This window comes from Microcaecilia unicolor, chromosome 1, assembly GCF_901765095.1.
Source record: "Microcaecilia unicolor chromosome 1, aMicUni1.1, whole genome shotgun sequence".
Classification (NCBI taxonomy): Eukaryota; Metazoa; Chordata; class Amphibia; order Gymnophiona; family Siphonopidae; genus Microcaecilia; species Microcaecilia unicolor.
Window position 1 is genome coordinate 364,627,783 of NC_044031.1, and position 72,089 is coordinate 364,699,871.

At 42.4% G+C, this 72,089-nt stretch overlaps 1 long non-coding RNA gene across 1 annotated transcript; it reads left to right on the forward strand.

Annotated features, from left to right (window-relative positions):
* The first annotated feature begins 1,736 nt into the window (after positions 1-1,736).
* Positions 1,737-32,802, forward strand: LOC115474378. Its single transcript, XR_003942845.1, has 2 exons — positions 1,737-1,820; positions 32,180-32,802. It is a non-coding gene; the product is annotated as an uncharacterized LOC115474378 (long non-coding RNA).
* Positions 32,803-72,089: the final 39,287 nt, after the last annotated feature.

Below are 72,089 nucleotides of genomic sequence, written 5' to 3' on the forward strand. Positions count from 1 at the left end.
TCTCCGCTATGGGTTTGTCTTCCCTGAATACCCCTTTTACCACTCGGTCATCTAGCGGTCCAACTGATTCTTTTACCGTCTTCTAATTAGAAAACTTTTTACAAAGTGTTTTTGCCTCCAACACAATGTTTTTTTCAAAGTCTCTCTTTTCCTTTCTTATCTGTGTTTTGCATTTGACTTGCCATTTCTTACGCAGCTTCCTATTATTTTCAGTCTGATCCTTCTTCCATTTTCTAGTTCACCTCACTTTTTAACTATGCTGGCTGTTGTTTGGCCTCCCTTCTTCCTTTTTTAAATCATGAATTATATCTGGTCTGGGCTTCCAGGATGGTATTTTTGAATAGTATCCAGGCCTGATACTAATTTTTGACCTTTGCAGCTGCTCCTCTTAAGTTTCTTTTTGTTTTGTTTTTGACCATTCTCTTTTATCAAAGTCTCCTTTTTGAAAGTTAAATGCTAACACATTGGATTTCCTGTGTGTACTTTCCAGAGATTATATCAAATCTGATCATGTTACGATCACTTTTATCATGTGCCCCCCCCCCCCCCCCGCACCATTGCCTCCTCCACAATCCACATTCCCAGAATGTGGAAGAGCCCCTCTCCAAAAGAATAAAATGGGTGTTAGAAGTTTTATGAGCGACTTTTATGGAACAGTGCCTTTTGAAGGCTATTGTTAGAGTTATGCAGATGACAGTGTTTGGAAAAAAAAAAACAAGAAAAGTGCTGGCCAAAACTGGCAAAACTTGCATAGGGCATCCTGTTCATTTCTGCTACCAGCACATCTGAGAGGACATTTTTTTTTTATTGCAGGAAGGACTGTAGAAGACAGGAGAACTAGTTTGAATCCTGAAATTGTTGATGACTTACTAGTGATAGATTTAAAAAATCATAACAGTGCTTCATAGAGCATATTATTCCCCCGCTAGGGCATGAAGAGCAGATTGTATTTTGTACCCCCCAGCTATTGGTGAGGTTGGAAGGGGGGGTATTTTTTATTTGTGATTTGTAAATGGCTGTACTGAACATTGATCCTTTTTATACTTTATTAAAAAGATTTAAATATTCACTATAGATATCCTGAAAACCTGATTGGTGAAGTGTGTCCCCAGGACTAGGTTGAGAACCATCGTCAGGGTGTGTTGATGGTTTTTATTCCTTTTTTGGGAGGGGGGCATGTATTTGATATACTGATTTTCGGTGGTACAACCAAAGTGGTTTACATTTATTACACAGGTACTTTCTAAGTTGAATCTGTGGCAATGGAGGGTTAAGTATCTTGCTCAGGGTCACAAGCAGCTGCAGTGCACTAATCATTAGGTGGCTACTCCACTGGATGTCAATTGACATAAGGATCAAGCAAAAGGCCTATGTGCTAAATCAGCAGCTTACTTTTAAAACATTCTACAGTGTCGTTTACCCACATACAACTTGGAGAATGGAAAATACAAAAAAACATTGTGGATTTTTTTTCTTTATCCAATTTATAAATTTAACGCCCCTCTTAGTAAATTGTGCTAGCGATTCCCGTGCAGCAACTACTACAAAACCCATTCGAATTGCATGGGCTGCGACATATTTGCCACACCAGAAATCACTAGCGTGGTTTACTAAAAGGGGGGCCCTTAGTTCTTTTGAAAGTAAATGAGTTTTTTACATAAAATTTGAATAAGTAGAATAGAAAGCTCGAAGGTCCAGTCAATAAAAGTCATTTTTTTTGTGTGTGTTTTTTTCAGAGTCAGCATGGCATGCATTCTTCTGAAAAACATGATGACCGCTGTAACAAAGCCACTTACATATATGAGCCGATGTTCTACAAGGTATTCCTCAATGTCTGCTTCTTTTCATTGGCATCTACAAGCTACCATCCCCACAAAGAACAATATCTGGATATATAATTTCCTGAAAGACAGTGTAAAATATCGGCCATTTCTTGCTAGCAGTGAGCTTCCAATCCTACAGCAGACTACTGGAATGAAAACCAGGAGCGCTATTAAAAGGCGTTGCAAGGACTGCTTCTTTGTAAGAAGGCGTGGTAGGTTGTTTGTGTACTGCAAAACAAATCCCAGACACAAGCAACGGCAGGGCTAGTTTGAGAATTTCTTTTTTTGGGAGAAAATGTAACCCATGCTTTTGTCTGAGCTTATCTTCTATTTTTAATTTTGAACTAGAAAATTAAAATCATTTTAACTTGGTGTGTAAAGTATTAGTATGATATTTTATTTTTACTGTTTGTGTTGCCTGATTTGTCTTATAGCTTATAACTAAAAAAGCCACTGAACAAGTAAGGTAACTAGGTAATTGTATCTATAATTTTTAGATGGATTTTATTAGCAGTAATTGGATAGTTTTGAGGTTACTTTCTGGCTAAATCTAGGTGAACAAAATATGCATAGCTAGATTAAGACCTGCTATTTGAATGACTGAAAATCTGACTGAAGGACTAAATGAAAAGGGGGGGGGGGGGGAATCTGCCCTGATAATGCTTTTGCCCCTGTAGGGGTATATATCCATGAGGACAACTCCTAATATATATATCCTGAGGTACTTGGCTGACAGAACATTACTAAATAGCAATTATTCTGGGCTTGTGTCTAGGGGAAGCATACCTCTTTGACCCAATGGCTAGCTAGCTGTTATGGAAAAAGGAACAATGCCACAGATGGAATATATATTATTTATTAGGTAAAGAAATATATATATATATATATATATATATATATATATATATATATATATATATAATCTGAAGCAAAATGCCAAGCACAATACAAAATAGATTATCACCAAAATAAAGATAATGACATATGATTATCCTAATGAACTAACTAAATGAGTGATTACACAACCAATCACAATACTGATATCCTAATGATTATTATGAGAACTTACACCACACGTCTTATGCAAAATACACAGTTAGCAGCTAAATTCACAGACCATAAGTCATGACATAAAACCCATCTGTCTCAGACAAAAGCCAAGGACTAATTATCCCCATGACCATAGGTAGTATATCCTGTTATCTCACCTTGCCGTCTGTGGCACACTTCCAATGGTAAAGAAGCAGATTCCTCCTCTGAGACTCAAGCTGAAGCCTCAGCGAGTCTCTCAGTCCAGGAATGAGTCCGAGATCTGTATTCTGGATGCAGATGACATAGTCATTAGGTAAGGCCGTATATTGTAGCTGAGCTAACCTTGTGAGTTTGTTACAGGGTATGCAGTTCACTGGTGTTTAGGAAATCAGTCTCTTGCTCGTTCTGAGCCTTCTATCCTCCTGCAAGTCTTCTGGTCCTCTCTCTCTCTCTCTCCTCCTTCAGTCCAACTTTTTGGCATCCATGGGTCAGATGGTACCTGTGGACCAATCACAGACTGTGTAATAATGTCCAGCCAGCTTCATGATCATGAAGAGAGCCTTTGTTGTAGCCATGAAATTGTTATCGATGGCAAGCAAACTTCCCTGTCTGGTTCCATACTCCTGGAGCTATGTGGGCCTCTCTCCTCCAATCTTCCCAGGAGATAACTGGGCTAGTTTGCAACAAATAATATGTCCTTGGATGAAGTCATCATGGTATGCTCAACAGTAATTTTCATTTTTGTAACCAAGCTGGTTTCTGATGGTTACTGATGCGTACAGGCCACAGGCTGTAAAATCCATATTGTTATAACAATGACTGTATAGACCAAGACCAGCAAAGGTGAGATCTCAGGTAAATACTCCTACAGCCCCACTAGAGGCTGAAGAAAGGAGCAGATCAAAATCGGAATCGGGAATATTTATTTCAAAATCTGTTTTTTATTCTCTGTGAAATCTAAAATAAAATCAAACAAGTCCGACACTGGCAGTGTTCCACCCACGCAAGGTCTGCGTCAGGCTAGATAATACTATCGATGAATAAAACCAAAAACATGTTAGTAAAATTGAATAAAGCAACCAAACGGAGTGAAGAGATGGAATCACTTTATGGAACCAAAACCAGCAATCTTGATTCAACCAGTAGATTGGGTCAACAATTGGCTGGTTGGAATAAAGATTGCTAGTTCTATAAAGTGATTGCATCTCCTCACTGTTTAGTTGCTTTGTCCTCTACCTGGGGATTTTTGGTTCTTCCCTAAGTAAAATTGAATAACAATGTATGTATAAATAAATACATACATAAATACAAATTCAAAACCAGATAAAAAATACCAAAACATGTACATCAAAGCTCATTATTAATGGTATTAAAATAAATACAGACCCATCTGAATAATAAAACAGAGTAAAAAAAAAAAAAGAAATTAAAATTAGGATTTACAGGGTAAAAAAAAAAGGACACCTACCCAAATGCTATATTAAAAAAAAAAATCACCTCACCATCTTGGCCCAACTAAAAAGAATGTATAGCAATTTATCACACAGACTAGTGCCTATGTTTACTAAGGTGTGCTATAGGCGCATTAGCATTTTTAACACGCGTAAATGGTTTACACGTGTTAAATGCTAACGCACCCATAGAAATGTACAGGTGCAATAGCATTTAGTGCGCCTTGAATCTAAAGGTGCGTTAGAAACGCTAGCGTACCTTAAACATACCCCTAAATTCACATAGTCATAAAATATAAAGGATTCTTACCAAATCTGAAGATGGCAGCCTCACACAGCATTGATAGTGGCAGCATTTCTGTTTCTGCTTTCAGTAATGCTTATATATACTTCCTACTTTGGGTGAAAGTTCAATTACTCATGCCATAAAAAAATAATAGATTTCAAAATGTGCTTTAAACACTAAAATCATGCTAAAAATGCCACTTAGGAGGAGATTGTATATATGGTGCCTAAAAAATTGGTGCTGAAATTAGTGCCGACTAATTTTATTCTAGAATTGGTGCTGATTGTAGAATAAGCTTAGTTGATAACTCAGCGCCTAAAACTACATGCATCTGTTTATACCAATGAAAGCATGAGGTAAATCTAGCGTGTGGATTACATGCACGGGTCCATATTCTATAATTGTGCACATAAATTTTGGATCTCCCGTGAAATGTCCATTTCTTCACCCATAACCACGCCCCTTTTTACCTGCTCACATTAGAAGTTCGTCGCACTTCATTTAGGACTAGGGGGCATGCGATGAAACTACAGTGCAGTAAACTTAAAACAAATCAGAGAAAAGTTTTCTTCATCCAACGCATAATTAAACTCTGGAATTCGTTGCCGGAGAGCGTGGTGAAGGCGGTTGGCTTGGCAGAGTTTAGAGAGGGGTTGGACGTTTTCCTAAGGGACAAGTCCATAGGCCGCTACTAAATGGACTTGGGAAAAATCCACAATTCCAGGAATAACAGATATAGAATGTTTGTACATTTGGGAAGCTTGCCAGGTGCCCTTGGCCTGGATTGGCCGCTGTCGTGGACGGGATGCTGGGCTCGATGAACCCTTGGTCTTTTCCCGGTGTGGCATTACTTATGTACTTATGTCAGTTCTACTCTCATAATGGCTGCTGTGACCTCTTTCAGCAGTCTCTAAGGGTCCAGTGGACCCCCCCCCTCTCTTCCTCACCCCCTTCAATGGATCTCTTTCTCTTCCTTCCTTGCCTCTCTCAACACCAGTACCTCTGTCTCTTTGCCACCCCCCTCGATGCCAGTACCTACCCCTATCTCCTTGCTTCCCAATGCCAGCACATACTCCTCTCTCCTCCCCAGCAGCTACCCCTCCCCCCCCCCCCCCCCCCCCCCCCGAACACCTTTCTATCTCCCTTCTGCCAGAGGTCGAAGCTTCCTCTGAGTCATGGCAACGGCAGCGGTGTGGGCGGGCTGCTTCTCTCAGCTGCGTCCTGCCCTCTGTGAAGCAACTTTCCTCAAGGGCAGGACGCGGATGAGGGAGGGCCTCTGCGGCCTGCTTATATTGCTGCCACAACACAGAGGAAGCTTTGATTTGCCAGCAGGAGAGAAGAGTAAGGGAAGGGAGAAGAGAGAAAGAGGGAGGTGCCAGGCAAGCAGAGAGAGAGAGAGAGAGAGATGCTGGACGCAGATGGGAGGTGACAAGGAGGAGGGTGAGATATCTGACTGCATGGGTGGGTCAGAGGGAGTAGCCTGGCGCAGCCTGGTGAGCATAGCTTGGGGTAAATTTGGTTGCCCCCAGAGGTCAACGCTCTCTGCCATGCTTACTAGGTTGGGCTGGCCCTGCTTCTGAACCAGTACAGGAAACTCCACTCACATACTCTGTCAGTTCACCTCAGTCCCGATTTGCAGCACTCTCTTATCCTAGTACAGACAAGGCTAGTGCAAGGCTATTAGCCCCCACCCCCTAATTAACTTTCAGGCCTCTCACATCTTCCCTGAGATTCTGATATTTAACTTTACCAATCACCCCTCCACAGAAAAATCCTTTAAGAACACGTAATTGGATATGACACTTACATTTTGTTTCATATTTATGTACTTAATGAGAGTAATTTCGGAAAGGCATTTTGGCGAGTAAATAGCTCTTTACTTGGATGAATGGACTATTTGACAACTGCTCAGACTCCCTGAGGGTAAAAGCACACACTGATGGTTCTTTGGGTTAGCATGGCTTGCTGGCTTTTGACACCCTCCACTCCCCCTGCCTGAAGCTGCCACCATACATGGCCTAGCTTAGCTAGCCTCACGGTTACGCCACCCCAGAGTACAGAAATCCCATCCCCTTTTCCCCAGGGTGCGCACACACACACACTGTTCAGTCAGTGCATCTCATCCTGAATCCCCTGTGATTCCAGTACTGAGGACCTCCATGAGTCTCATAAATCCTGGCACGCAGCAGTGCCTGATACCACTACTGGGACACCACACACTGCTCTGTCAGTGCATTTCATTGATCATGTTCTGCAGCATCCCTGTGAACTCCCCCCACCCCCACACAGGTGTACCTGCATGCATGGAAACTCAGACATACCTGTAGCTCTGCCTGTGTGCTGGTTCCTTAGACTGAATGCTTGCTGCTGCCTCCAAGTATATGTGCTGAAAATGGGAGGGAATTAAATGTCTATTCCTAGAGTAACTTTCGCCCCACACATCTCACTTTCCAGGTGAGTGGAAATAACATGGTGGACAAAATCCTCTCCAGCTGCTTTTCTTAAACTGTGTGAGATTTAAGTTCTATATCAGGATATACTATAAATTAAATATTGGCAAGTTAATTATTCTTCCCATTAAAATCTCAAATGATGAAGACTCAAGGATTGAGACCCTTCTAACCAATGGCAAAACTAAATAATGTGCTTCGGGGTGTATATACATAAGAACATAAGCATAAGCGTTGCCATATTGGGACAGACTGAAGGGTCCATCAAGCCCAGTATCCTGTTTCTATCCTGTTTCCATCAGTGGGCAATCCAGGTCACAAATACCTGGTAGGATCCCAGAACGGTAAAACAGATTTTATGCTGCTTATCCTAGAAATAAGCAGTGGATTTTCCCACGTTCTTCTTAGTAACGGCTTGTGGACTTTTCTTTTAGGAAATTACCAGGCCTTTTTTGGACCCCGTTAAGCTAGCTGCTTTTACCACGTTCTCTGGCAATGAATTTGAATATAATTACATGTCAAGTGAAGAAATACTTTGTCCAGTTTGTCTTAAATTTACTACTAAAGAATTGAAGCGGTGCAAAGAAAAGCTACGAGAATGGTATGGGATTTGCGTTACAAGACGTATGAGGAGAGACTTGCTGAACTAAACATGTATACTCTGGAGGAAAGGAAAAACAGGGGTGATATGATACAGACGTTCAAATATTTGAAAGGTATTAATCCGCAAATGAACCTTTTCCGGAGATGCGAAGGCAGTAGAACGAGAGGACATGAAATGAGATTGAAGGGGGGCAGACTCAAGAAAAATGTCAGGAAGTATTTTTTCACGGAGAGAGTAGTGGATGCTTGGAATGCCCTCCCGCGGGAGGTGGTGGAAATGAAAACGGTAACGGAATTCAAACATGCGTGGGATAAGCATAAAGGAATCCTGTGCAGAAGGAATGGATCCTCAGGAGCTTAGTCGAGATTGGGAGGCGGGGATAGTGCTGGGCAGACTTATACGGTCTGTGCCCTGAAGAGTACAGGTACAAATCAAAGTAGGGTATACACAAAAAGTAGCACATATGAGTTGTCTTGTTGGGCAGACTGGATGGACCGTGCAGGTCTTTTTCTGCCATCATCTACTATGTTATATTACAGGATATGCTTAGCGAGTTGTGCATGTAAATTCTAATCTGTGCCAATTAGTGCTCATTATTGCTTTTTAAGTGCTGTTATAGGCATCGCTCATTAGCTTGTTAAGCTTATTAAGTTACACACATTGTTGAATCTGCGCCAGTTTCATCACATTGTATGTAATCTTGAGGTTAATGGCTAATTAAAAAGATTGAATTTAATCAAAATTGCTATAAAATCACTCAAAAAATGCTAAAAAAAAATCAATAAAAAAATAAACTGTTATTTCTTTATTCTGATGACATCCAATATGAGAAGTCATAAAATAAATCTGTTTGGTGCCCAAAAGCTCAATAAAAGAATATCAAAACCATACTAAAAACCCTTCCTTATCACAAACATAAACATCTATATAAATAATTCTCACCTCAAACATTCTGAAGCTCACTGTGTGGCAGGGAAACACTGAAGCCCTGCACTGTTGGTAGGCTAGGCTGTCAGCACCACTCACTGTCACTCATAGACCCGCCCTCAGCCACACCCCTTCCGCACATAATTCGCAACCCCAACGTTCTAAATGAAGCTGCAACTTCCGTTTTGAGGTGGCATAGATCGGAATTTTCCCCCATGAGTGTCTGCCCCGCCCTCGCGTCACAACGTGATGACGTCTAGGGCGGGGCAGTGACACTCAGCAAATCACATCGCCGCACCCACTACTGAACCCTACAGCACAGATCGCCACTGCTCCCCCCCTCCCTCCGTCCGACGTCCGCTGCGGAAACTTCGGAGCAATGATACTCATGGGCGCTGCTGCTGTGAGTGACTCAGTGTAACGGGCAGAGGTGAATGCACGGAGGACTGCAGGTGCTATGTTCTGTATGTTAGCTGAGGCAGGCACTAGGACCTAGAGGGCGGTCCCCTTTCCCTCCGACGTTAGCTGTTTTGTTTTCCCACAAACGTGGCGAGAGGGTTGTTTTCCTTCCTCTGGCGGACAGCCGTTAAACGGGAACTGCGGAGCAATGACACTCATCGGCGCTGCTGCTGTGACTGACTCAGTGTGTCGGCCAGAGGTGAATGCAGGGAGGACTGCAGCTGCTATGTTCTGTATGTTAGCTGAGGCAGGCACTAGGACCTAGAGGGCGGTGCTTGGGGGCTGCTCTCGAGACCACAGGATTGCATATTCCACCCTGCTGTGCTGTTCTGAGTGACTCAGTGTCGGCTCCAATCCATGCTTAGGAGTTTGTGTTTCATTTACGCTGAGGATAGCTGATAAAAGTATTCTTTCCACACACAAAAAGGCAAGTAGTTGAGCGCTTAACATAAAAGTGTATTTGACAAACACACATAGGAAGCATGGCAGGGGACGGAGCGAGGGACACACAGACAGTCACACATATTTATTTAGTGGGATTTTGTAATCGCAAGGGAAGGCTACAGATGGGCAGGGCTTTCAAACGAGCAACAGAGAATCGGTGGGTACCTGGAGGGGGGTAGGGGAGAGAGGTGAATCACTGGATGGCTACCGGGGGGGGGGGGGGGGGGGGGGGGGGAGGGGACAGAGGACAATTGCTGGGTGGCTGCAGGGAGGGGGGTGGGGGAGACAAGATAATTGCAAAGTGGCTGGAGGGGGCCAGGGGACAGACCAGACTCGCTGGGTGGCTGGAGAGGGGGGCAGGGGAGACAGGAGAATCGCTGGGTGCCTGGAGGGGGAGCAGGGGAGACAGGAGAATCGCTGGGTGGCTGGTGGGGGAGCAGGGGAGACAGGAGAATCGCTGGGTTGCTGGAGGGGGCCAGGGGCTGGAGGGGGCCAGAAGCATCACTGGGTGGATATGGGGGGGGCAGGGAACAGAGCAGAATTGCTGGGTGCCTGGAGGACGAGCAGCGGAGAGAAGAATCGCTGAGTGCCTGGAGGGGGGCCAGGGGACACAGGAGACAGTCTCAACTCTCTCCCTATCACACACACACACTCTCGCACATTCACTCTCTCTCTCTCACACAGTGACTGTCAAACACAGTCTGTCAAACATACACACCAAGGAAAACCTTGCTAGCGCCCATTTCATTTCTGTCCGAAACGGGCCTTTTTTACTAGTAAAAAATAAAATAGTAAAACAATCCCATTTGATCCAATAGATGCATAATCAGGAGTACTTGTCTTATCATAATGCTGGAGACGTCATTTCAGAAAAAAGGCTAAATATACCTTTACAAATATTGCCAGGTAGGAGAGTGAAACGAATAAAAAAATATATATTAATACTGGTGTCCTAATTTTACATAAAAAGTTGACCTATTTTACACACAAAAGCACAGTCTTCAAAGAGTTAAAAAAAAAAAACAGTTACAAATTACTGACAAATCAGTGTCCATATTAAGGGGTATGTTTACTAAGGTGCGTTAGTGTTGTCCATATTAAGGGGTATGTTTACTACGTTGCATTAGCGTTTCTAACACGCCTTTAAAGTTAAGTGACGTTAAACACTATCGCGCCTATACATTTCTATGGGGGCATTAGCGTTTAATGCGTGTAAACCATTTACCTATAGCGCACCTTAATAAACATAGGCATAAGTCCCCCAGGGAAGATGGTACCAATGTTCCGTCTTAAAAGGTTGTCCAATAAGCCACCTCTCCAAGATCTACATGCTAGATGTACACAGAATCTATATTCCTCAAAGACATGGCTAGCTTCCAAAGTGTAGTCCACTAATGGTTTCATAGTATCTCAAACACATAGCAATTCCCACACTAAAAATGTCCCATTGGCAATCTTTCTGTCCTTTTTTTGTACTGGTAAAGCAGATGGTACAATCCCTTAGGTTTCTGTCTCTTTTGTATGCAGTCATCAGCCCCTTATCAGAAAAGGGTTTAAGATTCTGTACTATATGCCAGTGTTGCTTTAAAATCTTAGCAATGTGTAAAAGGTAATGTATAAACAAACTTATCTCAGTTCTTTTCCTATTATGTACTTTTGAAAACACTTTTCAACACTTGAGGCTGCATATCCCTTTTCTCTGAATTTTTTCATTGTATTGTACGGTATTTTTGAAGGTTGTAGTATCTGAACGTAACCTTTTTACCTGTAAAAACTTACTATAGGCAAGAGTTGTCTTGAGGGATGTACTGTGACAGCTATCAAAATTCAAGTATTTATTAACATCTGTCGGTTTGTGATAGATATCAGTTTCAAATTTAACTCCTTTGATACTAATCTTTCTCAAAGAAAAGCACTTCCCGCTTATCGTTATGTATCTTAAATTTCAGACTTTTTTCCAGACAATTCAACCATTTATGAAATTCTTTGAGCTCTTCCTCTGTGCCTTTTCAAAGCTTAAAAATATCATCTGTGCATCTTTTCCAAAGTAGCTTCATAATCGTGTTGTGAAAGAAACTGTTTCTCAAAGTGACACATATATAGATTTGCTGTGGGGGGGAGGCGTAATTGCCCCCATGGCTGTGCCCTTTATCTATTGATAGAATTTTCAATTAAAAGAAAAATAATTCTTAGCACTGTAGTTGCAAGTTCAACAACAAATTCAATGGGAATTGTAAGATAAAAATCTGAGTGATAGTATACCCGTTTATGGCCTCTATTTGAGGTATATTGGTATATAATGATTCAACATCAGATGTGGTCAAAATAATATAATTTGTACATGTCATGCTATTAAGAATATTAATCATATCAGCAGAGTCTCGAACATAGGAAGGAATCTGTTTAACAAAGGGTCTCAGGAACTTAGTAGTAAAAATTGAAAGTGGTTCCATCAACAATCCAGTGTCAGAGAATTGGTCTGCCAGAAGGTGAGTGTAATGACCTACAAATTTTAGGGAGAATATAAATAGTAGGGAGGACAGGTTCCTTAACCCTTAAAACATCAATTTCTTTTTGAGTTGAATATTGGCTGCCTTTGCCAACTGTAATTAATGCTCTAATGTCTTGTATGATTGGTGTTGGGTCACTCTTGAGTTTTATGTAAAATGACGAATCATCTAGTTGTCTTTAGATATCTGAAATATATGCTTCCTTATCCATAACAATACTAGTACTGCTTTTATCTGCTGGTTTTATTACTATATTTTCATCATTATATAAACCATAATGTGGTCTATATTGATCTGTTTTCCATGGAGTAGGCTTGAATGAGTGAATGAAACGCTCTTCTTTTCAAATTTTGTATTTCTTTTCCTGTTATCTAATGACTTTAGGTTGTAAACTGCCTTGATCTGCAAGTTAGTGAAGGCAGTATAGCAAATTTAAATAAACTTATAAACTGTATTGGGTTTTTGATTAAACATGTGTTTTTCCTGTTGAAAAATTTAATAAAATATATTTAAAAAAAAAGACAGAGTAGTTGAAGCAATAAAATTCTAAAAACAAAATTACAGGAGCGGTCAAAGAAAGGAGGGAAGCCAGATTCCCCCAAAACGGCTGAAGGTAAGTCAGTAATGTAATTTTCACTAGCACGTAGCAGACTTGGGAAAAGGTACAAAGGGCTGGAGGGGCCGGTGGTGTGACACTCCAGCTCAACCATGGATGGATTTTGCTGTGACTGTAAAGCTGAGTAGCAAGGCTAAGTCGAGGAATCTTTGGAAGAGTTCCAATTCATAAATGACAAGGAGGACTCCTTTCAGACAGGCTTGATGTCAGTAGTATTCACTTAAGCAGGACTTGAAATGGGAAAAAGCAGCTTTGTCAGGAAGTGGTAAGATTTTGTCTGACTACATGACGGGAATAATTTTGCACTTGGGCCTTCTCTTTTTCAACCTTGTAAGGGCGACAGTAGTGCATCGCTACCTCTTCATAGAGTGACAGAATTCCTCTTCTGAATTTATCCTATTGATGCACTTAGCCTTCTGTTTAAAGGAAAGTTCTGTCTTGGCGGCTCCCCCCCCCCCCCCCCCCCCAAGGGTTTTCTTCCCTTCAGTCAAATGCTTGGAGCACTGAAAGATAGTAAGCAGCCCAGATGAGATCTGGATGTTGGCTCAGAAGAGGAAGGTTCCCTGATACGTGGGAACCCTGGAGTCAGACACGCCAAGGGACATAGTAACATAGTAAATGACGGCAGATAAAGACCTGTACGGTCCATCCAGTCTGCCCAACAAGATAACTCATTTTACGTGGTATGTGATACTTTATATGTATACCCGAGTTTGATTTGTCCATGCCTTTCTCAGGGCACAGACCGTAGAAGACTGCCCAGTACTGTTCTTGTACTCGAAGCCCCTTAAAATTTACACTCCAGCCCATCCCTATCTATTCAGTCACGATCAAGGTGTAGACCTTAGAAGTCTGCCCAGCTCCCGTTTTGCTTCCAATTACTGGCGTCGCCACCCAATCTCCACTAAGATTCCACGGAACCATTCCTTCTAAACAGGATTCCTGTTTATCCCACACACGTTTGAATTCCATTACCGTTTTCATCTCCACCACCTCCCATGGGAGGGCATTCCACATATCCACCACCCTCTCCGTGCAAAAATACTTCCTGACATCAGTCCTGAGTCTGCCCCCCTTCAACCTCAATTCATGTCCTCTAGTTCTAACGCCTTCCCGTCTCCGGAAAAGGTTCGTTTGCGGATTAATACCTTTCAAATATTTGAATGCCTGTATCATATCACCCCTGTTTCTCCTTTCCTCCAAGGTATACATGTTCAGGTCAGCAAGTCTCTCGTACGGTTTGCAACACAAATCCCATACCATTTTCGTAGCTTTTCTTTGCACTGCTTCCAGTCTTTTTACATCTTTAGCAAGATACGGCCTCTAAAACTGAACACAATACTCCCAAGTAGGGCCTCACCAATGACTTGTAGAGGGGCATCAACACCTCCTTCTGCTGGTTATGGCCTTCTCTGCGCAGCCTAGCATCCTTCTGGCCACAGCTGTCGCCTTGTCGCATTGTTTCTTCACCTTCAGATCCTCCAGCACCAACCACCCAAGGTCTCTCTCCTGAGTCGAGCTTACTAATCTCTCCCCTCCTAACCGGTGTCTCTCTTGAGTTTCCGCACCCCAAGTGCATCACTCTACACTTCTTGGCATTAAATTTTAACTAAATCATACCCCCAAAAACCACAGCTAGTAAGAAAAAAAAAAAATAAAATGATGAAAAAAAATCAAAAAATCGTGAAAAAATGTGTACACACAATTTTTTTTGTTACATTTGTACCCCGCGCTTTCCCACTCATGGCAGGCTCAATGCGGCTTACATGGGGCAATGGAGGGTTAAGTGACTTGCCCAGAGTCACAAGGAGCTGCCTGTGCCTGAAGTGGGAATTGAACTCAGTTCCCCAGGACCAAAGTCCACCACCCTAACCACTAGGCCATTTTACTTTTTTTTATGCTAATAGTGCTCAGAATCTGGGTATCCCATACTGTGCCGGCTGACCATTCAATTGTAGGGTGTTACCCTTATTCTCATCATCACACTCCCTACCGCCTACCTGTGGTGCCCAGTTATGATATTTCTCACTAAATATACTTAGATGGCTCTTAGCATATGTCAAGTTGTCATACTATACTTCCACCAACCACGGAGTGTGTGATACTTATCGCTCTCCTAAATGGATGATTCAGCTTGTTACAGGGTCGGCCCCAGTTTCTGTGTGCTCATGCTGTAAATTCCTCATGGAATTCAAAGGTGTTCCTAGTCCTTGGTGTTATACCGTCACGGTGGTAGTTCCCGACATGTGTGCATGTTTCGCTCTAAGCGTCCTCAGGGGAACGATGGACTAAAAATAATGGGACATTAAAATAAAAATCAAAAAATGGTGAAAAATATAAAAATCAGAACTGATAAATATATCAAAGCCATTATACTCAGGAGGCTGTAAAATACTCTAGCCCCCATTATATTGTAATATATATACCCACAATCAATCTTAGCATCACAGTTAATGTAAACCCCATTGTGGCTAACCTGTGATGATCCATCTAAGTATATTTAGTGAGAAATATCATAACTGGGCACCACGGGTAGGCAGTAAGGAGTGTGATGATGCGAATAAGGGTAACACCCTACAATTGAATGGTCAGCCGGCACAGTATGGGATAAGATTCTGAGCACTATTAGCATAAAAAAGTAAAACGTTGTGTGTACACATTGTTTCAAATGAGTTTTTGATTTTTTTCATCATTTTATTATTTTTTTCTTACTAGCTGTGGTTTTTGGGGGTATGATTTATTTAAAACAGTAAAACCAGTATATTACTTAATCCCCAGAAGAGTACATATTAAATTTTAACTGCCAGACCCTTGACCATTCTTCTAACGTTCGGAGATCCCTTCTCATCATTTCTACTCCCTCCAGGGTATCCACTCTATTGGCTATTTTCGTGTCATCCGCAAAAAGGCACACCTTTCCTTCCAACCCTTCAGCAATATCTCCCACAAATATATTAAACAGAATAGGCCCCAGCACCAACCCCTGAGGAACTCCACTGCTCACCTTCCTTTCCTCCGAGCTGGTTCCATTTACCACCACCCTCTACCACCTGTCGGTCAACCAGTTTCTTATCCAGTTCACCACTTTTGGTCCTAAGTTCAACCCTTTCAGCTTATTCATGAGTCTTCTGTGGGGGACCGTATCAAAGGCTTTGCTGAAATCCAAATAGATTACATCTAGCGTACGTCCCTCATCCAGTTCTTTGGTTACCCAGTCAAAAAAGTCAATAAGATTTGTTTGACAGGATTTTCCTTTGGTAAAGCCATGTTGCCTCGGGTCCTGTAACCAGTTGGTTTCTAGAAAGTTAACTATCCTTTCAGCAGCGACTCCATTATTTTTACTACCACTGACGTGAGACTTACCGGTCTGTAGTTTCCCACTTCTTCCCTGTCTCCACTTTTGTGAAGAGGGACCACATCCACTCATCTCCAATCTTGCGGAACCTCTCCCGTCTCTAAAGATCTATTAAATAAATCTTTAAGAGGTCCTGCCAGGACCTCTCTGAGCTCCTTCAGTATCCTGGAATGCAACCCATCCGGCCCCATAGCTTTGTTCACCTTCAGATTCTCCAGCTGTTTATAATACTGTGTATAAGGATTCTCTGGTTTCCCTTGAGTTTTTGGAAGAACCAGCTGCTCCTCAACCTGCTCCTTGGTTTTTGATCAAAAATGGATGTTCCAAGGGGTGGGACTGGGCAGTGGAGGAACTATGACTATTCAGGGCTAACTTTCCTCACTAGCTTCCCCCCTTGCAAAACACAGAGGGAGCAATTCTTTAAAGGGCATAAAAAACTAGGTGCCCACAATCTGTGGAGTAAGATTGTATTCTACAACAGTATCTGGGTAACCAGATTCCATTATAGAATAGTGCCTAAGTTGGCTTTTGGCCAACATTTAGGCACCAACACATCATGTAAAAGAAAGGTATAAATGTTAACACCTAAATGTTGGCACCCAGGTGCACAACTTGCAGTATTCTATAAGTTTGACACCTGTGTGTGTGATTGGTCTATGCCCTGCCCACATGAACACCCCCTTTGCAATTATCTGCTAAATCACTTAGAGGCTGTCTTATAGAATAGTGCCTAAATGCAGTTTGGCACCTAACGGCTGTGTGAACATCTAAAGAGGGGCACTTAACTAGTGCCTAACATAGGCACACTATTTAGAATTAGGGTGAGAATGGGGAAAAAAGCCTTAATAAACTGGACCTTATGTTTTAGATGGCTAGATTTAAGAAAATATTCAGGTGCGCCTTAGCTGACTATATAATTTGCGTGTTCCCCCACCTATTACTCTGACCTCATCCTCTCCAGACTGCTCTTACACTGTCCAGGAATTAACGGACTCCATAATCAGAAGGACTCGCTGGGATATAAGAAGATAGTTTATTTCAATCTTACCAATAGCAATACAGGCAAATCAGGTATTTGTACGGTTTGAACAGCAGTCCACGACACGTCTGTCACCCTCCTTCTCTTGTAGCCTTCCTTCTGTCCTAATAACCTTCTGACTCCCATTTTTATACTATTTTCACCCTATTCATTTCAATGGACCCCAGCTTTGTCACCAGGGTTCTTGGACCTTATCAGTTGATCAAAATGACTTCACATACTATCAAGCTCTAAGTATAAACAAGATATGCTCAAAGCGCATCTTATTAAATGACTTTGCATTTTCCCCAAATTTTCCCTAGCCCCCTCCTTTGGATGCTCTCACCCGGGGTGCAGCTGACCCAGTACTATCTCTACACAACCATAGCAACTCTTGCTCATGACGTCTTGTAGGTGCCAGTCTCAGAGCAAATGCCCCCCTCCCTTGCAAGCTCAGCACTTGCTACAGTGAAATGTAACTGTGTCAAAGGTGATCACTGATTCTTACAAGCTAGCTCTCTTTTGTATCAGAGATGATTTTGATTTTAAGAAGCCTAGCTCTTATTATGAGCCATTGGCCTGTACTTTACTGAGAGCAAGGGCTAGCATAACTCTTCATTCCCCTCTTGCCAGGCCCCCCAGGGGGGGCTGGCACACATGACTACTAGTGTGAGTGTGGCCGTCCTTTTCAGAGGGCTCTTAGAGTCCTGTGGGCAGGAATGTAAATATCTGAGGTGACAGGGGTGCTCTGTCATAGTGAGACAAGGCCATAGCAAGAGTCAGTATGTGGATACATAATTATATGCTGGATGAAATGCAGCATTAGGTTTCCCCTTTTATCATAACCAACCCAAGGGGCCTAACTATCTTACACCCACCCCTCTAGGGCGGAGCAAGACTTGGAAATATGTGAAGTTAGTTAAGTCTAGGTACCATACAATGGAATCAATAAGGTTGAGTGTATATGATTGCAATCAATTAATATATCATGATTACAAAGCTGATGTTGGAAGGCGGGGGAAAGAAAATTTTCAACCAAAGTTTATCATTAGTCAAACTTTGAATGTGTAAATATAGCTAAAACTGGTGTTAATAGGGAACATTGGCCTGTATTTTACTGAGAGCAAGGGCTAGCATAACTCTTCACTACCTTGTGGCTGAAAATGCTCTTAAACAGAGAAACATTTAGGCAGATAAAGACCATATGGCCTATTCAGTCTGCTCATCCATGCCATCTATTTTTGCTATCACTCCCTTAGAGATCCTATGTACTTGTCCTAAGCTGTCTTGAATTCAGATACTGTTTTAGTCTCCACCATATCCACAAATTCACCACCCTTTCCATGAATAAATATTTTCTTCAGGTTACTGTTATCCTCTTTCATCTTCATCCTCTGGACCGATTTTATCCTGTTTATATCTTTTTAAAGGTGTGGTCTCCAGAATTGTACACAATATTCTAAATGAGGTCTCACCAGAGTCTTATACAGGGGTATCATTACCTCCTTTTTCCTACCAACCATTCCTTTCCCTATGCACCCAAGCATCCTTCTAGCTTTCGCCATCGCCTTTTCTACTTGTTTTGCCACCTTAAGATCATCACATATGATCACACCCAAGTCCTGCCCCTCTTTCTTGCACAAAAGTTCTTCACCCCCTAAATTGTGCTGTTCCCTCAGGTTTTTGCAGCCCAAGTATGTGGCCCTGCATTTTTTAGCAATAAATCTAAGCTGCCAAATTCCAGACCATTCCTTTAGCTTCACTAAGTCCTTCCTCATGTTACCCACACCTTCAGGGGTGTCTACCCTATTGCAGATTTTGGTATCATCCGCAAAGAAGCAAACCTTACCAGACAGCCCTTCAGCAATATCACAAAAATGTTAAAAAGAACCAGCAAGAACGGAACCTTGCAGCACACCACTGTTATCATCCTTTTCCTCAGAATATCCGCCATTTAACACTACCTACTACCACTCAACCAGTTCCTTACGCAGTCAGTCAGTTATAATTTATTTATTTATTAGGATTAGGATTTATTTACCGCCTTTTTGAAGGCATTCACTCAAGATGATGTACAGTAAGAATAAATCAAGCATGAGCAATAGGCAATTCAAATAACAATACAAGGGAGACAGATATATCTTCAGTTAGCCTATTGGAAGGATGTCATGGTAATCCGGATCTTCAAGAAGGAAGAACTTCTGTTTTTCGTCACTCATCCCTGGTAATATTGGGGGTAGGAAAGGAATGGTTAACAGAGCATAGTTCCAGTGAGGATCCATTAGTGGAAGGAATCAGGAAGCCTGCTAAAGTGCTCCAGAGCCAAGGAGTTGATCACAGCAGCGTGGGATATGACAGGTGATGGACTGAAAGTAGGAAATGTATGGTGAGACTATACCCTGTTTCCTTGGAGGAGAAGCAAAATCTCCAATTAAGGTAAATGTCTTGATATTGGAGGTGACCTGTAAGACTACAATTTCTGATAGAAGAATAGAAGTGCTGTTGAAACTGTCATTTCCTTAATGTCCCTCCGAACCGGCCCAGAATGTGACTGATGGATTGTGCACACCTTTCAGCAGGTGGAGACTGAGAATTCTGACTCTTGTGAGAGCCAATAAGAGCCCTGGATAGCTAGAGATAGTTTCAGTATTCTCAGTCTCCAGCAGGTGGTAGGTGTTTCTTCTGTAGGGCAGGATTGTCAAACTTCAGATTCATACTCTCCTGCAGATAGCGATGCGAGAAATTATCTTCTGGTTCTGGGATCCATGGTGGCAACAATAGAAGTGATGCCTTGGACCAGGGTGCACAAGAGACCTCTCCAGAAGTCCCTTTTGTCCTGTTGGTCTCTGCAGGTGGATTCTCTGAATGTCAAATTGCCACTCAGAGCTCTGGAATGAGGAAGTCTCTGTTGGTGGCTTTGGACTGACAATCTGTCCAACGGGATTCCTTTGGATCCACCTTGGTGGATAAGAGTGACAACCAATGCCAGTCTCAGGGACTGGGGAGCTCACTGTCGGGAGCACTTTGCGCAAGGCCTTTGGACCCGAGAGGAAGCGTGTTTCTCGATAAACCTATTGGAAACCAGAACAATTCGATTGGCCCTAGCAGCGTTCCATCACCTGATCGTAAACAAGCCAGTTCTCTCGGACAATGCGGTGGCTTATATCAGCAAGGAGGGACGAGTCATCAGTTGGAGCAGGAATCGGCTCTTCTCATGGTTTGGGCAGAATGTCATCTGTTGGGGCTGTTGACGTCTCATGGAGTAGGAACGACGAATATTCAAGCAGACTTTCTAAGTTGCCACATTCTAGACCCGGGAGAATGGGTCCTCAGTTCAACAGCATTTCAGGCCATTTGCAACCGATGGAGACGTCTGCGCATGGATCTTATGGTGACAAGTCTCAATTCCAAGGTGCTACAGTGTCACAGAAAGGATCACAAGGTGGAGGATATATATGCTCTTCTACAACCGTGGCCATCGGAGCTCCTGTTCGTTTTTCCGCCGTGGCCCCTCATCTCATTCAGAGGATCAAGATACACAGAGGTCTCGTATTCTTGGTAGCTCCGGATTGGCCTTGCAGGCCTTGGCATGGTGATGTCATGCATCTAGTGGGCACTCCTCTAAAGCTACAACAGTCTCATGGTCCAGGGGCAGGTAGTTCACCAAGAGCCTTCTCAATTTTTGTCTTACGGCTTGGCTCTTGAAAGGGCACATTTGATGAAGAGAGATTATTCAGCAAATGTAATTGTCACGATGCTTTGCTCGCGACGACATTCCACTTCTCTGAACTATATTCAAACTTGGGCATGTTTTTGAGTCTTGGTTTGCCAATCGAGCTGTTTCTCTGCTTCAAGCTTCAGTGGCTCAGGTATTGGATTTTTGCAGGATGGTTTTGACCAAAGCCTTAGCCCTCACTTCTTTAAAAGTGAAGATTGTGGTGTTTATCCTGTTTTTGTGGATGCATCAAAGCTAGTCATCCAGATGTAGGTCATTTTTCTTTGAGAAGTGGGTTTGATCCATCATCCTCCTAGATTCATGTTCCTGGCTTGGGATCTCAATTTGGCATTTTCAGTTCTTACTAGGCCTCCTTTTGAGCCTTTGTCAGCTTGTTCCCTTGAAGGCCATGGCCTCTGCCAGGCTCGTGTCGGAATTGCAAGTGTTTTCTGCAAGTCTTTTCTGGAGTTTTCTAAAGAGCGGGTAATTTTACACCACTTACCTTCTTCTTCCTAAGGTCTTGTCGCAACTTCATTTAAATCAAGCAGTGGTTTTTCCAGTGCTTGGATCTTCTTCAGGATCTGAAGGTCAGCGGCATTTGCATAAACTTGATGTCTGACAGGTTCTCGAACAATATTTGCAGACTATGGCAGAGTTTAGATGATTGGATTGTGTTTTTCTGCTTCTTGGTGGCTGCCGCAAAGGACTGGCCCCATATAAACCCACAAGTTTCTAGGTGGCTTAAGGCTATGATTGCCTCAGCTTATCTGCTTTCTGGTAAATTATTCTAGGAGGCGTGAAAGTGCACTCTACTACAGGACAGGCTGCATCCTGGGCTGAGCATTTCTTGGTTCCTCCTTTGTAAATCTGTAAAGCGACGATGTGATCTTCCTTGCATTCTTTTTCAAAGCATTACTGAATTAGGTCTTACTTGCTAATTTGCTTTCCTTTAGTCCCTTTGGATTGGCCCAGATCCCTCCTATCAGATTCTGTGATTTTTTTTGTGTTTGGTTCGTTCATTTACAGATTCAGTTTCGCGTAGGGATGCTTCGAGCATTTGTTTTACCTGCAGTTTAAAAATAAATAAATAAAATGAAAGCAAAAAGACTTGATTTCCAGACACACATTATTCAAAGTGATTCACCTAAGGGTAGGTGTGTCCTATGGTGACTGTTCAAGTTCACCAGTTGTTATAGTCATACTGCAACTACCTCTAGCTAGCCAGGGCTCTTATTGGCTCTCATGAAAGCCAAAGTTCTCAGTCTCCACTTGCTGGAAGGCGTGCACAACCCATCAGTTGTATTCTGGGCCTGTCCAGAGGGTCTAAAGGAAAGCAAATTAGCAGGTAAGACCTAATTTCTCCTTGATGTTTCTGCAGTGGCTCTTCAGGCCGCAATCCATAATAGTTACATAGCTACAGCCTGTCAGCATTGATGCAGCAGTTGTAGTAGAGGCTCTTGGGAGAGTCAAGGAGCCAGCTAAGCTGGATGCAGGCTTCAGCAAAGAGTATGGCCACAGTAATGACTGTCCATTTATTATGGTGCTGTAGTTGGCTAGCAGATGTAATATCCAAAGTTGCCCTTTCAAGGCAAGGTTATGCTTGTAGAAGATTTAGAATAGATCATTAAGAACTTGGACAAAGCTAGACCCCTTAAAGACAAACTACATGCTCTACAATGCCTTTTTCTAACAGAGGGCATTTTAAGATGGTTCAGAGTAACAGCCAAGGAAGATAGCACCTCAAGGGGATGTCTCGGAGAGAAAATCAGCTCTTTAGAGTGGGTAGGGGAGTGTTTCTAAGCATACAGGAAGCTTTGGGGGTCCATTGTCAAGTTAAATATATATGTAGATGCCCATCTATTTTATCAGCAATGGGCCCAGATCACTTCAGACCAGTGTGTCCTGAAGTACTATTTGACAGTTCTGCACTTGAATTAGAATAGTACTACTCAGAAGCTTATATAGTATTCCCCTGCACTTCTGTCTAAAAACAGGAGCCTGTAGTAAGGTTTGGAATGACTGCTTCCGATGGAGTAGTAGTAGCAATATCTCTAGAAAAGTAGGGAAAATATTCCATTTACTTTGTAGTTCCCAAGAAAGCAGGCACCTTTGGACCTAGATTGGCCCCAAGCAAGGTATCAATCCATCGTACCCTAGTTACCTGCTTCAAAACCAATCTGGCCACTAGGAATTTACCTAGGGTGGCAGCATGGCAGGAGGCCAACCTCTTTACCTTTCCTTTCTCGGTCCTAGGGACAGCATCTTCTCCCTCTTCCCCATGCTGCTACTTTCACCCTGCCTCTTCCTGTGCCATTCTACAAGTACTGTGTGCCAAGGTGGGTCCTTTCAATAGAGGCCTGTGCTGAAGCATTACTACTCCACAAGTACTTTGCCAGGGTGGGTCCTTTCAATAGATGCCTGTGCTCAAGCATTGCCACTCCACAAGTACTTTGCCAAGGTTGGTCATTTCATTAGAGGCTTGTGCTCAAACATTTCCACATCCTGCCCTTCCCCCAACAGGAAATGAATTGACTTTGACTGCATATGAGCACAGACTTCTACTGGAAGGCCTTATGTCAGCAGAGAGTACTTTTGGAGTGGCCTCAGAAGATATAGGGTGACAGCAGCAGAGTGGGGAAGGGGAGAAGATAACTGGCCCCAAAACTGAGCGAAGGAATGGGAGATGAGGCACTGGACCCCCTGGGATGGATAGGGAAGGGAATAGGAGAAGCTGGGAAAGGGATGTGACTGACCTGGAGGGGAGATGATGGCCAATGGAATTGGACAGGAAGGGGAAATGAAGGATGATAGCCATCTTGGAGGGAAGGTTAAGGGGGATTCTGGCTATCTGGAGGGGAGGTAGGAAAGGGAAGGAGATTTAGTAGACACTGGAGGTGTGTGTCCTTGACCCACCTACAGCAGAAGGGGGTGTATGGCTAAAGTGTCCCCCTAGGGGTGGCCTTACCTTTGCATGAAGAATCTACATTCAGTAATGGTAGCCCTGAGGCTGGAGGTACCCTTAATATGTCTGTACCTCATAGAGGAATACTTTAACAACCCTATCACAGTGGAACACCAAAGGTTCCTGAGGTAAGCAGTTCTATAAGAGCACATTCTGTTTTGAGCTATGTCTTTCAGACTAGCTACACCTCCAAGGATGTTTTCTAGCAGTTCACAAAGAAGAAATTTTGTTTCATTAGTGACTCAACAATTTGCTAATTTGGGCAAAATTCCACAGAGGGTAATGGGTATGCAACCTCTAGAGTTATCTGCCTTCTTTAGGATTTGGGCTTGATGTCAAATTTGCCAAGTACAAGTTGGTTCACTCCCAGACATTGGAGTACCTGGGTGCGCTTTTCAACAAAGAGGAAAGGAAGCTCTTCATTATGAGTGAAATGACCCTCAAGTTGTGATACAGGTCAAGAAGTTACTGGATTCAGGGCAGCACAGGCTCAGGGCTTACCTTAAGATTGTGGGATTTGTCACGGTGACCTTCGATTGGTTTCCACTCAGACTGGACCTTGTTTTTCTCCAACAATAGTTAGCAGACAAAAATATGGCAATGGGAGTTGGACTGCCATTTCCTGCATGGATCAAAGTGACAATGGATTTGAGCCTGAGAGTTAGTGGGTACATTTTCAGGACAAGGTAATGCAAGGACAATGGTCCCTGCTAGAGGTGATTATGGACCATATAAAATCATTTAGTAGCCAGGGCGGTGCAGCACACATTGCAAGCCTTTTTTCCTGCTGTTTAAGGAATCTGGATTTTGTCAAAGAATGCCATAATGGCTACTTATGTGAACCAAAATGCCTATTAGTTTCCAACATTGGCTGATTCAAGTCAAAAGTACTCGGTGACTTTCCAAAGTCTATCTGGCTAATAATGGTTTACTGACCTTTTATCCAGTAATTTATCTAAACCCAATTATGTTAACTTCTTTTACCACATATGATGGCAACAAATTTTATAGCTTAATTGTTGAGTGAAAATAGTCTTCTTTCAATTAGTTTTAAAAGCACTATGTAGTAGCTTCATGGAGTGTCCCCTAGTCTGAGGGGCTGATACACTCGAGCAAAAGTACTGAATCGCAAACAGCAACCAATGCACAAAGGGGATCACATGCAAATGAGATGCATGGGTTCCCTTTTGTGCATCGGTCGCTTTTTGTAACTCGAGCAGTCAAATGCATTTGACAGTAGATCGCCAAAAGACCTGATTTTCCCTCCCTCCCCCAACCTAAAATCTTCCCTGGTGGACCCTTCCCCCCCCCCCCCCCCCGACCCTCTGCACCTTCAGGCAACAAATCCCTGGTACTCCAGTGGCCCCTGACCTCCCCCAAGCAAAAATCTCCCTGGTAGTCTAGTGACCCCCTCCTCTCCTACCTTAAAACATTGAAGCAGGAGCAACATCGCCTCCCTCTTGCCTTCTCAAAATGGTGGTGCCCAGCCCCTGACTGGTGCATTCGGGGATGCACTGGGCAGGGCTAAGCACTGTATAAGAAAAAAAACTCCTTATATGATGCTTAGCCCCTCCCAATGCATCCCAGAATGCACCAGCCAGGGGCTGGGTGCTGCCATTTTGCAAAGGGATGAGGTGTTGCTACTGCCTCCAACTTTTTAAGATAAGGGGAGAGTAGGGGGTCACTAGACCACCAGGGAGACTTTTGCTTTGGGGAGGTCAGAAGGGGGTATTGGGGTTTCAGGGTCCATTGAACCATGAGAGCTTTGTTACCTGGGGGTGCAAGGGGGCTAGGGTTTACTAGGCCACCAGGGCGGGGGTCCTGAATGACTACCCTGGAGAGCAGTCTGCTTGCACTATACAGTGCAAGCAGACTGCTCGCCATAACAACAGGTCCAGACCTGCCGTAAAATTTTGCATGGTGAAGATAGGTGCTCAGGTTTGTGCATTGCTTGAAATGCTGATTTTAATACTAATGAGGTCCTTGCAATGCATTTGCAGAGGGTTCTTGGTAACTGCTAACTGCACACATTAGAGCCACGCAAAACCACTTTGTACATTACGCACTACAGAACATTTGCATTAGATTAGCTACAACCAGTCTAAAGCAAACATTGCCAGCACGGTAAGCTTTGTGCATCCAGTCTTTAGTACTGTTTGAAAGGGGAACCAATCACTAATGATTTTAGGGGTCATCTCCTTTTAGTTTTCTCCATTAGCATTTTATCCAGGAGCCTTCAGCCTGCTGTGGAGGTGAGAATTCTACTAGCCTGTGCGGAGAAGCCTGTATCTGCTCTCCCAGCAGCGTATATAGCTGGTATAGATAATGTCCAGATAGACGTCTTGAGCAGGGATAGTCTGGGGGGAGTGGCAGTTTGTGGATGTGTCCCTCATCAATCAGTGTATGATTTTATTCTCCTCCAGCTGCCCCTGACAGCCATATTGGCGAAAAGTAGCCATGTCAAGCTCTGGTTACATTTGTGTATTCAAATTTTGAAATTTATCTATCTCCACTATGTATAAATCATCTATTTTGAGATTTACTCTGTGTATGCATCACTCATAGCTCTGTAGATCCCAGTTCCCAAATGGCGAATGGTTATTGATATGACACCATTAAATATAGGGGAGTAGTCAAGGAAAGTTATACTTAATCAGATTATCTCTTACATAGATCCAGTGTTGCAAATTCAAGGCTCTTGGTGTCAATAAAATAAGTTCTCTCCATTAATGGCATTCATTCCAATGGTTCTTGCCTCTTTTCTGAAGGTTTGGTTAAGCGTTCTGTAGGTACTTTTATATCAGATAATCACACACAAAAGCTATTATTCTGGACTCATTTGCTCAGGGATATGACAGTACCCAATTGGCCCTTAGACTCTCACTAGCTAGCTGTACAAATGAAAGGAGCAATGCCACAAAAGGAAATAAATTTTTATTTATTAGGTATAAAAATAATATGGCAAATGCAAAGCAAATTACAAAACTAAGGTGAGATAGCAGGAAAATACCCTTACAGTTCAAGTGACTGCTGTTGCCTTGTTTGGATGTAGTACAGTTCTTCAGAGGAGTTAAACATGTTTGCTCTCTGAGATAGCCTCTGCTCCCTCCTTGGAGCCTAAACTTGGTCTTGAAGATATTGATGTATTCTCCTCTTTGAACTTCTTAGGGAAGGGGCACTCAAAGATCCAACTTTCCATTTGTTTGGCCAGGAAAATAGTGGTGTTACAGGTTTTTTCTAGTTGGGAACTCTTCCATATTCTACAGAAGGAAGAGAAGACTATTAGGACAGTACCATCCTTCTTGCCAAAAGCAGTATTGCCATTTCATGTAAATTTTTCACCTCAGGCTTCATTGGATATTTTCATCAACAAATGATAATAATTTCTGGATCCTTTGCAGTTTGTTGAGAAGCAAGCATAAAATAGCACAATGTTATAATAAACAGTTAAAGGCCTTTTTAATGGTATTAGTTCAAGTAATCCTACTCCTTTAGCAACTTTATATAATTCGGAAACCAGTAGAGCTTCTGTTTCATGTCATTTTTTTTTCCCAAAATGCCAAGAAAGAAATCTGAAATCCTGTTTTCTTCATACATCGTTAATAGTGCACACATTTTGCAAAGAGTGTGCAGTTTCCTAATATGCAGATGCACAACAAAATCCACATCCATGAATAGTGCATGCATGCATATACTATCGGGAGAGAGTGTGCACTCTTTGCAAATAATGCATACTCTTTGTGAAAAGTGTGCACTGATACTGAGTCTGTTCCTATCATGAAAAAAATAGCGCAAACCAACAAACAAAATGCCAATTCCTGGAAACCATTGGAAATGAGACAACACACAAATTTTGGGCTGCACACCCCTAGGAACCAGCAGGGGATGAATTTATTATTATTATTTGTTGCATTTGTATCCTACATTTTCCCACCTTTTTGCAGTCTCAATGTTGCTTACATATTACCGTTAACAGCATTAGCCGATTCCAGTCTGAACAAATACATGGTTTGGATTAATTCAAAGCGATATTATGGTAAAGTGAGGTACATATATGGTAGGTACGGTTGGGGGGAACTTAGGGAGAGGGGAGGAAGAGTCAGGTAATGTCCATTAGGGTCTTTGGTCTTGCCCCCGATTACTTTCTTCTTATAACTTGCTCTTTAGGTATTGTATTTCTTTTCTTGCTTTTTTCAGTATTGTAAAACACTTTTTTGTGCAGTCCAGTGTGAAAGACTGTATATCAATAAATTAATCTAAACTAAATTAAGCTAATTAACTCACCAGTAGTAAGAGGCAGAGAGCAGCCAGCAGTGAGATGGGGGCAATCCAGTCTTTTGCACTGAGTCCAGCATGCATGATTGCTTAACAGTGGGTGAGAGGATTTATGCGTGCACACAAGTGTGGAGGCTAGAATGGCAGACCTGGAAGAACTAAGGGAGACAGAAGTATATAAATGAAATCTTCAGTGGAAAGGTCACCTGAAAGGAGAGCATCACCTTGGTGTGACAAGAAGTGATCTTGGAACTGAGGAAATAAAATATTAAAAGAAATTATTTATGAAAATGTGATATATCACCATACTGCAGTCTGTGCCACATGGCAGTTTACAATGTAATGAACATAATAATGTATAGAAAAGAAATTACAATTGGCAACATAAAAAAGAGAAAGGAAGGAAGGGATAAGGTGCAGATTTCCATCAAGTCAAGCGGACAAGTCAGCCAAAGGCCAGCTGAAATAGCCATGCCCTAAGTAATGATTTAAATCTTCAAAAGAGAGCTCACTTTAGCTACCAGTTGGTAATTAATTCCATAGTTGCAGTCCCAGATAGCAAAATGCAAAGGGTCATGTACTATTTAAACAGATTTGGGAGGGGGTGGAGGTGGGATGGCAAATAGTGAAGCCTGAGATGAACACAGAGTGAGAAGGAGTGTATAGAATGAGGAGGGAAGACAAATAGATTGATGTGAAAGGAAGCTGACCTTTAAAGACAAGAGGAAGAGTTGAATTGAAGCCTAGCAGAAACTTGAAGTCAATGGGCCTGATAATCAGCATGGGAGTTAGTTTTTCAAAAATGGTGTGATGTCACCTTGCTTGCATCCTTCTAGGAGTCTTGCTGCAGCATTCTGAATCAATTGGAGCTGGTGCAGACCCTTTGTAGTCAGACTATTGTAGAGTGCATTACAGTAATCCAGTCTTGATGTTACTGTGGCATGCACAGCTGGAATAAGATTTTCCTTTTCAGTGTAAGGAGAGAGGCAGTGTAGTTGTCGCAAATAGTAGAAGCAGCTCTTGAAGGTTGCTTGGATTTCGGGGAATCAGAGTAAGTGTTGAATCTAACTGTATTTCAAGGTTCCTGACTTGTGATTTGAGGGGGAGTTCATACTTCCCAAAAGAGATTTTGATGTCAGGTATGTGACCACTTGTGTTAGGGTTCAAGAGAAGCTCAGTTTTACTTGGGTTCATGCAAAGTTTGTTGTGCTTAGCCCGTTTGTGAATTAATAGACAGGTAATCAGTTTATTCAGGGCTGTAGGTAAGTTAGGTTCAGTGGGTATGAGTAGCTGCACATCATCCACATAGATGTAGAACTGAGTGTCCATTGACCAAATCAGCTCAGCTAGTGGCTTGAGGTAGATGTTGAACAGAATGGGTGACAGTATCGATCCTTGTGGTACCCCACAGGTCAGTGCCCATGGTAGCGATGAGGTGCTGCCAAACATCCTGTCTGATAGGATCTGAACCAGTCAAGTACTTTTCCATTTATACCTGTTTCTGCCAGTCGTGCTAGCATGATATCATAATCCAAAGTGTCAAAAGCTGCTGAGAAATCTAACAAATCCCCTCTTGATTTCTGTGTAGATCATCTAGTAGGGATATGAGGATTGTTTCTGTTCTTTAACCGGGTCTGAATCCAGATTGACATGGATCTAGCCAGTTTCTCTCTTTTAACCAATCACTGAGTTAAACACAGTTTGTTCTATAAGTTTCCCTAGAAATGGGATGTTGGATACTGGCCGGTAACTTTCAAGTTTGTCGTGGTCAAGGCTGTTTTTCTTTAGCAAAGGGTGAACCACTGCCCTTTTTAATGCTGTTGGTTGTTGCCCATTAGAAAGAGAAGAGGTTCACAGTTTTAGTAGCACCTTCTGTGAGGCCTATAGTGCAGAAGAAGGCAAGTATCTTTGATGGGCAGGGGTCGAGGGAGCAGGCAATTGGTCAAAGGTCTCTTGTGGCCCTTTTGCTAAGCCGCATAAGTGCCTACATGCGTCCAATGCGCAGGAATTCCAAGTTACCACCCGGCTACTGCGTGGGCTGTTTGGTAATTTCATTTTTAACGCACACCCACTATGCGCAAAAGAAATTTTTTTATTTTCCAGTGTACAGGCAGTAATTGGCATTCTACGCATGTAGACCATTACCACCCAGTTACCACGTGAAGCCTTACCACTAGGTCAATGGCTAGCAGTAAGATCTCGAAGCCAAAATGGACGCACGGCAATTTTCATTTTGCCGCACATCCATTTTCGGCAAAAATTTTAAAAAGGCATTTTTTATATGTGTGCTGAAAAATGATTCTGCGCGGGGCCAAAACACTCGCCTACACTACCGCAGGCCATTTTTCGGCGCACCTTAGTAAAAGGGCCCCTTAGGATTTTGTCAAGGCTCTCCTCTGTCTTTGGGTTAAAAGTGTCCCATATGTCTCTGTCAGGAGGGGGCGAATTTGTGCTCTCCTGGTTAACTGATTGGAGGCTGGGTGGGACTGCCTGTAAATCCTGGTGGAGACTTTTAATTTTGTTGGCAAAGTATGCAGCAAAATCATTGCAGTGGCACACCGATTGTGAAGAAGCCCATGGGAATAGAATGGGTTTCTTCACATTTAGCATGCCACTAATCAGTAGCGCAGCTTTGTAAAAGGAGCCCATAACCTTTCAAGATGTATACCCTGGGAAATCTCACTCTTTGTCTTTCAATCTCACTCATTGGGGTGGTAAATCTCACACTCTGGGCTGGTTCACCCTTGGCATCTTTGTAGATGGGACATAGACAGTGGAAAGTGAAGAGACATTTATCATTAGGAATTTTTTCCTATCCATCCAGTTATTATTTCTTTCCTGTTCCTCCTGCCCTACAAACGGTGTTCCGTTCTCCATTTCATTAGTTGTAAACCACCTTTGCTTATGCACTGTCTCGATAGGTTGATCCAAAGAGACTAATAAACAATAAATAATTTATTTCTCTTCCAGTTTCTAACGGATTGCAAACTGCATGCCACTATGAATCTTACTCCATAAAATTTCTTGTGAATGCAATTTTCACTGCACAAGTAAATTGTCTAAAATGTTCCCTTCCTTAATTCAACTAAAAGATGCATGGAGGGTATGTTTGGGGTATGTATAGAAACTAATATGGGTAGATTATATTTTCAAATCTATGTGCATTATTTTCTTTAAAAATTGTAGCTGCAGGAAAAGCAGTGCAGAGAATGTAGAAATCCGGGAATGCTAACAGTTTTCAAAGAAGTATCATGCCGGAGGATGTGGTAACAGCGTTTAGCATATCTTGTTTTAAAACAAGATTTGGACAAGTTCCTGGAGGAAAAGTCCATAGTCTGTTATTGAGATGGACATGGGGAATCCACTGCTTGCCCTGGGATTGGTAGCATGGAATGTTGCTTGTGGTACTTGTGACCAGTGGCATAACCAGACCTGAATTTTTTTTTTTTTTTTTGGGGGGGGGGCAGACTTGGGCACTAGACAGAAAGGTGTGAGTAGTACTTGGTATAATCATAAATAATGCCTTAGAGTGCACTTGATGATAGAATTCTAAGTAAACACTCTACCCAACAGCTGTTCTACATCAACATAAACCCCACACACACTTATGGAAACTTTGGAAATACTGACATTTTTAGATATAATTACATTATCCCATAACTTACACTTTGCCATTATAGTAGACCTAATTCTGGTCAACATCTCAACACACATCACAGTAACCTGCAAAATAATTATTATAATGGTACATATCTTTCAACTTGCTTTATAATATAAACACCTTTTTAAACTGTAGCAGTTTAAGGTACCTGTTTAGTAAGGTGCACTGGCTTTTTTTTCCGATCTGACGAAGAAGGGCAACCTTCGAAAGCTAATCAAGAAATGTATTAAGTTTTGTCCAATAAAAAAGGTATCATCTTATTTTCTTTTCCATGTTTTATTTTGTTTGATTTCTATTGATAACCTTAAGAGTGGACTAACACGGCTACCACACTCCTCTACTTAGCATACACTAAAAATTAGCATGCGCTAACGCTAGAAACAGCCATATATTTCTATGGGTGACTTTAGCATTAACTTTAGCTAATTTATAGGGTGTGCTAAAAACATTAGCATGCCTATAGCACAGCTTAGTAAGCAGGGTCCTAAATATGTAGCCTAAGAAATCTAATATAAAAACATACCAGCTCCTAACACTGTACACTGGACTATCAAGCTGTTAATTTAAACATATTTTTTTTTGCATCCACAGAAACCCCCATACCTCCTCTTCTAAGAATGGATACAAAGCAGAAAAGGGCATTGCCCAAGAACTCGCCATACAAGAAAAAGTTCATCTTGGTGTAATTTCAGTAAAAACGTAGACCCTGTCTAGTCCCAAGCATATTGTGAAGTACCTATAATACCAAGCCTACAAACGTCACTCAGGACCTATAGAGCTAATCTTCACAATAACACCACTAACTTACAGAAGTAACACAACAAGAACCCTACCTAGGAAAACGCAACACAGTAAATATTGCAGTGGTACCTAGAACATCAATATGCTTATTGGGAAACTGAAGAAGCTGAATTATTACAGATGCTTAAGTAGAAACTCATGCAAACGGAGTACCTGGTCTTGGTTACAAATACTGAATGCAAATAGACCCTTGCCAGGTACAGAATAAGTGAGCACAAAGTTAAAATATGAATACATAGACAAAAATTTTATTTAAACCTCAAGAAGCCACACTCTGCAGGCAGTGCAACAGTAGAGAAAAAGAAATAGAAAAGCACCATGCACTATGCAAAATATAAAGGAAGCAGTATAAATTTACTGTAAACTTGACATTTTCCATTCACTAAATTAAGAATAAAGTTTTTTCTACCTTTGTTGTCTGGTTGTTTTGTTTTTTCAATCATGTTTGTCCCAGTCTCCAGTTTCTGCTTTCCTCTATCTTTTTTTTTTTTTTTACTTTCATTACAAGATCTCCAGTTCATCTGCCACATCTCTCCCTTCCTGTCTTCTTCACTTCTTCCCCTATATCCATCTCTGACTTTGATCTTTTTCTTTCAGCTTTCCTTCATTTCTTTTTCCGCTTCTCTACTTGCTCAGACTACATTCATTCTTACTATTCAGTCTTCAATCTTCCTTTTTTCTTTTACCACATCTGTCTACAGCTTTTCATCTCCTTCACCCCAGCCCTCCCATTCTTCATCCTATTATTCCACAGTTTTCTTCCAGCCCCTTCTCTTTCTTCTTCCTCCCTTCTGTACAGCACCCTCTCTCTGTTTTCAATCCTCTGACCAGTATCTTCTGTCTCTTTCTCTCGCCCCATTCATCTAGCATATCCTTTCCCTCACCCTCATCCTGCATCTCTCCCTGTCACCCTACTCCCCCTCATAGCCAGCATCCCTCCGTGTCCTTTTCCCCCTTCCATGTCAACATCTCCCCTATATCCCACTCCTCCCATGTCCAGCATACCCCCTCTCTGTCCCCATCCCAATCCACTGTCCAGCACCTCCCATTGTTTCTCCCCCATGCCCAACATCCTTCTGTCTTTGTACTCACTCTATGTCCAGCATCGTCCAATATCCTTTTTTCCTCCCTTTCTGATCCATCATCATCGCTTTCCCTCTTCTCCAATCCAGCATCTTCTTCCATCCCATTCCAGTACTTCCCCTCTCTTCTTCCCCATCCGAAGTCAACATTTTCATTCCGTCACCTTATTCACACCCCACGCTCCCACCCTCTATATCCCCTTCTCCCCCACATTGTCTGGGCATTTTATTTTTCTATTTGGGGTGGTCCCACTTTATTTGTATCAGTCTTTTCATAAATTCTTTTCCAATTTGCCTTTCCATTTCTTCTCTCACATCTTCTCTCACATTTTGTCTTCTTCCTTTCCTTCTCTACATCTGTCTGGCTCTGATCTTTTGTGGTTTTGTTTTGTTTTTTTGACTCTTCTGTGCATTTATATTTGCCCATATAAATTTTACACTCATTCTCCCTTTCTCCCACCCTCTAGTTTAGTCTCATCTTTTTCACATTTCACCTACCTACTGGTTTTTCCATTTTCCTCTCATCCCCACCCCAAAACTCCCCATTTCTCCCTCTATCTCTCTCCTTCCCCAATATCCTACCCCTCCCCATCTTTCACTCACTTCTTAGTCCTCCATTTCCATGTCCTCTCAGCCCTCACCTACCCTCCATTACCTCTCAACCCCTCACTAATCCCAGCTCCATCCCTGTCTCTCCTTCCTTCTTTTCCTTCAGACCATTCTTACCCTGTACCCCATCTTCTATTGTCTCTTTCACCATCTTTTTAGTCACATTTCTGCCCTCAACCCCTTCAGAGACCTAACCCCTTCCTATCATATCCCTCCCCAGTACCATTATCTCTTTTCAGTGCCTCTCATCCTCTCTTCATTCTTTCATACCCCCACTCTTGCCTACTAATTGCCAAGTACTCACTATCCCCTCAAAATTCCCACCATCTTTCCCATCCATCCAAAATTCGCCGTTGTGCTCCTCAACACTCTCCCACTAAATCACCATGTCCCTGTCACTCCCCCTGTTTCTATGCCCCTTCTGTATCTCCTGCCATCCTCCCCATGGTACAGCATCTCTCTCTCTCCCTCTGTAGGTCCAGCATCCCTCCCCCATCCAGTCTCTTGCTGTTTTCCCTCGGCTCACTCCAGAATCTCTTTCTTTCTCCCTCTGTGGGTCCATCTTCTCTCTCTCTCTCCCCCCCCCCCCCCCATGGGTTCATCTCTCTGTCCCTCTGTGGGTTCAGCATCTTTCCCCACCTTTCATCCCTCTCCCCCCCCCCATTTTAGCTCTCTCTTCCCCTCTTCAGCTATCTGACATTTCTTTTTTCTTCCACACCCTTCCCCCTCTCCACTGCGGGTGTATCATCTATCCATCTCTATCTTTCTAACTCCCCCGCCCCCCCCCCCCCACAGCCTGGTATCTGTCTCCCTTCCCTCCAACTGCCTGCAGTCTGGCTTCTTCCCCTTCCCCCCCCCCCCCCCCCCCGGCGCTTCAGCTTCCAGCAGCATTGCCGATCAAGGCAGCCCCGTCCCCTGCTGGTTCCAGATGCTTTGCCTCTGCATAGTCCCTCCTACTTGTGAACAGGAAGTGGTGCAAAGGAAGACTTCTGGAGCTGGCAGGAGGTGAGGCTGCCTTGATCTGTAATACAAGGGGACCCAATTTTTGAGGGGGGATTTTTAGTACACATTCCAGCCCCACCCCACTCAGCCTAACCCCACCCCAGCTCCACCCACTCTGTGTCCTGGCTCCACCTTTTGGCATACCTCTATCTCATGGTCATTCCAGAAAATACTTTCTTTACACTGATGTCAACTAGGACGGATAAGAAGAGCTATAAATAACCATTTCTCCTGTTCTTCCTGCAATTTCCTCTCATTCTTCTTGTAACTTGGCTTCCCTATCAGTCGCTTTCCTTGTCTTAGGATGTTGAACAGGTCTGTAAATATTATATTAGGCCCTAGAGCACCAATATAGCTACCACTGGGAAACCAGAACAAACTGGAGGGTTATGGATTTCTACACAGGAACTACACGCTAGCAGAATCCTTTACCTCTGTCACATATGTAGAACACAAATAGATTCTCATCCAAAAGAAAATATAAGGAGCCACAAATTAGAAATAAACAGGGAGATAAAATCTGAAATCAAAACCTCTAAGAAAGCCAGACTCTTTAAGCAGTGCAGAACCACTAAAAGAAAAACAGAAATGTGTTTCCTTCTATGCTACAAAATACACTGTAGACCTTATATAACGCGGCCCGATATAACGGGATTGCTTACAACACGGTCAAAGGGTGGACCCTTTTTTTCTATTTGCTATTACTTATTATTCTATGGGCCCCCATATAATATGGATTCACTTATAATGCAGTCAATTATCTTAGACCCCAACATCAGCGTTATATGGGGTCTATGGTATAGTAAAATGGAAAAATATGCTTTTTCCAAAGCTGCTGCATTTCAAGTTTCTAAAAATGTAAATTTTCTTTTCTACCTTTGGCAAGTTAATTTTTTTGACTAGGCTGGTTCCAATCTGTATTTTCCATTTCCTTGTGTGATTATTCTCCTAAATTTTGTTTTCAGCATCTCCTCTACATTTCTTTTCTTTCCCCATCATCTTCCTTTCCTTCTCTATATCTTAACATTGATCTTTCATCTCTTTTTTTTTCCATTTCTCTCTTCTGTTCTTGTCTATTCCTAGTTAACAGTGTAGGCTCATTTTTGCCTTCATTCAGCCCCCCCCCCCCCCCCAGTCCTTAGTCTCCCTCTTTTCACCTCTCACCTACTTACCACTTTTCTATCTCCCACTTTTACACCCTCCCCAGCTCTCCCATTGTCCCCTGGCGCTCTCTCTTTCCTGACCTAGCCTATTCTCCCCTTTGTCTTTCATGCCATAGTCCCATCCTCTCACAAGCCCTCATCTACTTTTCTCTGACTCTCATTCCCTCACCAGCCCCAGTCCTTCCCTGTAACTCAACCATTCCTGACATCTAGGCTATTTCCTCTTTGTTACATCCTACCTAGCTTTCCATTCCTCCTCAATTTATCTCCATTTTCATATTCTCCTTGCCTATCCATAGTCCCATCTCTTTATACTGCTTCCTAGGTCCCCTGTCTCTCTGATCCTTTACACCATCTCTCCATCCCTTCCCTCTTTGTTACACTTGCCCCAGCATCAGCTCCCTTCTCCCATCCATAACATCTTTCAATCAGTCGCCTTCTCCTATCTCTACCATCAGACCTTCTCCACCTTTTATCTACCACCACCCCCTCCTCTCCAACACGGTGCAGCATCTCTCTTTCTCTCTCTCTCTCCTTTCCCCTCTCCAATCCAGCTTCTCCCCTCTGTCTTTATTCACTTCTTCTCCATTCTACCCCCCCCCCCCCCCAAACATGGTCTGGCATCTTCCCCTCTCTCCTTCCCCCCTTCCAACATCATCCAGCATATCTCTCTCTCTCTCTCTCTCTCTCCTTCCCCCCCCCCCCCCACCATCTCTCCCTCCTTTATGTCCTCTTATCAAGCATTGTTTGTTTGTTGCACCTCCCCCAGATGGTCCAGCAAGTATCTTTCCTCTCCTTCCCTCCCTACATGGTTCTGCATCTCCCATTCATAACACCCCTCTGTAGCCTGTCCTCTCTCCTTAAATATTCATTTCGCAGCTCCTTCTTAATTTTTACTGCAACAGCGTTGTACCATAAAGAAGAGCAGCTTCATGCTCAAGCGAGGGGAAAGTCACTACCGGATCCTGCCCTCTTGGCAAAAACTTCTTGTTGCCATGTGGGTGGGACCCAACAGCGACTTTCAGCAAACTTGAGTTCAAAGCTCCATGGTACTGCTCTTCTTTATGGTACCAATGCTTTTACAGTAGAAATTAAGGAGATGCGAAAGAAATATTTGAGTGGAGAGGGCAGGCCACAGAGGGGTATTATGAAGGGGAGATGCAGGACCATGTGGGGAGGGAGAAGAAGAAAGATGGGCAGAACTGTGCTTTGACTCCAGCAGGAGTGTGGGAGATAACCCACCAAGGCAGGAGGCTTAGCAGGTCTGCAGATGGTTAGAGGACTTCAGCACGGAGAGGGGCAGGGATGTGGAACTGTGAAGGGGTTGAGGGGAGGGAAGGGAAGAGAAGGGACAGATGTCAATCAGCAGGGAGAGGGAGAGAGAGATGGGGCTGTTCCAGAGGCAAGGGGATGCCAGACAATCACACACACAAAGCCTGTGCACTCGACTGGGGAGGGGGGGCCTGAGCCAAGATTAGGGTCCCTGGCCCCTGAGGCCCCGCATAGCTAATGCCCCTGCTTGTGACCTGGATTGGAAGCAGGATACTGGGCTAGATGGACCATTGGTCTGACCCAGTATGGCTATTATGGCTGCTTATATGTATAATTCACAGATAAATTACCTATGGCCTTTGCACCAAACTGGACAGTTTAGAAATTGTCTCCATATTGAGAACTACAATTATACCCTCATCTCAATTCATTTTATTACACTGGATCTTATGTTATGTTTCTTGTATTCTAGCACTATTGGATCTTGAGGATAAGCTGTATGATGGGATAATATTCCTACTAAGCACTAGGGATATGCATTCATTTGACACAATATGGGAATGTCAATTATGTTTCCCTTGTTGTTTTGTGGCATTTTATTCCTGAAATGACATGGAAAGAAACCTGAAGTTTGTTGGTTGTTTTTTTTGTGTCATTAATAGTGTGCTCTCTGCTGAGTGCATTATTTGCAAAGAGGGTGCACATGTGCACACTGTTGGGAAAGAATGCACTTTTTCCAAAAGAGTGCACACGTAATGATATTGCTTTCATAGCAAAGAAATGCACCAAAAAAAACCCAACAAAATTTAAAATTCCAGTAAACAACATGGGAAATTATACAAAATGAATATTTTCTAGCTGCACACCTCTGCTAACCATTTCTACTGACAAATTATCTATGTGAAATGCTTTTTATACCTTTTGAGTCTTCACTCTGTATATTATAATGTGAAGCACTTTGAAATCAAGGATCACGTATTAAAGCAGGTCCCTTACCAGATTCTGCTTACTTATAAAAGAGAAATATATTGATAAATAGTGATAATTTTGAGCAAAATAGAGTACTACTGTTATCAAAAATATGGTGGGCAAATCTGAAATACTTTTTCCCAAGATCAAAGTCAGTCATAATGGGAGGGCTTCCCTATGATGATGACAACATCGAGCAGGCAGAGATGAGTCCTTCCTCCCATGATCTGGAAAATCTGAAGGAAAAGAATCATCCCTAGTAGATTCTAACTTTTTGGTGTTGATTTACCGGGTAAGTGTCTTTTCAATCATTTTTATATTTGTTCCTTTTTATTTTATGTTCTTTGGTGTTCTTTCTATTTTTAGCTCTGTCTTTTCATTGTTTTCCCTCCTCCCTTCCTCTTGCAGCAGATTATTTTAATACTTTCTCTCCCTTCCTATTCTTCTCCCTTTCATTTTTCGTCTTGTCTCTTCTTATACTTCCTACCTGCTCCCACTTCCAAAAGTACAAAGACTAGGGGACACTCGAGGAGGTTACTTGGAAATACTTTTAAAACAAACGGGAGGAAATATTTTTTCACTCAACAAATAGTTAAGCTCTGGAACTCTTTGCCGGAGGTTGTGGTAACAGCGGTTAGCATATCTGGGTTTAAAAAAGGTTTGGACAAGTTCCTGGAGGAAAAGTCCATAGTTTGCTATTGAGACAGACATGGGGAAGCAACTGCTTACCCTGGGATTGGTAGCATGGAATGTTACTAGTAATTCGGTTTCTGCCAGGTGCTTGAGACCCGACTTAGCCACTGTTTGGAAACAGGATACTGGGCTAGATGGACCATTGGTCTGACCCAGTATGGCTACTCATGTTTTCTGTTCCTCATTCTTGTTCTTTGCTCGTCTGTATTTGTTTTGCCTCCTTCATTCCTCCTCCTCCTCTAACATTATATCCTCAGATCATTTTGTGAAATACCTATAGGGGTACAGAAAGGACAAAATTCTATATAGGGCGTGGAAATATCAGCGCTAGAAAAAATAAATGCTAAATGCTATTCTAATAAATGGTGCTCTGAGTTGGGTGTTGTTTATAGAATAGTGCCTAGCACCGGGATCCATGCCTAACTTATAGATATGATTTTACACCAACTGAAACCTGGTGTAAATCTTCACACTTAAATTAGGCACGGATCACGTATATTCTGTAACTGTGCGCAAATTCTTGGCCAGCCCATGACCCTCCCATGGCCACCCCCTTTTTCAGATGCATGAATTTACATGTGCATCTTTATAGAATACACCTAATGAAATGTGCATATAAATACTAATTGTTGCTAATTAGCACTGATAATTGATTATTAATGGCCAATTATTGATACGTTATTCCAAATTGCACATGGAATTTGGGCACACGCTCAAATTTTCATGCACAATTTTGAGTGCCATATATATAATCCAGGAGGAAATGCATGTGTATTTTGCATCATGCACAGTTGAAGCAGGTGTTTTACAAATAAACATACAAAAAAAATGAGCAGCATCGTCTAAATGCCAACACTAAGATGTGTGAATGGCAGTTTTGCAGCTTACACATATAAACAGTACATTTCATAAATCTAGATTTCCAGGAAAAGCCAATTAAGAAACCAGTTGAAAAAGCTCTTTAATGAAATTTTGAGGTGATTTTTAACACCAAAGAGGTGAGCGCAATTCTCCCATTGTCACTAGAGCCCTCCCCAGGTCCAGTCAAGCAGTTAGCTGACACATATGTCTCAAAACAAGTGTAAATGCCATTGTCCAGATACTTTTAAAATGTGCATGCATACCCCCAGCACACCCCCTTCAAAACTGTGTGTGCTGCAGCTTTAAATGTGTAAATAATGACACTTTAGTTACACAGATGCCAAGAATCAACTGAACATGTTGATCTATATAACAAAATGAGATAGGATATTTTTTGTGGATAATTTTGCAAATGATAACTGATAAACGTTTTTTGTTAGAGGACTAGTAAAGCCAGCATTTGTCTAACATTGTTGCTTATATTATTACCAGCTTTTCAGTTTTTACATTTATCATTGATATATGTGGAATGTAAATAAAGACTGCATGTATTACATAAAGAGAGTAAATATACATCAAATGATTTTTGCTCTTATCTGCATTTGCAGGATTGGTTAGATCCATCAATGTGTGTGAAGCCATGCTTTGTAATTCTATTACAGTGGAGAGAGAAAGAGAAGAGGAGATATAATGCATTCAATGACATTACAATAAAATTTAGCATGATTTTCATTTTCAAATATATCTATTATGGTAAAAGGCATAAGCTTCTAAAACAATTTAAAGAAATATTCTAAATGTTTATTGAGATAAAACACTGATAAGCAAAAAAAAATTTCTTAAACCTCTGTCCAGATAACTAGGCTTTATTAATGACCTGCCATAGGCAGTTGCCAGATAATTAAAGTTTTCTTTATCCCAAAGGAAGAGAGTAGACAAATTTATTTGATAGCTTGATAACCATAGGATAGTGTTTGAAAGCTATTGATATAATCAGAGCTCATTTGATTTAGCCATGACAGTCACTCCTATCAGCTAATTTCACCTGTGAATAGTTAATTATCCCTTGAATGCAAATTGTTGTGCCATTAATAAAATGTGAGTGTGTCATCATTTTTCTGGTTTACTTTATCAATAGAAATCATTCTTTGTGTTTTAATACATAAGGCCCATATGCTAGCTTTGTGGGTATTTCAGTCAGGTTGTATTAAAGATAGATGGCATGCTGCAGTATGGCTTGAAAAAAGATGGGGCTAGATGCATAATGAAGTTACTGAAGCATGATCACAGACTTGAGCTTTTCTTAATGATTTTTTTTTTCTTTTCAAGATCTTTTATTCTGTCTTATTAAAGAGCACTTGCCATGATGAATCATATACTTTACATATCACTGAAAAATTCCCAGACTTCATTCTCAATATCTTTATGCCGGTTACCAAAATAACCAACACACTGGACTGTGATGATTACAGAACAGCGAGTTTCATACCGCATACATCTAAGATAGTTTTGTAGGTCATTAAAAACTGTCGCATCGTTTATTGAATAGTAAGGATGTGCATTCATTTTTGGATGGAGTAATATGACAAATGAGGGCATTTTCAATTTGTATGCCTTTATGTGAATTGAATGACTGAGGGGATGGAATGAATGTTTAATGGTACTTGATGTATCGTCTTTTAGTGGGAGCAGGCAACACTGTTTACTACTATAAAACTCAGAAAAAGCAAGAACTACAATCATCCAACAGACAAAAGCAAGGAGCCAAACAGAAAGGAAGAAAAGAAAAGAAGACTGCCTCCCTACCATCCAGCAATGCCAGTGGAACCCTGAAATGTATAAAGCATCCATTTTAGCTTTTTCAAAACTACAAAATAATCAAACCACAGAGGCCTCAGTGGTGACTCGTTTCACATGAGGTACTGTTCGTGGCTCACCTTACTCTTCATTGGCTCCAATTAAAAGTGGTAAGATTATATGCATAATTTTTAACACAATATAAGTACACACTTTAAGTCTTCAAAATATCAACTTTTCTTGAACTTGGCTGTAACAGGACTGACCAACACGGGCCATGTTTTGACTCTGCATCAGGGAAGGTCCTGTATTATGCTGTAAGTGCTGCCTTCACAGTGCTTGAATATGCTGCAGTGAAGGCAGCACTTACAGCATAATGCAGGACCTTCCCTGATGCAGTCAAAACATGGCCCATGTCGGTCAGTCTTTTTACAGCCAAGTTCAAGATAAGTAGATAGTTTGAAGACTTAAAGGGCTTGATTCTTTCTATGATGCCTGAAAAATCCACGCAGAAAAAAATTACACCTAGGCATATTCTCTAAAGTACACGTAAATTTTATAGAATAGACTTAAATATAGAATACACCAAGAGGCTCACCACGCAACTAAATTTGGTTGTGTCTATTTAGGTCACATTTTACTCGGTATATATCGCCATACCTAAATTAGACGCAGATTGGGTGTATTCTATAATAATTATTATTTATTTATTTGGATTTTGCTCACACCTTTTTCAGTAGTAGCTCAAGGTGAGTTACATTCAGCTACACTGGGTATTTCCCTGTCTCTCGAGGGCTCACAATCTAATTTTATACCTGAGGCAATGGAGGGTTAAGTGACTTGCCCAAGATCACAAAGAGTAGCAGTGGGATTTGAACAGGGCACCTCTGGATGTCAAGACACATATAAATACGCAAAAACACAAACCAAAAGGGTATACTATAAAACCAAAACAGGGCCTGACTATAAAGACATGAAGAAACTATATCAACTTGTGAGCAAACTACTAGACACTACAGCGGTCACTGCTACCAATACAGACATTCCATCTGCAGACAATCTCGCTAAATACTTCAATGAAAAAATTACAAACTTATACAAAACGCTACCTCAGGACAATACTGATACCGAGAACTTCATCAATAGTCTGGATCCAAACCCTGGAGAATACCCAGCTGACCGAACATGGTCAAACGTCACGCCCCTCACCGTTGAAACAGTCACCCAGGCGATCAAAAGGTTCTCCAGCACCCACTGCAAACTGGACATCTGCCCCAGTTACCTACTAAAATCCGGCCCTGACCGCTTCATAACAGACCTCACATCTCACCTAAACTATATGCTCCAACAAGGTCTTTTCCCTGAGGAACACGACAACATCCTACTCACCCCAATCCCAAAAGACACCCAACAAAAATAACCGAACTTGCCAACTACCGCCCAGTTGCATCTATCCCACTAGCAGTCAAATTGATGGACAGCATCATAACCAAACAGATTAATGCAAGGTTCCAGGTTAGGAGTCACAGACCAAGAAAGGGATCTAGGTGTCGTTGTTGATGATACGTTGAAACCTTCTGCTCAGTGTGCTGCTGCGGCTAAGAAAGCAAATAGAATGTTAGGTATTATTAGGAAAGGAATGGAAAACAAAAATGAATATGTTATAATGCCTCTGTATTGCTCCATGGTGCGACTGCACCTCGAATATTGTGTTCAATTCTGGTCTGTAGGGGTATTTCCCTGTGATCTTACCTGAGCTGGTCTTGTTCATACAAGCCTATGCAAACAAGATGGATGCTACAACCTCTGACCTGAACCATACTGTGTCAGCAAGATCCAGCTTCAGCTTGTGGAAAATCACTGACAGGCTTGCTGAAGCCACGGACATTCTGTGTTCTAACCACCCCCTTCTATCACCCTGAGAAGCTGCAAAGGGAGTCAGGCCCATGGCATCAGAAGTTACCATTTCCAAGGTCACAAAACAAAGAACTCTTCTTGCCCATATACTGAACTGGATGAGATCATGATTGGTCCGGGCTATCACCTGACCACCAGGTACTGGGAGAGCAGGAAGAGAAGTAAGTTAGTAAGTCGGGGACCCTCGGAAGGAGGGGTAACTGGTAAGAAGACCTGAGGAATCCAGCAAGGCTCGTAGTGAGCCAAAGACTGTGTTTTGATACCAACCTTGTGACCTGCATAACTGGTGCAAATACGTGGGGCAGAGATATTGGCTCTGAGATCCAACGGAGGGACGGAAACCTGCTTGCTGAGAGAGAGAGAGACCTGCTCGACATCTAAGACACAGACAGCTGAGACAGCGTCTGGGGAGATTCTGCTCTGTTCTTATCTGAAGCCGTCATAAGGACAGCGGTAAGATCACGGTGATTTACTTCGTAGTCTGGGATTAGTTATTGGTGTTATCTAAGCAAGAAGATTGGTTTATGTCATCTTGTGGTCAGAGAATAAGCTGCTAATTTGTATTTTGCATAAGATGTGATAAGTTTTCATAAGGATTATTAGGATATCATTTGTACTGTTCTAATCATTACTGTACCTAGTCTCAGGATAATCAGAGTATAGTTTAGACAATATATTTGGTAGTGTTCTTATCAGTAAGAGATATTTCTATTGCACATAAGCTAATGCAGAGTGTTTCTCTATTTTTCTTATCTACAATAAATAATATATAAATATATCATTTGTGGCTTGGTTTCACTTTTCTCCGTAACATTTGGCAAGGTGCCAGAACCAAGGTTCTATATAATATCCCCTAGGCTGAGCTAGGAACCTTGAAATAAATAACCTGTGGGGCATTGTTCTCCGATAAGAGTTGTTTATTTACACCTACAGGTCGCCGCATCTCAAAAAAATATAGTGGAATTAGAAAAGGTGCAGAGAAGGGCGATAAAAATGATATGAGGAAAGGTTAAAGCGGCTAGGGCTCTTCAGCTTGGAGAAGGCGGCTGAGGGGAGATATGATAGAGGTCTATAAAATAATGAGTGGAGTTGAACGGGTAGATGTGAAGCGTCTGTTCACGCTTTCCAAAAATACTAGGACTAGGGGGCATGCGATGAAGCTACAATGTAGTAAATTTAAAACGAATCGGAGAAAATGTTTCTCCACTCAACGTGTAATTAAACTCTGGAATTTGTTGCCAGAGAATGTGGTAAAGGTGGTTAGCTTAGCGGAGTTTAAAAAAGGTTTGGACGGCTTCCTAAAGGAAAAGTCCATAGACTGTTATTAAATGGACTTGGGAAAAATCCACTATTTCTGGGATAAGCAGTATAAAATGTTTTGTACATTTTTGGGACCTTGCTGGGTATCTGTGACCTGGATTGGCCACTGTTGGAAACAGGATGCTGGGCTCGATGGACCTTTGGTCTTTCCCAGTATGGCAATACTTATGTACTTAGACAAGTTCTCTATACGACCTGAATCACAATCGGGATTCCGCCCCCTCCATAGCACCGAAACCGTGCTAGTCATGCTCCTGGCTAAATTCAAGCAGAAAATAGCCATAGGTAAAAGCATACTCCTCCTCTAATTTGATATGTCGAGCGCATTCGACATGGTAAACCACAATATACTACTAAGACTCTTAGACTACTTTGGGACTGGTAGAAATATACTCAGCTGGATCAAGGGCTTCCTAACCACCAGAACATACCAAGTGAAATCAAACTTAAACATATCACCACCGTGGAAAGCAGACTGCGGAGTACCCCAAGGATCACCGCTATCACCAATACTTTTCAACATAATGATGATCCCACTGGCCAAGTCCTTATCAAAGCAAGGCCTCAACCCATTCATCTATGCAGATGATGTCCCAATATATATTCCCTTCAGACATGACCTAACAGAAATCACCAGCGAAATCAAACTCAGTCTGAATACCATGAATTAATGGGCAAACTCTTTTCAACTGAAAGTGAACATTGAAAAAACACACTGCCTCATCCTCTCATCTCAACACAATACATACAAACCCACAACCTTAATCACCCCAGAACACTCCCTCCCCCTCTCAAACACTCTGAAAATACTTGGCGTTACAATCGACTGCAACCTCACACTTGAGAGCCAAGTGAACTCCACAACAAAGAAAATGTTCCACTCAATGTGGAAACTTAAACGCATATAATCTTTCTTCCCGAGGGAAATATTTTGCAACTTAATACAATCAATGGTACTAAGCCATGCAGACTATTGCAACAGAATCTATGTGGGATGCAAAGAACAACTCACAAAGAAACTCCAGACCGCTCAAACCACAGCAGCCAGGCTGATATTTGGCAAACTGTGATTCAAAAGTGCCAAACCCCTCTGAGAAAAACTACATTGGCTTCCAATCAAATAATGTATTACCTTCAAAATCTGCACCCTGATGCACAAAATTATACATGGTCAAGCCCCAGGATATATGACGGACCTTATAGACCTACCAATCAGAAACATATCCAGACTATCCCGAACATACCTAAACCTCCACTACCCAAATTGCAAAGGACTTAAATACAAAGCAACCTATGCATCCAGCTTCTCCTATATATGCACACAACTTTGAAACGCATTGCCAAAAGCTGTGAAAACAACCTATGATCACCTAAACTTCAGGAAATCACTAAAAACCAATCTGTTCCCTACATCCTGCAACACAGCAAAACCAAAGCTCATAATGGACAATATACTACCTTCCTCCCTCAATCCCCATTGTACCTAAAACACTTGTACCATTATTCAACCACTATACCACCTGTATTTGTTTCTATCGGTCTAGGCGATCGCCTTCACGATACTATGTAAGCCACATTGAGCCTGCAAATAGGTGGGAAAATGTGGGATACAAATGTAACAAATAAATAAAATAAATAAAGACTGGTGCTCTAACCACTAGGCTACTCCTCCACATGCACATAGATTTTAGAAATGCACATGGCCACACCTCTTCTTGCAGCGCTGCGTATGCCTTGTAGCGCTATAGAAATGCTAAATAGTAGTAGTAGTAGTCTTTTCAACCATTTGACTTAGAACTTAGGTGCACCACGTAAAATATAAGTGAGTTGTGTGCATTAATCTCAATTAATGCCAATTAGTGCTGATAATTGCTTGTTAACATCCAATTAGCAGTGCTGATTAGCTAGTTAACCAATTAAGTTACACACATTGTTATAGAATACACTTCAGTTTCCATGTGGATTTTCAGGCACCATATATAGAATCTGTGGGGAAAAGTGCCTACGTATTATGTTTAAAAATTATGCATATAATCTTACCACTTTTAATTGGAGCCAATGAAGAATAAGGTGAGCCATGAACAGTAGCTTGTGTAAAACAAGTCATCACTGAGGCTTCTGTGGTTTGATTATTTCCTGTTTTTAAAAAGCTAAATTGGATATAGGCATTGAAATGCTTTATACTTTTGATTACTAACCCCCGCTGAGCAGATCTACACCAGTCTAAAAATTTGATTCAGTGGAACCCTGAAAGGCTTTATAAAAAAGGTATATGTCTTCAAATCTGATCTAAATTTCAGATAAGGTTCTGCCTGAAGAGCTAGAGGAAGGGAGTGCCAAAGGGAAGTAACAATGAAGAAAAAGACACTCCTGTCTTGTTTTGAGTCAAGGTGCAAACAAGAAACTGAAGGAATTGAGAGGCAATGGGTGACGACAGAGTGGCGGGATCTCCAGGGATTATATGAAAAATTTAATGGAACCAGATATAGAGGTGTACCAGTGTGAAGACCCTTATGGGTGAGCATCAAAATATTGTGCGTGATATGAAACAAGGTCGCCAACCAGTGCTGATGAGGGAAAAGGGGCATGATGTGATCAAACCACCAAGCATGGGTTAAAACTCTAATGACCATGTTTTGTATGGATTGCAAACGCTTAAGAAGGATAGCTCTGAGACTTGTATATGCAACACTGTAGTCCATGCATCTCACAAGAAGAGCATAAAGTAAAATTCACTTGTCTCTTAGATTGTAAGCTCCTTGAGCAGGGACCGTCCCTCTATGTTAAATTGTACAGCGCTGCGTAACCCTAGTAGCGCTTTAGAAATGTTAAGTAGTAGTAGTAGTAGTAAAGTTGCACTCAAGGACTCATCAATCTAACTATGAACAGTTTGACATAAGCAACGTGCTTTATTAACAGAAGAGATTTGAATATCAAATTCTAGCTGATAATCTAAGTGGACATCAAGGTATTTACATGTTTATCTATCAATCCACTTCCAATCCTACATGATTTACTTATGCACTTTTATTTGTAACAATTGTAAAATTATTATTCTGTTAATATGATTGCTATGATATTCTTATGCACCTATCTGTATCTATATTCTGAAATTCTTATTCCATAATGTGTATATGTCGTTGTGACATTTTGTAAGCCACATTGAGCCTGCAAATAGGTGGGGAAATGTGGGATACAAGTGCAGCAAATAAATAAATAATTGGTCAATGAGACCTGGGAGCCATAAATAGAGGGAGCAAATATGGGACACAGCAAGTTGCAGTGATGCAGGCTGTCATGGTTCTTGCTGGATTAAAGATAAGATGATGAGAGAACCCATTCAGAAACTGAATCTAGGCATTGCTGAAAAACAGTCAGATCACTGTAAGAAACCAAATGCTCATTCATTCTTTTATGGCAACAAAATCATGCACACAAGGATGGGAACACAAACTGAAATACTTTGGAAGAGAAAGAAGACAAAAGCACATTAGTAAAGCTAGCCTCCCCTTTCCCAAATCCCATGGCAAAAAAGTCAAAACTTGCTCAGAAGGAAAGTGAAACAAATCCCCAGCAGATCACCATTTTCTCTTCTTCATTCAGACAGAGATGGTAGAGAGACTCAGTTTAGTATTACTCATTGCCAGGCCCTATCATTAATTCATTACCACTGTTTGCTATTACAGATAGATACAGACTATATTATGTTTTATCTATACTATATTGTTTCTGATGTTCTGCCTTATTGTGCCCATTCATGGTTTATTGTACACCACCTAGGATTATATAAAATAGGTGGATTAGGCAAATAAATAAATAAATTAATTAATAATAAAAGGTGTGGAAAATATGGAACTTATCCAAGGATCAAGATAGGGCTTTGAGAAACAGGCAGTACCATATCTGTCTCAGAGACACAGAGAACTGAATTATACAGCTCTCCCAGTCTCTCTGGCTCCAAAACCAGGAGAAACTGCATATATGGGTAGATTCTATATATGGCACCTGAAAAATCTGTAAGGTATAGAAATTCACATAAGCACATTCTGTAACCACAAGGCGCCATATATATATAATATGACTATCTCAGAAGTATACACGTGGTTTATGGAATGGTATACAGAATATGTGGAAATATCGTATGATATCTAGAATACGCCTAAATCTGGCTTACCTGCTGATTTCTGCGCGGTATATAAAATCTGCCCAGAATGATGAATGATGTTAAAGCGCATCGATGATGTGACAACATGATGTCAGATCCGTGGCAACATCTATTGAAGATTATTCAAGATGCCACACAGGAAGTGTAGAATGCCTAATTTCATAAGAACATAAGCAGTGCCATACTGGGACAGATCAAAGGTCCATCAAGCCCAGTAACCTATCTTCAACAGTGGCCAATCCAGGTCACAAGTACCTGGCAAGATCCCCAAACAGTACAATACAGTTTATGCTGCTTATCCTAGAAATAAGCAGTGGATTTTCCCATCTTCATAATGACTTTTCTTTTAGGAAGATATCCAAACCTTTTTAAAACCCTGATAAGCTAACCGCTTTTACTACATTCTCTGGCAACAAATTCTAGAGTTTAACTACATATTGAGTGAAGAATTATTTTCTCTGATTTGTTTTAAATTTACTACTTTGTAGCTTCATTGCATGCCCTCTAATCCTAGTATTTTTGGAAAGAGTTAACAAACGATTCACGTCTACCCATTCCACTCCATTAATTATTTTATAGACCTCAATCATATCTCACCTCAGTCATCTTTTCTCCAAGCTAAAGAGCCCTAGCTGCTTTAGCCTTTCCTCATAGGGAAGTCATCCCATCCACTTTTTCATTTTCATTGCCCTTCTTGTACCTTTTCAAATTCCACTATATCTTTTTTGAGAAGAGATGCAGTGACCAGAATTGCACACAGTATTTGAGGTGAGGTGTGGTCACACTATAAAGTGATACAAGGACATTATAACATCCTCATTTTTGTTAGATTTAGATTTTTGCTCACACCTTTTCCAGTAGTAGCTCAAGGTGAGTTATATTCAGGTATGTTGGAATAATGTATTGTGTTTTACATGCATTGTCTGTCAGCAATGTTTTTTTTTTTTTTTCTCTGTGATTACTCTGTGACCTCTGATGTGAATTGCCTAGAGAGGTCACACCCATGCAACTTCCTGTGGGGGTTAGAAACAGCACAGCACATGGAGCTCTAATGATCTCTCCTAAGCTGAGGATCTATGGTGTGAGCATCCATTACCATCTAAGCACATGGAAAGAGCTGATAATCCAAATGTATAGTATTATGTATATATAAGCCTGTCTGAATATAATCTAACTACAAACTGTGAGTAAACAGATGTTTTGTTACTTCAACTTTAAAGTGACTCAGCAGTGAATTATTCTGGGGTGAATGAGAGAGAGATGAAGAAAAGAAATTAACATTTCTAAAGCTGAAGCTGTGTGTATAAAAATCTGCTAATTATTTACTACAAATAATCCAACAAAAGGGTTATGGGCCCAGCCCAGGAATTGAAAAAGGAAGAAGAGAAATATTACCAGGCAGTGAAAAAGCCAAATTTTTTCTCTTAAGTTTTAAAAGAAAGATTCAGTCTGTCTCTCTCTCCCCCCCACACACCAAACAGGCTAAGCAATGGCTGAGGGAAGAAATTCACCATTTTTCCACTCTCTCAAGGTGCCTAAATTAACTGAATATAATTATCTGCAATGGGAGCTAAGATTCGGATGTCTCCTTCAAGCAAAGAAATTAAGTATATGTTTAGACCAAAACAGAACAGCTGAAAATATGGCTGAATGGGACAATGCAAACTATTATGTGAAGTGCATGTTTTTTGAAGCTCTCTCAGAGAAACAAGCCATATTGGTGGAGGGAAAAGATACAGCAAAGGACATTTTAGAAAAACTGAGAACTATGTATGCAACTACATATGCAAAACAGCAACCAATTTGGTTGGCAGAGTTGAATGAAACCAAATTATGTTGGATTATTTGTAGTAAATAATTAGCAGATTTTAGTACACACAGCTTCAGCTTTAGAAATGTTAATTTCTTTCTTCATCTCTCTCTCATTCACCCCTGAATAATTCACTGCTGAGTCACTTTAAAGTTGAAGTAACAAAACATCTGTTTACTCACAGTTTGTAGTTAGATTATAATCAGACAGGCTTATATATACATATTACTATACATTTGTCTTATCAGCTCCTTCCATGTGCTTAGATGGTAATGGATGCTCACACCACCATAGATCCTCTCAGGTTAGGAGAGATCATGAGCTCCATGTGCTCCATGTGCTGCATGTGCTGCATCTAACCCCCACAGGAAGTTGCATAGCTGTGTGACCTCTCTAAGTAATTCACATCAGAGGTCACAGAGTAATCACAGAGAAATAATAGGTGACAGGCAATGCATGTAAAATACAATTACATTCCAACAAACCCCTTCTCATGCATAACTGTCATGCAATTATTTATTCATACAAAGTCCAAGCTTTATACGCAGATTCACAAAATGTTCTCTGGGTAATGGTTTGGTCATGATGTCAGCTGTCATCTCACTGGTGTGACAATAGTGTAGACTGATGACCCCTTCTTTCACCAACTCTCGCACGTTGTGGTATTTCGTTGCGATGTGCTTGGTGCGTGACTGAACCTTGTCATTCTGTGACAGTCGGATGCAGCTCTGATTATCTTCCATTATCTGGATTGGTCTCTTTTCAGCTATTCCGAAATCCAGCAAAAGTTTTTCAATCCACATCAGTTCTCTGCACGCTTCCGATACGGCCACGTATTCAGCTTCTGTAGAAGACAAACTCACAATACTTTGTTTATGACTGGCCCATGAAATTTGTACATTTCCATACATAAACACATATCCACTTGTGGATTTATAATCAGAATGATCCCCTGCCCAATCTGAATCACAGTAACATATTAGTTTTGGATTACTATTGGCTGAAATCTTTAATTTACAATCAATGGTACCCTTTAAATACCTTACCATCCTTTTAACTGCAGTCCAATCTGATTTGGTAGGTGAGCTGACCCTTCTGCTCAAAATTCCTACTGCATTTGCTATATCAGCCCTGTATGTGGTAGCTAGATATAAAAGCTTACCTATGGCTGATCTATATTGGATGTTATCTGGTAAAGGTTCTCTTACTGTTTCATCCTTCAGAAAATCAGTGATCATGGGAGTGCTTACAACTTGGGCATCTTGCATACCTAAACTTTCAATAAGCTCATTTATTTTCTGCTTCTGGCTTAGAAGATAAGAACCATCATTTTGTTTCTCAATTTCTATACCAAGATAGTATGACACATTACCAAGTTCTTTTATCTCAACATTGAGGTTTAAACACTTTACAATGTCCTTGTACTCTTGCTCACTTTCGCTTGCAATGAGCAGATCATCAACAAAAGCTAAAATGTATGCATATTGTCCATTTGTGCACCTAGTGTACAAGCATTTATCTGCTTCACCTTGCTCAAATCCTAAATTTGTCAATATTTCATGCAATCTATCATTCCAACATTTTGCACTTTGCTTTAATCCATAAAGACCTTTGTTTAATTTACACACTAGCTGTCTTTGTTTTGTATTTATGAAACCTGTTGGCTGTTCCATGTACAAGTCTTCAGTTATATCTCCGTGAAGAAACGCTGTTTTCACATCAATGTGTTTGACTTGCATGCCTTTTGAGACTGCAATGCTCAGAAGTGTTCTGATTGTCGTGTGTTTCACTACAGGTGCAAACACTTCATCAAAATCTTCTCCATATTTTTGAAGATATCCCTTTGCCACTAATCTGGCTTTATACCTTTCCACTTTTCCTTGTGCATTCCTTTTTAACTTGAATACCCATTTGCATCCTATAGCTTTCTTGCCAGGAGGTAATTTTGTAAGAATCCAAGTATTATTTTTATCCAATGCATCAATTTCTTCTTGTGCAGCTTTATGCCATTCAGCAGCTTCTTCTGCTGGCATTTTCTCAATCTCATCCCATGTTAAGGGCTCTTGAGCTTCTGCTGACTTTGTTAGGTAAGACAGTCTTGGGGGTGGAACACCTTTGTTTTCCCTGGATGAGCGTCTGACAACAGGTTGGTCTGACCTTTCCGCATCCTCTATATCTGAGAGTTCTTCTCCAATTGATTCCCCTTCTCCAACTGTACTGTCTTCTTCAATGATCCTTTCTGTGTCTGTTTCCTCTGCCTGTTCCTCGTTAGATACAGATGAGTTGCTTTCAGACATCTGCCTTGGTATGGCATTTATATACACTGGCATGTCTATTATGGTTCTAGTTTCATATTCTGGATGATAAGGCTCATCTGGGATAATCCAGCCTTTATCAACCCTTTTGTTTTCATCAAAATATGTAACATGTCTTATGCCAACAATGCCAGTTTTCAGATTCAAAATTCTATATTCTTTGTGTCCTGGAGCATAGCCAACTAAAATGCCCCTTTCTGTTGTGGAATCCATCTTATGCCTTCTTTGCTTTGGTACATGAGCATATGCTGTACTTCCAAATGTTCTTATGTGTGACAGGTTTGGCTTCCTACCATGCCATGTCTCATGTGGTGTGCGCTCAGCGCCTTTAGTTGGCATTCTGTTTTGTAGGTACACTGCTGTGAGAATGGCTTCCCCCCATAGTCTTTTAGGGAGATTGCTATCTGACAGCATACATCTGGTCATTTCCACAATTGACCTAAATTTTCTCTCTGCAACAGAATTTTGCTCTGGTGTATAAGCTACTGTTGTGATATGCTGAATGCCTTCTTGTTCTAGAAATGTGCGCATGCTTTGTGAAGTGAACTCACCACCATTGTCGGTCTGAAGAACCTTTGGTTTTCTTTCAAATTTATTGCTCACCATGGCTACGTATTTCTTCAGCATGTCTGTGACTTGACTTTTCTCTTTCAGCAAATAGACCACACAGTATCTAGAGAAATCATCCAAGAATATTAGCACAAATCTGTTATCTCCCAATGATGGGATATTAAACGGTCCACATAAGTCACTGTGTATTAAGTCCAGCACTTTATTACTCCTATTTCCTGTGTATGCAGGAAATGAGGGTCTCACACCTTTTTGAGTAACACAGTCTATGCATTTCTCCATTTTACCAGCATCTGCACTTATCTGAATGCCGGTGGCTAGTTGCTTACTGTAAAGATCCTGGATCACCTTAGAATCACGATGTCCCAGGCGGCGGTGCCAGATTTCCAGACTACATTTACCATCATTCTTCCTTACTTGCGCCATATGTGAGGCTTCACCTGAAATGTTCAGCTTATAAACATCATTATGCATAAAAGCTTCAGCATACACTTCATCATTTTTAGAGATTGTGCACTTACTGTTTTCAAAATGAATCACAAATCCCTTCTTATCTAATGTAGATACACTAAGCATATTGCAAACTGCTTGGGGAATATACAAGACATCACTTACAGGAATTTCTTTAACTTCATTAGACACTTTGCATTTTAAGAATCCAATACCTTTTGCTTGGATCTTAGCAGTCCCTGCGTTTGCAGTTTTAAGAATACCTTCCTCTGGACACATTTCCTGAAAGAAATCCTTACAATTGGTTAAATGGCATGTGCTCCCCGAATCCAAAATCCAAGTACTTTCATTTGAATTATTATTTACCATAGTCAAAGATTTTTCTGCCATTAGAAAGCCCTTGTGTTTATCTTTGTCCTTCATACATTTCCTGGTTTGAAAATTCTTTAGTTCCATTGGCTTAGGTGAGCTAGAGGGAGTGTTTTGTGTTTCCTTACACCATTTAGATACATGTCCCTCCTTTCCACATGAGTAGCAAATCAGCTTGCCCTTGGGTGGAGTTTTCCCATAGCTCCGCCTTCCTCTGTTCTTTGCCAAGAAATTTGTTTCATTTCTCTCTGACTTGCTTTGAGAACACATCTCCTCAGAATCATTTATTATGCATTCCTGCCTTAGTTTTGATGTTGTCTGTTCAAAAGATTGCCCTTCAATGGCCTCATTTACAGACCTAAAAACATCAAACTTCTTTGATAGTGAGGTAAAAAGAAATGCTCTTTTCAATGCATCACACATGGGAATTCCAGAAAGTTCTAGCTTTTGAAATGAAGACATAAGATACATAATGTGATCATTACATTTACTTTTATCCCTTAATTTGGTTTCATTCAACTCTGCCAACCAAATTGGTTGCTGCTTTGCATATGTAGTTGCATACATAGTTCTCAGTTTATATAAAATGTCCTTTGGTGTATCTTTTCCCTCCACTAATATGGCTTGTTTCTCTGAGAGAGCTTCCAAAAGCATGCACTTCACATAATAGTTTGCATTGTCCCATTCAGCCATATTTTCAGCTGTTCTGTCTTGGTCTAAGCATATATCTAATCTTTTTGCTCGAAGGAGACATATGAATCTTAGTTCCCACTGCTGATAATTAAACTCAGTTAATTTAGGCACCTTGAGAGAATAGAACAATGGTGAATTTCTTCCCTCAGCCATTTTCTTTGCCTTCTGTCTGCTGTGTGGGGGGAGAGAGAGACAGACTGAATCTTTCCTTTAAAACTTAAGAGAAAAATGTGGCCTTTTTTTCTGCCTGGTAATATTTCTCTTCTTTTTCAATTCCTGGCCCTGGGCCCATAACCCTTTTGTTGGATTATTTGTAGTAAATAATTAGCAGATTTTAGTACACACAGCTTCAGCTTTAGAAATGTTAATTTCTTTCTTCATCTCTCTCTCATTCACCCCTGAATAATTCACTGCTGAGTCACTTTAAAGTTGAAGTAACAAAACATCTGTTTACTCACAGTTTGTAGTTAGATTATAATCAGACAGGCTTATATATACATATTACTATACATTTGTCTTATCAGCTCCTTCCATGTGCTTAGATGGTAATGGATGCTCACACCACCATAGATCCTCTCAGGTTAGGAGAGATCATGAGCTCCATGTGCTCCATGTGCTGCATGTGCTGCATCTAACCCCCACAGGAAGTTGCATAGCTGTGTGACCTCTCTAAGTAATTCACATCAGAGGTCACAGAGTAATCACAGAGAAATAATAGGTGACAGGCAATGCATGTAAAATACAATTACATTCCAACAAATTAAGGGATAAAAGTAAGTGTAATGATCACATTATGCATCTTATGTCTTCATTTCAAAAGTTAGAACTTTCTGGAATTCCCATGTGTGATGCATTGAAAAGAGCATTTCTTTTTACCTCACTATCAAAGAAGTTTGATGTTTTTAGGTCTGTGAATGAAGCCATTGAAGGGCAATCGTTTGAACAGGCAGCATCAAAACTGAGGCAGGAATGCATAATTAATGATTCTGAGGAGATGTGTTCTCAAAGACAGTCAGAGAGAAATGAAACAAATTTCTTGGCAAAGAATAGAGGAAGGCGGAGCTATGGGAAAACTCCACCCAAGGGCAAGCTGATTTGCTATTCATGTGGAAAGGAGGGACATGTATCTAAATGGTGTAAGGAAACACAAAACACCCCCTCTAGCTCACCTAAGCCAATGGAACAAAAGAATTTTCAAAGCAGGACATGTACAAAGGACAATGATAAACATAAGAGCTTTCTAATGGCAGAAAAATCTTTGACTATGGTAAATAATAATTCAAATGAAAGTACTTGGATTTTGGATTCGGGGAGCACATGCCATTTAACCAATTGTAAGGATTTCTTTCAGGAAATGTGTCCAGAAGAAGGTATTCTTAATACTGCAAATGCAGGGACTGCTAAGATCCAAGCAAAAGGCATTGGATTCTTAAAATGCAAAGTGTCTAATGAAGTTAAAGAAATTCCTGTAAGTGATGTCTTGTATATTCCCCAAGCAGTTTGCAATATGCTTAGTGTATCTACATTAGATAAGAAGGGATTTGTGATTCATTTTGAAAACAGTAAGTGCACAATCTCTAAAAATGATGAAGTATATGCTGAAGCTTTTATGCATAATGATATATATAAACTGAGCATTTCAGGTGAAGCCTCACATATGGCGCAAGTAAGGAAGAATGATGATAAATGTAGTCTGGAAATCTGGCACCGCCGCCTGGGACATCGTGATTTTAAGGTGATCCAGGATCTTTACAGTAAGCAACTTGCTACAGGCATTGAAATAAGTGCAGATACTGGTAAAATGGAGAAATGCATAGACTGTGTTACTCAAAAAGGTGTGAGACCCTCATTTCCTGCATACACAGGAAGTAGGAGTAATAAAGTACTGGACTTAATACACAGTGACTTATGTGGACCGTTTAATATCCCATCATTGGGAAATAACAGATTTGTGCTAATATTCTTGGATGATTTCTCTAGATACTGTGTGGCCTATTTGCTGAAAGAAAAAAGTCAAGTCACAGACATGCTGAAGAAATACGTAGCCATTGTGAGCAATAAATTTGAAAGAAAACCAAAGGTTCTTCAGACCGACAATGGTGGTGAGTTCACTTCACAAAGCATGCGCACATTTCTAGAACAAGAAGGCATTCAGCATATCACAACAGTAGCTTATACACCAGAGCAAAATTCTGTTGCAGAGAGAAAATTTAGGTCACTTGTGGAAATGACCAGATGTATGCTGTCAGATAGCAATCTCCCTAAAAGACTATGGGGGGAAGCCATTCTCACAGCAGTGTACCTACAAAACAGAATGCCAACTAAAGGCGCTGAGCGCACACCACATGAGACATGGCATGGTAGGAAGCCAAACCTGTCACACATAAGAACATTTGGAAGTACAGCATATGCTCATGTACCAAAGCAAAGAAGGCATAAGCTGGATTCCACAACAGAAAGGGGCATTTTAGTTGGCTATGCTCCAGGACACAAAGGATATAGAATTTTGAATCTGAAAACTGGCATTGTTGGCATAAGACATGTTACATATTTTGATGAAAACAAAAGGGTTGATAAAGGCTGGATTATCCCAGATGAGCCTTATCATCCAGAATATGAAACTAGAACCATAATAGACATGCCAGTGTATATAAATGCCATACCAAGGCAGATGTCTGAAAGCAACTCATCTGTATCTAACGAGGAACAGGCAGAGGAAGCAGACACAGAAAGGATCATTGAAAAAGACAGTACAGTTGGAGAAGGGGAATCAATTGGAGAAGGACTCTCAGATTTAGAGGATGCGGAAAGGTCGGACCAACCTGTTGTCAGACGCTCATCCAGGGAAAACAAAGGTGTTCCACCCCCAAGACTGTCTTACCTAACAAAGTCAGCAGAAGCTCAAGAGCCCTTAACATGGGATGAGATTGAGAAAATGCCAGCAGAAGAAGCTGCTGAATGGCGTAAAGCTGCACAAGAAGAAATTGATTCATTGCATAAAAATAAAACTTGGATTCTTACAAAATTACCTCCTGGCAAGAAAGCTATAGGATGCAAATGGGTATTCAAGTTAAAAAGGAATGCACAAGGAAAAGTGGAAAGGTATAAAGCCAGATTAGTCGCAAAGGGATATCTTCAAAATATGGAGAAGATTTTGATGAAGTGTTTGCACCTGTAGTGAAACACACGACAATTAGAACACTTCTGAGCATTGCAGTCTCAAAAGGCATGCAAGTCAACCACATTGATGTGAAAACAGCATTTCTTCATGGAGATATAACTGAAGACTTGTACATGGAACAGCCAACAGGTTTCATAAATACAAAACAAAGACAGCTAGTGTGTAAATTAAACAAAGGTCTTTATGGATTAAAGCAAAGTGCAAAATGTTGGAATGACAAATTGCATGAAATATTGACAAATTTAGGATTTAAGCAAGGTGAAGCAGATAAATGCTTGTACACTAGGTGCAGAAATGGACAATATGCATACATTTTAGCTTTTGTTGATGATCTGCTCATTGCAAGCGAAAGTGAGCAAGAGTACAAGGACATTGTAAAATATTTAAACCTGAATGTTGAGATAAAAGAACTTGGTAATGTGTCATACTATCTTGGTATAGAAATTGAGAAACAAAATGATGGTTCTTATCTTCTAAGCCAGAAGCAGAAAATAAATGAGCTTATTGAAAGTTTAGGTATGCAAGATGCCCAAGTTGTAAGCACTCCCATGATCACTGATTTTCTGAAGGATGAAACAGTAAGAGAACCTTTACCAGATAACATCCAATATAGATCAGCCATAGGTAAGCTTTTATATCTAACTACCACATACAGGGCTGATATAGCAAATGCAGTAGGAATTTTGAGCAGAAGGGTCAGCTCACCTACCAAATCAGATTGGACTGCAGTTAAAAGGATGGTAAGGTATTTAAAAGGTACCATTGATTGTAAATTAAAGATTTCAGCCAATAGTAATCCAAAACTAATATGTTACTGTGATTCAGATTGGGCAGGGGATCATTCTGATTATAAATCCACAAGTGGATATGTGTTTATGTATGGAAATGTACAAATTTCTTGGGCCAGTCATAAACAAAGTATTGTGAGTCTGTCTTCTACAGAAGCTGAATATGTGGCTGTATCAGAAGCATGCAGAGAACTGATGTGGATTGAAAAACTTTTGCTGGATTTTGGAATAGCTGAACAGAGACCAATCCAGATAATGGAAGATAATCAGAGCTGCATCAGACTGTCACAGAATGACAAGGTTCAGTCACGCACCAAGCACATCGCAACGAAATATCACAACGTGCGAGAGCTGGCGAAAGAAGGGGTTATCTGTCTACACTATTGTCACACCAGTGAGATGACAGCTGACATCATGACCAAACCGTTACCCAGAGAACGTTTTGAGAATCTGCGAATAAAGCTTGGACTTTGTATGAATTAATAATTGCATGACAGTTATGCATGAGAAGGGGTTTGTTGGAATAATGTATTGTGTTTTACATGCATTGTCTGTCAGCAATGTTTTTTTTTTTTTCTCTGTGATTACTCTGTGACCTCTGATGTGAATTGCCTAGAGAGGTCACAACCATGCAACTTCCTGTGGGGGTTAGAAACAGCACAGCACATGGAGCTCTAATGATCTCTCCTAAGCTGAGGATCTATGGTGTGAGCATCCATTACCATCTAAGCACATGGAAAGAGCTGATAATCCAAATGTATAGTATTATGTATATATAAGCCTGTCTGAATATAATCTAACTACAAACTGTGAGTAAACAGATGTTTTGTTACTTCAACTTTAAAGTGACTCAGCAGTGAATTATTCTGGGGTGAATGAGAGAGAGATGAAGAAAAGAAATTAACATTTCTAAAGCTGAAGCTGTGTGTATAAAAATCTGCTAATTATTTACTACAAATAATCCAACAAGGTACACTGGATATTTTTCTGTCCCAGGAGGGCTCACAATCTATGTTTGTACCTGAGGCAATGGAGGGTTAAGTAACTTGCCCAAGATCACAAGGAGCAGCAGTGGTATTTGAACCAGCCACCTCTGGATTGCAAGACCGGTGCTCTAACCACTAGGCCACTTTTTTTCCAACCATTTCCTAATAATACCTAACATTCTATTTGCTTTATTTGCCACTGCCGCACACTGAACAGAGGGTTTCAATGTGTCATCAACAATGGCACCTAGAACCTTTTCCTGGTTGGTGATTCCTAACATGGAACCTTGCATCAAATAGCTATCGAGTTCCTCTTTCCCACATGCATCACTTTGCACTTGCTCACATTAAACATCATCTGCCATATGAATGCCCAGTCTCGTAAAGTACTCTTGCAGTTTTTCACAATCTTCTTGCGATTTTGTGCCCCAAGAGTGGACTCAAGACTGCTGGCAAGACTGTTCCTCTACAAGGAAAAACAGTACTTTGGGGTACCTGGCCGCATGAGGTTATACGTCAGATACTGCAGAAGCTGGGAGAGGCTGACAGCAGTATATAATGAAGAGGCCTAGGTCATCAGGGATGTCAGTAGACTAAGCAGTGTCCACAAGTTTTGCTTTTGATTTAGTAGTTACTTCCTTCCCTATTAAAAAGTATGCTTGTGGCCCAGCACAGACCTTAATCCTTAAACATCACTGTGCAATATTTTACTATAACAGTAAGATTGTAATGGCTGTTCTCAGGAAAGCAAGTGCTCCAACCACTTCCTTCTTTGATCAACAGAGCCTCAGCCAATGTCAAGGGCTGCTTTGGGGGGGGGGGGGGAGGAGGAATTGTACAGGGCATATGTGGCTTGGGGGAGCTATGCTCCATTAATGGGATTTGAGCTACCCTAGAGGGACAAGACAGGTGCTCTAACCACTCTGCCCCTTCCTTCCTTGAGCAATGGAGTCTTGGCAATGTCAAATGCTGCTTTGGGGGGGGAGGGGGAATTATGCAAAACACATGTGGCTTGGGGAGCTTTGCTCCACTGATGGGATTTGAAATAGCTACCCCAGAATGGTAAAACAAGTACTCTAACCAGTTTGCCCCTTCCTTGAGGAACAGAGCCACAGCCAATGACAAAGACCTGTCAAGGGGCATGCTCCGCCGATGGGATTTGAACTGTACCACTAAGGGGCAAAGTGGAAAATGCTGCCAACCGGGGGGGGGGGGGGGCAGTCAGGTAAAACAGCTATATGCCAAATGTGTTAGTTACCTGCCACTCAACCTCCCTTACCCTTACACCCTCTTGTCGACCTCTGCAAGAGGGTCCACTACCTGCGGCAGCACAAGCCAGAGTTTCTCCAGGGGGTACATGCTGAGCTGGATGCTGAGGGATGTGAATGAAACTGTAGTCTCCGATGACCCTCTCTACTTCCTGCTCATCTTAATGGAAGCCTCTCTGTGCCAATGTGTAATCAATAGGCAAAGGTTGGTCCTTAACCCCCATGCTCATCTGCCAAACCTCAATGACTACCCCAACTCTGCAAGTGATAGACATAAGTACATAAGCACTGCCACGCTGGGAAAAGACCAAAGGTCCATCAAGCCCAGCACTCCGTCTCCGACAGCGGCCAATCCAGGCCCCAAGAACCTGGCAAAACCCCAAAATTTAATAATGATCAATGGACTTTTCCTTGAGGAATCTGTCCAGACCCCCTTTAAACTCAGCAAGGCCAGCTGCCGTCACTACCTTCTCCGGCAATGAGTTCCAGAGTCTAACCACACGCTGAGTAAAGAAAAACTTTCTCCAATTTGTTTTAAACCTACCACATTCTAATTTCATCTTGTGTCCCCTGGTTCGATTATTGTTAGAAAGCGTAAACAAACACTTCACATCTGTCTGCTCTACCCCACTCATTATTTTGTACACCTCTATCATATCACCCCTCAGCCGCCTTTTCTCCAGGCTAAAGAGTCCTAGCCTTCTTAACCTCTCCTCATAAGTGCATTTTTATTAGCAAAAAAGGTGCTGGTACTCAAATGCTAGGCCACCCTTCAGGGGTGAAATGATCACTGAGGGACCCACCCCACAATAGCCAGGCCACCTGCAACCAGTCACAGAATTATAACAAGGTAGAATTGGTGTGTAGAGCCTGAGCTCTTCCATTAAAACTTGGGGTCCATGGGTCAATTTTAGCAGACAATGGAAAAGGTGCCGGTACTCAGTACCCCCAAGTACCCCCTCAAAAAAAGCCCTGATTATTTCTTTTACCAACGTTCTTTCTAAAGACCAACTCATGCTCTTTTCGCAAGAAGCATCACCAATGATAAATGTGATTATCAGATATATGTATCAAGACTCCTGAGGCAGGCATGCATGTGCCGAAACATGGTTCCATGTCAAGTCAGCTTAAATAAACATCCATAATTCTATTCCAGTGTCCTGAGTCTGTTCTTGAAGAGCCTGATCCAGTTCCCACTCTTTGTTGTTTGATACAAGTGGGACACCATTGACCACCAACTAAGGACCATGGAGGTTGGTCAGGCCAAAGGTGGAGGATGCCATAGGCCAGATCATGGCCATGATTCTATCTACTCTAGGTCATCCTGTCATCCCTGAACCCTCTACCTCCCAGGACCCTTGGTCCACCACACCTCCTGAAGTAGCTTCTGCTGCTCTTGGGATCTCCCCCTCCCTCCTGTTGAAATCTCTGTGCATATGATAGCTGCTTGTTATGAAAAATTGAATCTGTGTATTCTTTAACTCCTGAGTGAAGCAGAGTTTGGGCAGCTTTGTTTCATTGGGAGGTTGTGTGATAACAATAGCAGCCTGCCAGGGAAAACTGATAACAAGTGAAGACATCAGCAGAATACCAGAAGGGTGAAGATGGACTTTAGACTCTAGGGTATTCCCTAATGTGGCTATGCCACACAGTGGCATACCAAGGGGGGGGGGTGGTGGGGGCTGTCCGCACCAGGCGCACGCTGCTGGGGGGGTGCCGCGCGCCGGTCAGAGTCGTTCGTTTCCATGCTCCCTCTGCCCCAGAACAGGAAGTAACCTGTTCCGGGGCAGAGGGAACATGGAAACGAACGACGCTGACCGGCGCGCAGCACCCCCCTCTCCACAGTGGCGTGCACCCGGGGGGGGTCCTTCGCTGGGGTGGGGGGTGTCCTTTCACTGGGGGGGTCACGCTGTACCGGGGGGCGCTGCACCCAGGGGGCAGGGCGCATCGGTGATCCGCCCCAGGTGTCAGCCCCTCTAGGAACGCCACTGATGCCACATGAACTTTATCTTACCACAACATCACTTTGTATTTGTTCACACCGGAGTCAGCAAATGCCTCTCTGGTACTATGTAAGCCACATTGAGCCTACAAATAGGTGGGAAAATGTGGGATACAAATGTAACAAATAAATGTGCAGTTCAGAGATAAGAATGTAATGTGAAATTAGCATTTCTGAAGGAATGGAACTGAGAAAGTAAACAAACAAGAAAAGAGGGTCGGTGTAGAAGTAAGTAATTAACTGCAGATTCAGTGGGAGGGGGTCGGCAGATGTGGAGCTTTGCACATATGCAGTTAGAAGTGAAAGAAAAAAAGTATAAAAACAGATTTAAAGAAAGAGAAGATGGGAACTTAGTAAAGCTGATCAGTGACTTGCTGTAGTTTTGCTTTAGTTCGCCTCACAGGAAGGAAAAGACCAAATTATGTTTTATGAAATTGCAATATAATTGGCTTTATCTGATTGGTGTCTAAAATAAAAGTTTAAAAAAAAAAAATTTCTTTACAAATTGATTCAGAGTATAACTTTTCCTGTGATAACAGAACAGGTAAGATTTAAAGTGTAATAGAGTGAATCCAGGGAAAAGCGCCCCCTGAAGGTTTAGTCCATACAGCCTTCCAGTGATTATCCTTCCCTGTGATTTGGAAAGGGGGGCTAAACACTCCCCTCTCCCCTAACTGACCTTTCCCCTGTGTCTATCAAACTTGACACTGAAACTCCATTGCTTTGAGTATTAGAGATTTGCCAGCTTCCCTGCTCTCCTCACAACAAAACCATTCTTGCTTCAAGCAGGGGCATAGCTAGGTGGGGCGATGGTGGCATGGGCCCCCACAGATTTAGCCCTGGCCCCCTCTACTTTTGACACCCCCCCCCCCCCGCTGCCAATCCTCCCCTGCTACTTTTGATCCCCCCCTCCCGCTGCCACTGACCCCCCCCCCCCCCGCCACCACCGATTCTCCCCTGCCACTGCCAGGTACATTTGCTGGTGGGGGTCCCCAACCCCCGCCAGCCGAAATCTTCTTCAGCGCCGGTCTCCAGTGCCTTCGCTGATCTGTTTCTGTCAGTCCTGACTCCAAACGTCCTGCATGCACATCCTGTATGTAGCCTGCCAGCAAAAGTACCTAGTGGCGGCGGCGACAGGGGAGGGTCGGTGGCCGAAGGTGGGGTTGAAAGTGGCAGGGGGGTCGGCGGCTAGGGGAGGTGGGCTAAACTGTGCCCCCCACCTCGGGCTCTGGACCCCCCTCCCGCTGAGGTCTGGCTACGCCCCTGGCTTCAAGTGGTACTAATTATATGCTTTAATATATAGAATTGCAGTGCAGTTGGGGAGGAGCAGTATGCAGAAGATGCTGAAGATGGGCTTCCAGAACAACTTTTTATTCATGGGGGACACACTGCCAAGATTTCTGATTTCATTTGGAATCCTAATTAACATCGGGTTATTTGCTCTGTATCACAGGACAGTATGTAAATATGGCAGATGCTTGAAAACGTATACAGTGACGAAGAGCCACACATACCTCCATCAGAACTGCAAGCTCAACGGTCATAAACCTTTGTTCAGCCAGTACAACAGCTAAACATACTAGGTATTGTGAATAGATAAAACTGTTGTAAATTTTCTTTTTGGACTACATTCACATTCTTCTGATGAATGTATTGCTTTGTGGATGCTTGGTTTCTCAAGCACACAGACAGACACAAGCTTGTCCTATTCTTAGAATGAAAGTGATTGCAGCACTTTTAAGTAAGCTATTACATTCTACAGCACTTGTCCACTTAAGAGAAATGAGAATAATTTTCTATGATACTATATATAGTTGTATATTTTATATTTGCACAGTTTTAAACATTTATCCATAGTTTGATAAAAATGTAACATTTATATGGGTGTCCTGTCTTTTAATCTCAATGCATATGGCTGCTCTATCTGATATTAAGGTTCCAGGCCCAGTGGCGTTCCTAGGGGGGGCGGTGGGTGCGGTCCGCCCCGGGTGCACGCCGCTGGGGGGGTGCCACACGCGCCTGTCCGTTGTTCGTTCCATGCTCCCTCTGCCCCGGAGCATATTACTTCCTGTTCCGGGGCAGAGGAAGCATGGAACGAACGATGGACAGGCGCATGCGGCACCCCCCCCCCCCCCCCAGCGGCATGCATCCGGGCAGGGGGTTCTTTACGCGGGTGTCCTTTCGCCGGGGGGGGTCACGCTGTATCCGGGGGACGCTGCACCCGGGGGACATGGCGCATTGGCGATCCGCCCCGGGTGTCAGCCCCCCTAGGAACGCCACTGTCTAGGCCTACTACAGAAGTTTCATGTGCACTGTGAAGAGTGGAATAGAGAAAGGACTAATGAGAGTTTTCATGATGTCCTGTCACATACATATGTCTCCTACAAGACTAGCAATAGGGTTATCATGTGGAAGGCATATCTATGTACTCTACTGCTGAAGGCTATGTTCTTGATTGGGTAGGATCAAATGCTTTTCTGGGTTATCACAAACATTACAAAGAAAGGAACAGTGCAGCTGAATATAGATATATTAACCAAATTGCCTTGGAAGACATACATACAGTGGGGGAAATAAGTATTTGATCCCTTGCTGATTTTGTAAGTTTGCCCACTGACAAAGACATGAGCAGCCCATAATTATTGGTAACAGTGAGAGATAGCACATCACAAATTAAATCCGGAAAATCACATTGTGGAAAGTATATGAATTTATTTGCATTCTGCAGAGGGAAATAAGTATTTAATCCCTCTGGCAAACAAGACCTAATACTTGGTGGCAAAACCCTTGTTGGCAAGCACAGCGGTCAGACGTCTTCTGTAGTTGATGATGAGGTTTGCACACATGTCAGGAGGAATTTTGGTCCACTCCTCTTTGCAGATCATCTCTAAATCATTAAGAGTTCTGGGCTGTCGCTTGGCAACTCGCAGCTTCAGCTCCCTCCATAAGTTTTCAATGGGATTAAGGTCTGGTGACTGGCTAGGCCACTCCATGACCCTAATGTGCTTCTTCCTGAGCCACTCCTTTGTTGCCTTGGCTGTATGTTTTGGGTCATTGTCGTGCTGGAAGACCAGCCACGACCCATTTTTAAGGCCCTGGCGGAGGGAAGGAGGTTGTCACTCAGAATTGTACGGTACATGGCCCCATCCATTCTCCCATTGATGCGGTGAAGTAGTCCTGTGCCCTTAGCAGAGAAACACCCCCAAAACATAACATTTCCACCTCCATGCTTGACAGTGGGGACGGTGTTCTTTGGGTCATAGGCAGCATTTCTCTTCCTCCAAACACGGCGAGTTGAGTTCATGCCAAAGAGCTCAATTTTTGTCTCATCTGACCACAGCACCTTCTCCCAATCACTCTCGGCATCATCCAGGTGTTCACTGGCAAACTTCAGACGGGCCGTCACATGTGCCTTCCGGAGCAGCGGGACCTTGCGGGCACTGCAGGATTGCAATCCGTTATGTCGTAATGTGTTACCAATGGTTTTCGTGGTGACAGTGGTCCCAGCTGCCTTGAGATCATTGACAAGTTCCCCCCTTGTAGTTGTAGGCTGATTTCTAACCTTCCTCATGATCAAGGATACCCCACGAGGTGAGATTTTGCGTGGAGCCCCAGATCTTTGTCGATTGACAGTCATTTTGTACTTCTTCCATTTTCTTACTATGGCACCAACAGTTGTCTCCTTCTCGCCCAGCGTCTTACTGATGGTTTTGTAGCCCATTCCAGCCTTGTGCAGGTGTATGATCTTGTCCCTGACATCCTTAGACAGCTCCTTGCTCTTGGCCATTTTGTAGAGGTTAGAGTCTGACTGATTCACTGAGTCTGTGGACAGGTGTCTTTCATACAGGTGACCATTGCCGACAGCTGTCTGTCATGCAGGTAACGAGTTGATTTGGAGCATCTACCTGGTCTGTAGGGGCCAGATCTCTTACTGGTTGGTGGGGGATCAAATACTTATTTCCCTCTGCAGAATGCAAATAAATTCATATACTTTCCACAATGTGATTTTCCGGATTTAATTTGTGATGTGCTATCTCTCACTGTTACCAATAATCTACCCTTCAATTATGGGCTGCTCATGTCTTTGTCAGTGGGCAAACTTACAAAATCAGCAAGGGATCAAATACTTATTTCCCCCACTGTAAGTCAAGGTCTCTCAGGACGGTGAGGTCTACCTCCATTAGGGGAAGGGAGTGCAAGGAAATAGTTAGCTATGTGTTACAGTGTCTAGTGGCTGGCTGCGAACCAGCACTAGCCAGGCCCTGAATGGAAGGAGGGGAAGGATAAAGGGAAGAGGATAATACCTGTGCTGCCCCCTCCCACTTGACCATTCTGGACTCCATCTCCCACCACAGAAATAGCAGGAGTAGCTTCAAAAAAGGACTCAGGCCCTGCTGGGAGGAGGGGGGATAGCCTCCTCCCTCCTCTGTAAGACTGAGAGCTCAGGCTCAGTCATTTCCAGGGCCAGGTACAGATGCATCTTGCCCTGCACCTTCACCTGTCCCTGGAAGTCAGGCTGCTAAATTAGAGAGGGGAGAGGCAATGCATGAGGCGCCCTGGAAACTGGTCTGGCCAGGATGGAGCATGCTCCAGGGTGCATCTTATATGCCCTTAAGCATGCTGGCCTCCTGGGCCCAGACCCCTTGCAGGACCTTTAGGCTGTCCTACCTCCTGATACAGCCCCAGAAGCTCTTGAGTGGGTGCCTCCCTCCCCACAATTATTCTTTTCCTGCCCCTCACCCTTTGGGTTTTTGTTCCTTTTTACTCTTTTGGTTTCTCCTATAATATTACTTGTTATGCAGATATATTATCATGTATTCACATTTCTTGTATGTCAGTAATTACAAATTAAGTATAGTTTTAGAATATCAGTAAGTATAGGTTGCTGAAGTATTTTTGAGAAAAGATGATAGTTCTATAAAGATTAAGGAACTGATATTCAAGCTGCAGTGCAGGGCCATTTCCAGTGACCTGCGTTGAATATCCAGTTTATTTTTGGTCAGTTTAAACTTAACCAGCTAAGTTGACATTCAGAGATAGCAGGTTAAGTATAAACTGGCCAAAGATATTCTAGGCTATTTAAGCGGCCCAATATGGTGGATATAGCCGGCTATATGGTGAATATTCAGGAATAGCCAGGTATATCATTCGATATAGCCAGTTATGTCTTAGCTGCTAACCGGGAATATTCAGCTGGGGATAGCATTAAAAATCCTGTCAGTTCTGAGGAATTGATGTGGAGGTAAGAAAAATAGCTTTGGCAAACCTCTGTGACTTCATCCATGATTCGTCCAAAGTATACCAATGTAACTTCTGGTCACTTGCACATATTTCTACACATTTATACAGGAAGAACTCGTGACAAACTTCTGCCTAAGGCGAGAAATGAGATGGCATTCCCTGGATCCTGCCATCTGGTGCCCCATCCCCCACATCCTACCCATGTGCCCCATACCTCTCACCCCTCTAAGGCAACAGGAATGGGGGGAGGCTCCTCATCCTACAGAATCAGGGAGTGAGAGGGTTCTTATGAGTTAAATGCAGTGGTGTGATGGTAAATTTTTAACAACAGGCTCTCTCCCCGGTCCACCTCGGCGCCCCCCCATCCACCACTGCGCCCTCCCCCTCCATCCACCTCTGCGCCCCCTCAAAATTGCAGAGCTGGCTATAGCCGGGGGGGGGGGGGGCAATGCATTACTCTCTCCAGGAAAAAAAAATTAAATGATCCCAGGTTCCAATCTAATTCATGTTTAATATGGGATAAAATGCCATAAATAAGTAAATAAATATAAACTTTTAACGTTCAGCACCTGATTCTCAAAGTGGACATATTTCAAACACTATAATGAAAATAAAATTATTTTTTTCTACCTTTGTTGTCTGGTGACTTTGTTTCTCTGATCATGCTGGCCCAGTATCTGATTCTGCTGCTCTCTATCTGTTCCCTTGACTCCGTTTCCAGGGCTTCCTTTCCATTTATTTCTTTTCTTTCCTCCTTTCTTCTTCATTTCTGGTCCTCCGCAGACTTGACTGTACAGTGGATCCAGCTTCTGCCTATTTTCTCCATCCATGTGCAGTTTCTCTCCTCACTTCCTTTCCCCTCATCTAATCTCCTTCCTCTATCTTCCCTCCATGTCTAGCATTTCTTCTCTCTCCCTTCCCTCCCCTCCATCCATGTCCAGAATTTTTCTTGCCCTCCCCTCCATTCATGTCCTGAAACTCTCTTCTCTCCCCTGCCCTCCTCTACCCATCCATGCCCAGCAATTCTCTCCCCTGCCCCCCTCTGCCCATCCATGCCCAGCAATTCTCTCCCCTGCCCCCCTCTGCCCATCCATGTCCAGCAATTCTCTCCCCTGCCTCCCTCTGTCCATCCATGCCCAGCAATTCTCTCCCCTGCCCCCTCTGCCCATCCATGCCCAGCAATTCTCTCCCCTGCCTCCCTCTGCCCATCCATGCCCAGCAATTCTCTCCCCTGCCCCCCTCTGCCCATCCATGTCCAGCAATTCTCTCCCCTGCCTCCCTCTGTCCATCCATGCCCAGCAATTCTCTCCCCTGCCCCCCTCTGCCCACCCATGTCCAGCACTTCTCTCCCCTACCTCCCTCTGCCCATCCATGCCCAGCACTTCTCTCCCCTGCCTCCCTCTGCCCATCCATGCCCAGCACTTCTCTCCCCTGCCCCCCTCTGCCCATCCATGTCCAGCAATTCTCTCCCCTGCCTCCCTCTGCTCATCCATGCCCAGCAATTCTCTCCCCTGCCCCCCCCCCCCCCGCCCATCCATGCCCAGCACTTCTCTCCCCTGCCTCCCTCTGCCCATCCATGCCCAGCAGTTCTCTCCCCTGCCTCCCTCTGCCCATCCATGCCCAGCAATTCTCTCCCCTGCCCCCCCGCCCATCCATGCCCAGCACTTCTCTCCCCTGCCTCCCTCTGCCCATCCATGCCCAGCAGTTCTCTCCCCTGCCTCCCTCTGCCCATCCATGCCCAGCAATTCTCTCCCCTGCCCCCCCCCCGCCCATCCATGCCCAGCAATTCTCTCCCCTGCCCCCCTCTGCCCATCCATGTCCAGCAATTCTCTCCCCTGCCCCCCTCTGCCCATCCATGCCCAGCAATTCTCTTCCCTGCCTCCCTCTGCCCATCCATGCCCAGCAATTCTTCTCCCTCCCCTCCCGCTCCCATCCATGTCTAGCAATGTCCTTCGCCCCCACCCTCCCCTGCCACTCCCATCGTCAGTTTCAATTACCTCCCTCGAAGCCCTGCATTATTTAAGGCCCTGCTGCCCATCTCCAGCTGCCTTCCCTGCCTGCTTCTGAGGCGTTCGCGCCCTTAGTCCCGCCGCGGAAAAAGGAAATGACATCAGAATGGCGTCAGAAGGTGGGACTAAGGGCGCGGACGCCTCAGAAGCAGGCAGGGAAGGCAGCTGCTGACAGGCAGCAGGGCTTTAAATAAGGCGGCGCTTTGAGGAAGGTAATTGAAAGTGACAGATGGGAGCGGCAGGGGAGGGTGGGGGCGAAGGACATTGCTAGACATGGATGGGAGCGGGAGGGGAGGTAAGCATGGCGCTCTCCTGCCATGCTTACCTCGTGTAATGGAGCCGGCTCGCCCCGAACAACAACCGGCTCGTAAGAGCTGTCAAAATTTAACAAGCGGCTCTTGCGAGCCGGTTCCAGCACACCACTGGTTAAATGTAAACATTCTCTGCACCCACAAAATCCAACTTCCACTCAACAACAGGTGCAGAATAGAACTAAGACATTTCTCCATGGAAATGACCATACAAAAAAAAATATTTTGGTTCTAATGTCATCTGAACAACAGCAACATAAATCCCTCCACTAGAAGACACACTATGAAATAATACAAAACCTGAAAAAATCCTCTCTCTACATGTAACAAACATGTTATATAACAATAGCACTAATCCAATCATTCAAACAGAAAGAACCCTACCTATGAATAGACAACACTACAAATATTATATTGGGCTCTATAACACCAGTATACCTACTACAAGTAAAACAGAACAAGTGGAACTGCTTATCTCTACATGGAAACTAGATGCAAATAGAACATTATACCTCAATCACATGCAAAATACAGATGGACACACCAAATACAAGATAAGAAATTAGAATAGAAATATGAAGACAAAAATTGGATTGGGAACTCGGAATCTATTTGCAACACTGGAGAAATAAAAAATAGAAAATGCAGAAAACACAATACAAAGATATTCGCAATGCATATTTCTTAAAGCCAATATATTCCAGCTAATAAATTCAAAATAAAACATGGTTTTCTACTTTTTTTGCCTGGACATCATATTTTCCACCATGTTGATGCCTGTTTCTCTTTTCTGCTTTCCTATCTGTCTTCTACTCTCTTTCCAGGGGCTGCTGTCCATTTCTTATTTCTCCTTTCTC